Here is a 53,330-nt window from a genome sequence, read left to right as displayed (position 1 = left end):
GGCAAAAGCCAAGTACCACTAGGCGCAGAACCATATTTTCAAATAAAAGATGAGCTGAGCATGCAGGATGGAATCATATTTCGAGGACAGAGAGCTGTTGTCACCCCCACATTACATAAGGATGTCATGCAAAAAATACGTGCCTCACACCTGAGCATTTACAGCAATCTTAAATAGGCTCAAGAGTTAATAGGTAGCTCTGCTCCTTGATAGAAGAGTGGGACACCTACTGGTCATGTGATAATCGCCCACAGAAAGAAATTCTGTTTTACCACGAGCTGAAAAGTCCCAGTGTTTTTAATCTCTCCTCATATGGAAGCTGTTCCATACCCTTCATCATTTTTGTTGCCTTTCTCTGTACCTTTTCCAATTCTAATATATCTTTCTTGAGATGGGACAGCCAGGTCTGCATACAGTATTCAAGATGTGGATGTACAATGGATTTATACAGAGACATTATTATATTCTCTGTCTTATCATCTATCCCTTTCCTAATGCTTCCTAACATTCTGTTAGCTTTTTTGACTGCCGCTGCAGTTTGTTGCAGCAGATGTTTTCAGAGAACTATCCACAATGACTCCAAGATCTCTTTCTTGAATGGTAACATCTAATTTACACCCCATCATTTTGTATGTATAATTGGGATTATATTTTCCAGTGTGTGCATTAATTTGCATTTATCAATATTGAATTTCATCTGCCATTTGTTACTCAGTCACCCCGTTTTCTGAGGGCCCTTTGTAACTCTTAGTTAAGTCCAAACAGACTGCAATCTTAATTTTGTATCGTCTGCAAATTTTGCCACCTCACTGTTTATCCTTTTTTCCAGGGGAGGGAGGAAACTCCACAGAAAGATAGTTTGCTAGATGCAGGGATAGGAGTCAGGGAAACAGAGGTAGGACAGTCCCAGTGTGTTGCTTGTTGAGAAGACCAAACTATCTCAAAGATTATGTAACCAGCTGAACCTGTGATAAAGATGAGACTCCAACTCAACTATGTGCTGGCAACCTCTCTAGCCAAAGAGCTATGGAGTGGGGGACTGGGCATCAGTTATTAGTTCTAAATATATACATTAAAATGTGTGTAAACTAGTAAAGATGTATCATAATCAGTGGAAGTGGAGCCAGAGGGCCCATGTTCCTGGAAAGACCATTGTTGATGGGACATCACACCAGGAAAACAGTCCAGTCCAGTGCATTAAATAAAAGAGAACCTCATTTCTCTTCCTTCAACACTCTGCCTCATTTACTGATCATCCTGTGCAATGACTTAGGCAGAGGGTCCCATAAAACCAACAGTATATGATCATGTAATTAAAGACTGTGTCATAATGTGGGGAACTAAAAGAAATATTATGTTTGGGGCACAGGATAAGTTCAGAGGACTGGTAATGGGTTATAAGGCCTTTCACCTATTTCTATGGTTGTTCTGGGACTTATGTGAAATTATTATTTAGCTTTCAAATAGTGATGAAAACTGAGCAAGACATATTCATTGCCCTAAAGAGCTTGCAATCTAGGTATAGAGAGGATTCAACAGAGCAGATGAAACAGACATAAGGGATGTGTGACTGTAACAATAAAAGAGTTTAACAAAAAAACAATTTATTATTGGCATTAGTATAGCATCCAGGATCCCCTAGCTATGGAGTAGGATCCTGTGGGGCGAGGTGAGGTAAAACAATAAAAAGACCCTCCCTACCCCACAGAGTTGACAATCTAAGTATAGGACAGGACAACAGATGGGTAGACACAGCTGAAGGAGTAAAAGTAAACAGTGAGACAATATTGGCCAGCATGACAGATCTTTACTGATCGCCACTCGCCTAACCAATGCCAGATGAGAGCCATTTGCCGACCTGCCTGCCGACCTTGTGGCAGGTCTCGGTGTTGAGGTGTGTTTGAAAACAGGCTGTGCTTTCACGCACTTTGAGGTGCACAGAGGGGAAAGAACAAAGGGGCCTGGTGACAAAACGCCCACGCGGGCGACCCAGGCTGAGCAAAGCTGAGGATGACTGTCCAGACACGGGCGGCGTGGGGCGCACGCAGAGCCGCTGTCTGTGCTGCTGTTCTTCTTCTGCAAGGAGGGCACCTGCTTTTGCCCAGGCTGGGAAGCAGATGCTCAGAACTGGAGCCCGGGCCTGGCCCCTGGGGCCTGGTGTGGGGGGCTCTGGCCCTCGCCAAGCGGCAACCCCGGCCACGGTGCCAGGCCGTCGCCCAGCTCAGGCAGGCTGGGGCGTCCCGCGCGGCACACGCAACCCAGCACGGGCACTGACCAGGCGCGCCCAGGGGACGGCGCCCCAGAGCAGCAGCGCAGGCACCAGCCCATTGGCGGGGCCCGTCCTCGCGTCACCTGACGCCTAATGGCGCCCTGCAGCTGAGCTTCCCGGCGCGGCAGGCACACCGGCCACGTGATCTGCCCAGCACCCTCCCCCCCACCACCCGGCCGCTGCGGCTCTGAAGTTACCGCAGTCCCCCAGCCCCGCCCCTCCCGCGCCTGCTTTCCTCGCTCCTCCTCCCGATCTGTGTGCGACGCTCCCTCCTCCCCTCTGCGCGCGCGCCCCCTCCCCCCCACAGCGCAGCACGGCACAGGCACAGGCACAGCGCAGCAGCCTCAGTCAGCCTCTGGCTCCACCTCACACAGCGGCGGCGGCGGCGAGCGGGCCTCGGGCTGGGCGGCAGTGGGTCTCTCTGAGCGCAGCGGCGGCGCGGGCACCGGAGGGCGACCACATTCCCCCCCTCCCCTTCCACAGCGGTTCCCGCCAGGGCGAACATGGCGGCGGTGTCGGGGGCCGGGGCTGCGGGCGGCTCGGCCAACCCCGGCGGTCCGGAGATGGTTCGGGGCCAGGTGTTCGATGTGGGGCCCCGCTACACCAACCTCTCCTACATCGGGGAAGGGGCCTACGGCATGGTCTGGTGAGTACCGCTCGGGCAGCCGAGTCGGGGCAGCGCCCTGGCCCGCAGCCTCTCCCGGGGGCTAGGGAGCAGCCGGCGGCGCCAGCCTCCTGGCCCTCCCGCAGGGACAGCGCCGTGTGCGGCGCTCAGCATCTCTGCCTCCTGCTCCCCTTCCCAGCCTGCCGCCTCCTGCCGCTGCTGCCTCTCAGCTCCGGCTGCTGCCCCTGCCTTGCCCCGTTTCCTGCCCTCTTCTCTTCCCTGCCCCTTAGCCCCGTCCCTGAGCCAAGGCTTAGTTATTCCCTCCCTTTTGCTGGCTTCGGGGTTGCTTTTTCTTGTTTTCATTCTGGGCGGTGTGTGTGATATGTGCGTTAAAAATGCGAAAGAGGTAACCAAAACCAGGACTGAGTGATGATAAGCACTACGGCTCATCTTGAGTGCCCCACGACCACACGGGGTAAACACAAAAAGAGACTCGGGATGTAGGAATCATGATCCCCGGTTCTCTCTTCTTTGGTTATGATTTGCCACCTGCCTTCCCCCTCCAATAATAACAGATCACTTTGGCTCTCCTAATAAACATCACGTATTGCTGAAATTTTTCTTTGTTGTAGTTAAAACTGTTTTGTATCATAGAGACTTAGAGGGGAACACATTAAAACACAAACATGTATGCAAAGGAATGTGTGTGCTCAACTGTTTGACATCATCTCTCTTAATCAGCCTAATAACGGTGATGGGAAATGCATCTGTTTTTGAGCACGTTAATGTGTATTTGAGCAAGTTAAGATGTTTATCTCCTAGTGTAGTGAGACTGGGTTGAACTGGTGCATATATGTTGGTGGCAGCATGGTCCAGTGATTAGGATACAAGAGTGTCTCTGATTTGCTCTGTGACCTTGCTTATATCATTTATCCTATTTGTGTCTGTTTTCTCATCTGTAAAATGGGTTATAGAAGATTTACCTCCTGAATTGATTTCAAGTCTGCAAATGAAACATAGGAATAATAACTTTCCTCCAAACCCTATTCCGTTTTTCCTTCAGAATGAATTTTATCTTTCTATGACATTTCATTTTTTAAAAGACAGGGTGTACTTTGAAGTAAATGCTGTTCATCTTTTCTAGTTATATATTTGTTCGAATTGTTGGGTTTTTTTTTTTTACATTTATAACCTTTAGTTCAGGGGTTGAATTGCATTGGCTTTTGATGATTTAATGAGAGGTAGTCATTTTATGAATTTAAGCTTTCATTTAGGCCTAGATTCACCAAGGAGTTAATCATGTGCTTAACTGCTTTTTCTGGATTGTGACATCTCAAAATGTGATTTGAGGTCCTGTTTATACTTGGTATATTATATTTGGAATATTATACTTGGTACCAATGCAGCTACATTGGTGTAAATCACCAAAGTGGATGCATTATACAGATTTTAATATGAGGCTTCTGTTAGTGCAGTTTACCTCAGACACTGGGAGAAGCCTCACTAGTGCAAGCCTTGTTTTACACTTGTTCAGCACATCTTCACTGAGGGGTTTGTACCAGTGTAGCTGCGTTAATGTAGATAATGTAGATAGACTCTAAATGTAAACCAAAGTTTTGACATCTGTCTGGTGCTGAAGATAGCCTCAGATAGTACTTCTATGAGGTGTATACTGCCCCGTTTATCTCAGTGGGGTGCTAACAATGGTGACAGTTAATTTAGCTTCAAAATGATCTGTTTCACTACCGATCAAAGGCTGCCAGAAATGTTATGAAGGGTACACAGTTTACTGGTAAAAACATTCTGTTTTGGCTTCACATGTGAATGGAGCATGGTTTGTGGGCAGGACTAGGGAGTATATCACCATTCTCTCCCCTCCCCCCCCCCCCCACTTAATCTCTGGTTAGTGGCTTGAGATAAAACCTTAAGTTTTCCATTGTTTCAGGTGAAATGTCTATATGAGGTAGTCTTTTTATCTTAACTCAACACATTAATATATTTTATATACAGTTAATGAATAGGAGTTTTTGTACTAAAATAAAAATGTTAAGCACTATTAATCCAAATGCACTATCGTGTGTTGAGCTGCTGTATTGCCCCTCTGGAGTTAAGAAATGAAAGCACTCACTATATCAGGTATTAAGTTCTTAATTGCTGTTGTTCAGTACAGGCTCAAGTGTGAAAGGACATGAAACAAACATTATACATTTGTAATGCATATTTGATCAGGAAAGTATTGGCTTGCACATGTCCTAGTGAGATGTCATAGCAACTAATGTTTTGTTAGCATGTAGGACACAAACTACTATGATTATATAAGATTACTCACAAGCAGCTAGAAGTATATTCGTTATGCAGCTTGATGCTGGGTTTTTCATGCATTGCTTTGCTTGCAAAGCTGGGTGTGCAGTTCTTACAGTGTGGCTCTATTGAGACGTTTTCATGGGGATGGGGAGATGTCATCAGATTTAATTTTTTTCCAAGTTTTAGAAATAGCTTTACTAATTTTATCTCATTGAAAAGTATATGAATCTATGGTACTAAAGTCTTGAGACTCTAGACTAAGTTAATATATAACATTTGAGAGATCATATTTATTAGTGTATAGTGTCAAAGCTTCATAATGTAGAAATGTAAAAGCCTGGAGAGTTGTGAAAGCTACCTTGTGTGTGTTTCATAACCTTTCTCATTATATTTGTCAGTTATCCAAGCTGTGAGTTTAATTAAACAAGTACTCTCTTATGGTCCATGTTCTTCTTTTATTTGATCCTATAGTGAAGTTAAAGTTAAGCAACAGCCACCTTGTCTTTCCATGACAAGACAGTGATATTGTAAACAGTAGACTATGACTACACAGCTGGGTCAAGCAGAGAGAATTGAGTACGTTTGGAAGAGAATCAATACAATCAATCAATACAAATCTAAAACAATAGTTAAGGAAAGAAAGAAAAATACTGGTCAAGTAAGCTGCTTGTCTAAATGTTCTCACATTAAAGTTTTCTCTAGTAAAGAAAATAGTTCAATACTTTCCCTTAACTCAGTTATCCATAGCCAGCTCAGGATTTTGAGTAAAACCAGTTACCAGAGCTGTATATCAAGTAATATTTTATAGGTGTTCTTTTTCAATATTATAGAGAGTAAAGGAGAATAAATGATGTATTGATTTGAGGGATAATTTTAGAGGAAACAGTCTTAACCTTATGCCCCTAAATTTAAACTCTGTAACTTTCAAAGGTTATATTTTTGTCAGACATAACCAAAACAGAAAAATTATGTTAAGGGCTAGATTCTGTCCTTGTACGCGCTTGACTTATGTTCAGATTGTGCTATCGGAGAACAGGACAGGAGCTTGGCTGGCTCAGCCTGAGCATAGGGGAAATGCTTATCAAAGGATGGTTCCCCTCTCTAGCAATGGGTTGCTTTCCTTTCCATGCTGAAGGAATACTCAGCAGGAAAACTTGCAGGAGTTTTCTGTTCCCTTTGTGCCATCTATGTAGTACACAGGACAGAAAGTGTATCCTAAATCGTTGATTGTGGCCCCTTGACTTCTTTGAGATTAGTTTGGTTTTCGGGCTCAACAGGATGGACATCTACAAACAATGTCTTATGTCTAAGTTTACTTAAAGCTTCACATTGTCATAAAAGGAAACATATGGTAGTATCAATCCATTTTCTGTTTTCATATTTTTAGAGAAAATACTTCTAATATAACTCGTAGAAAGTGGTCTTTCCATAATCTCTCTAATCTTAAATCCCTTTATGAATCAACTTCTTCAAGAAAGAGGATGAATGTTTTAAATTTGAAATTTATGACAATTCTTCACATAACATTTCCCAGTGGGTCAATTCTAGTGGGATTGATAGGAAACGTTTATTCTAAAACGAGGTTGTTGATAATCATTACTTCTCAACTAGAATGTTTTAAACATTCAACTAAGTAGTTGTTCCATCAGTTTATGTTGTACCTACACTATATGATACCAGCAACTCAAAGATATGCATAGCAGTTGCAATCACAACATGCTGAGCTCAAGCTTTTGGAACTAATAGATACGGGATTTGATCATTCTTTTAATTATTTATCTTTTATTCTCAGTTACAAACATTTATATTTTAATTGACATAAAATATTTGTGATTATGGCAATACTTCATGCACACAGATGTTGGAATATATTTTGATGGGATGGAGAGGGCTTTCAAAACACAAAACCCTACACGCATTGCCATTCAATGTTCCTCCACCCAGGGTGGATAAAAATCCATGATTTTTTTAATTTAAATCAGATTTTTAAATTTTTCAAAAATCTGTAAAATACTTAATTTCTCTCTCATTTAAAAAATAAGTTACAATTAAATCTCATCACAAACATGCTAAACCTACACTTACAGTCTCATAGAAATGAATGAATGGCTCTAGTATGTCCAGCCTAGCTACCAGCTCTTGCTTCTTGAAAGTTCCGGGCTTTCAGTTTCAGTTTCTGTTTCTCAGCAGACTAAAGTCACGTGCAAAGAAAGACAGGCTGGATAGGATTGTTATGTGCTTATGTGGTGGTGGAGCTGGGCCAAGCAAGGCAGAGGAGTTAGTTAAAACATTGTTTTAAAGACGGAGAGACAAAGGACAGAGGCAGAGTAGAAAGGAACAGTGGAGTGGACTGGAAAGAAAAAGGGAAGACATTATTCAGCACACACACAGCTTCTATATTCCCTGACACTTTTGCCACAGAAAAACTGTCATGGCTTCTAGGCGTAAGAGAGACCCTATTTAGAAATATTTTGAAGAAATTCTTTCCGTGAGTAAAAAAGGAAAATGTCAAGTGTAAGCAGTGCAAGAAGGAAATGCAGGGCCTAGTTGCAAGAATCAAACATCATAATGAAAAGTGCTTATTGGGAGAAAGTGACATGGATGAAGATGTGGATGTGTCTGAAGAACAGTGTGGATCAACTGGTTAGTAACTTAAATAATTAACTTTACAATGCATCATTCTTCAAGAATTTCTCTGTCTTTTAGTATAAGTGTGATTTAACAAGTAAATTCCCAAACTGTTTACTATGTTGGATGTTGCTAGAAAAAAAAAGTTTAGCTTAGCTAATCCTTATGACTTGTTAGATTCTAAACCTAGTTAACTAATTAATCACCCAAGTATATGGTACAGAAAGTTGCAGTAAGAGAAATCTAGAGTTGCCAGTTGTCACTGGGAGTTATTTTCTTATTTTATATTACATAATACATGCCCCTTATTTTGGAATGGTTTTTTTTTTACATTTCATGATTCAGTTTGCAAGCATTTTTTCTTTTTGCTTATCAAGTCATACAGCAGCTTTAATGTATGTTCTTAATTGGTGGTGGTATTGGTATAATTAAAACTGGTAGATGTTTGCTGGTGCAGGTTGTATTGCAAAGACAGAACCGGGCATGTATGTTGTAGATAGCTGTGTTAAAACCTAGCAGTTATGTAGTTTGTGTATTAACATTTGATATTTCTGAAATACCATTATAGTTTCTGAGCACAGCTTGAGTTTTAGATTTAAAAAAAGAAAAGAATATTTTAATTTCCCAAAAGACCATGTAAGTCATGCTATCTTGCATTCCTGCATAATCAACAGTAAGATTTGTGCTTCAGGAAAACATAACCAATAGGTCAAATTGGAGGAGATTCCAGAAACTGCACCTGGTTTAAAAATTAGATGCATGCATCTATCACCTTGTTCTAAATGAGGTCTGGTTCAGGCTCTGGTTTATTTTTGCAGACTGAATCCCAGGGTTAAGGGCTTTCTATTGAGAATTACCTGCCTCCAGATCTTGTTTGATAGAGGTGAAACTCAACTAACGTGGTGTAGTCAGGTGTAGTCAAAGTTATTGTGGTTAGTAGATATAGGAAAGATTAAGGTTTGTAGATGGGAATGTGCTATGTTAGCCAAAGCTTCTGAGTGATAGTCAAGATTATCCTGGGGTAAAGTTCATTGAAGTATTCTGGTCTTGAGATAATGGGTGTAAAAGAATGTGAATACCGCATCTGACAATAAAGAATATGTTTTTGGCTGATATTTAGTGTATTTTAGTCACTGTCGTTGTTTACGGCCTAGTAGCAGCCAGGAGTCTCTCCCTAAGATACAAAGTGGGCAGGGTGATATTTGAGAGAATAGTCATGGACCTCAGGTTCTCAGAATGCTTCCTCTTCTACTCAGCTTCACTTCTATTATCCAAAGTGACCATAAACCAACTGTTTTTCATCCCGGTTTCTACCTCTGACATCCAAAGAGCAAGGGAACCACTTACTGTGGTTGACATGAAAGGAAAATATAGAGCTGAGCCATCAGCATATTGATCCTCTTACATCTCTCTCCAATGCTTATATATAACTAGAGATTGAAAGGCGGTTTCAAGACTGATTCTTGAGGTACATCATAGTTTACATCCTTCAGGCAGGAAGGCCAGTTTTTCCCTCAGAAACCACTGGGATTTTTCTGAAAGGAATGAATGGTACAACTTTTAAAGCTGTTCTGCCCTTTATTTCCTCTCCCCTCCACCCAACCCCAAACAGTCTCATGGTAGTCAGTGAATCTCATGTTAAACAGTAAAGGTAGGCTTGGCATAATCTGGTTTTTATTTTATTTTTTTCAACGTTCAAGATTTTTTATCTTTTACGATTCAAATTTTCACAGTTGCAGGAAATTATAGGAAGTCCGATAATTAATGACGGTAGCCATTGAGATTAAAAAAAATTAAAGCTTTTATAACCATTAAAACACAAATTGTCAACATTACATGTCAAAATATACAAAGTAAGTATCCTTAAATCAAATTCTTATAAATTCTCAAACAACGTTTTTCTTACTTCACCAATCTGTAAATTTCTATAATTTCTTATGGACATTTTTTTCATTGGTTTATGTATGTATAGTGAAATCAACATTTACCGATAAAAATCTAATCCTTCCAAGCCTAACTATAGGGTATGATTTTTTTTAGAAGTGTCTGAGTGACAGACATGTAAGTCTCATTGAAAGTCAGCGTGACTTGTTTCTGTATCACTTAGGCCTTTTTGAAAATCCCATCCATAAAAAGCAGCTGAAAGATCTAGTAAGTAGTATGTGTAAAAGCCTGTGAGTTGCCACTGAAACTGATGCTGCTTCTGTGCTGTGATAAGTCTAAAGCCTGTCTAAGATCCAAAAGCTCGGAAGATTAAGATCTGTTGGATTTGATCTGCCATCACTTTCTCAGTGACCACTTCCAGAAAGAAGTGGTCAGATCTGTGGTGCTAATTGGCAAGAACACAAATATCAAAGAATAGTTTTTTGAGTACAGATCAGATGAAAGCATGTTTATTCACTGAAAACTTGCTCTCCGTTAGGGAGGCTGTAATTATCCCTCCCAATAAGAAGTTCAGATGTTCTTCAGTGGCTTTCTCTGGCCTAGCAGGCTACAGACATTTAACTCAGATGTCTTTAGTGCTTCACAATTTCAAAATTGGATGATAATAAGGGGTGGAAAGTGGCTTGTTTTTGTTTTCCTTTCATTTGACATCGCTTCTCCAGCTGTGGAGAGACTGCCCTTAAATAAATTGTTCCTGTTTCTGAAAGACATTCAAAGTCCTTTGCCGTGAGATACTGTCATCTAGGACCCAGTGAAGACCATTGGAGTTAATCAGACTAATCACATGGAATAGTTTCTCTTGTCAGCATTTTGTTGATGCTGTGATGGAGTAGCAAGACATCTTGTTCTTTGCGGCTATGGCATAAGAATGTTATGTTTCAGTTATTCATATTCCGTTTTCATACATCAGTTTACAACATTTCAGTGTCCTCCCCTCTTATTTCTGTCTCATGTTGCTGGTTAATAATGGTGGCGTGTGAGGCAATGTGGAAGGAGGAGGAGTCTCCTAAGAATAAGAGCATGGATGGTTTTGTGCAATAGATGATTGTAGTGCTCTGCTATGCTGTTCACACTGGTCTAGGGGCAGCATCATCAAACAGTTGCTGGGTTCCTCCTCAGAGCTTGCTACACTTCAGTGGTAGACAAAATTATTCTGTGTGTGTGTAGGTATAGGTGTAAGTGTAGCTTGTAATAGGACATTAATAGAACTTTCTTTTAGCAGATTTCAAATAGAATTTTCCATGATAATCTTAAACTAAAACTTGACTCTATTCTTGTTCATATGGAAACAAATAAAAGTTATTCAGGTTTCTATACTTAGTTGTTCAGTAGTGCCTCAATCATATACAAATAAAGTTGTCCTAGGAAATAATGTTTTTTCTGGAATTTGTTAAAATATCAAAATAAATAGACTGAATTTTTCACAGAATATTGCTGGTAAAATAATTAGAATGTGAGTTAGAATCTCTGTTGCATGGTAAAAGTCATTCTTTTGGGTTTTTTTGTGGGTATATTTTAAGTACTGGCAACTTGCAATTAGACTTGAAGAGTATAATATGTAATTAGTTAATCTCCCAGTTTCCCTTCTCTAAATTAGCAGCTGTCATTGGAGCACCTTGCCTTCTGCTTAGTTGGAGGGCAAGTAGCTCCTTTTATGGCAGATACTGGTGTGGTATCCTTAATTAAGTGCCATGAAGTAGCTTGGGCCCTGCAAATCAGCAATTCCACAAACTCACTTCAGTGAATCAGCCCAGCAACATACCCAATCTCCTCTGGAATTTTACAGCCCTGAGTGTACCACATGACACAGTAAAACACTTCTTAAATATGGTATTTTAAACGTCTCTACATATTTGACTGCTTCTTTTCAGTGTTAGTCAACGTTGCAAGCCTATCTTAAAGTGGGGTCTGATGTTGTACCATGACAAATGAAATGACTGGAAGGCTGTTTTGAGTAAGCACAAATACATTTTATATACCTAATAGCTTTATGCATTGGGGAAAAATATCAATCACTTTGAAAGGATAAAATCTGTATATAGTAAAGGAAAATAAGTTTTCTGGCAAAAATGAATGCTGAGATACATTTTAAATACTGTAGATGTTTTTGATTTTTGCAGGTGGAAGATTAGCAGTTATGTCACAGCTAATTCAATAACGAACAGTTTTTTCTTTCTTGTCAGTGTGGATATGACCGACTCGTTCTTAGGCTGCAGTCACTGAAGTCTGGCCTTTTACTCATTGGTAATGATAATGGGGTGAGGGGAAAGCCCAGGTACTCTTGTAAATTAAATTACAGAATGGAATTTTTTATTATTCATAGAACACTATATACTTGTGCTGTAATGTCATTTTGTATAGAATCGCTATGAATATTTTTACATGTAAATTAAAAGATTGTGTGGAATTATAGAAATAATTTTTAAAAATTTGCTATTGTAAGGCTTTCTTGGATTTTAAATAGTACAATTCAACTGAGACCTAAATAAAATAGACAACATCAGTTAATTTTGTCCCCTTTATAAAGATGCTTTTGAAAGCTACAAAAAGTGTGTGTTATCCCAAGGAGACGTTACAGTTGGGCTTGAAAAATTTAGTAGACGCATCAGCTGAAGGATTTAGCCTGCTAGCAGGAGGCAGATAGAAAAGATGATGGGGATGGTGCAAGAGGTGAAGGAAGGACTCTACTACTCTAACCCCTCTTTTGTGTGTGGTCGTCCTGCAGATAACTCCAGTGCTTGCTCTTGCTTCTGCTCACAGCTTTCCCAAGTAGCTTTTCCAAAGTTGTGGAGTCATAGTTATGAAATTGACCAGTGTCTTGTTAGTATCACTTTGCTACTCCTTGGCAAATCTAAGATCTTGTCTACACTCGAAAAATAAGTTGACCTAACATTGGTCGACTTACAGCCACGTCAGAAATTACTGTGGTGGCTGATATCCACACTACCCTCCTTGGGTTGGTGGAGTGCATCCTCACCAAGACGACTTCCACTGACCTTAAGAGGGTCAATGTGGGGAGCTGAGAGATTGGGCTCTCAGCTCCCTGCTGGGATCCCCGCAGCTCCTGTCCTCCTAGCTTCTCACCATCTGCCCACTCCCCACCAGCAGCTGAGCAGCCTTGTCAATTTCACAGCTTACATTATCCATATCTATGATTAAAAGGCCAATGACCAGCCAGGGTCCAGCAGCCTGGGGCTTTTCGCCCTGCTCCCAGCTGGCTTTTTTTGTCAATTTCAGAGCTCCAGCAAAGAATGACAGATAACTACAGATATAAGGGAACGCAGTGTCTACCTTGACACTGTCTCCCCCTGTCTATGCTGACATAAGCCCTACACCTCTTGTTGAGGTGGTTTATTATGTCAGTATATCAAGGGAGTTACATTGCTGGGAGGAGCATTTGAAAGTGTACACCTCCACTGTTTTGTCGACAAAAACTGACTTTTGTGGACAAAACTCTCTAGTGTAGACCAGCCCTAAGAAAGGCAGCAGAGACACAGGAGCAGTCTTTTTGCAGACCGAAGAAGTCAGCACTGCATTTCACATTTGGATGGTTGTCTTCACAACCAAAATGGTTAGAAACTTAATTTCATTATTTTTTAAAAATGGAAGCTTAATTTCTGCAGAAACTGATGTGTTACTACATTCCTTCAATGAATGCCTACGGTGATTCTTAACTTCATAAAGGGGATTTTAAAAAGAGGAACCTAGTCAAAAGGCCCTAAAAGCAAATGTAAAGAAATTGAAGTCCTTAGATTTGGCATAGAGACTACTTTAAGGAAACAGTAATAGTGTCAGAAGGCATATAAACCTCTAAACAAGAAAGGGAATCAGGAAGGCAAGAAGTAAACCAGTATGACTAAATAGCAAGGTTTGGGAGGTTAATAAAGCCAGATATCCTTCAGAAAATGGAAAGCCTAGTGAAGTCAATTAAAAGGACTATAAACTACAGCAGGCAAAAAGTAAAAGGGATATTAGGAGAATAAAGATTTAATTTTAATAGAAAATAGCTAAAGGTATAGAAACAAATAAGAAGTTTGCATGAGAATTTGATAAGTCTCATGGACCATCAGTGGGTGGGAGCGGAGATCAACTAAGAAAGAGACCAACGTTGTTGAGAAGCTAACTGATTTCTTTGCATCAGTCTTCATAACAGAATGTTGAGGTGATGGCTACTCTTTTCTGGTAGCAGTGATAAGGCACTGTCAGAGATTGAAGTACCAAAATAGATGTTTCTGAGAGAAATAAACTAAAAGTCAACAAGTCACCGGGTCCCAGACACCCAAAGTTAAGGAGGAATTTAAGAAGTAAATGCTTGAGCTGCTAGTAAAAATGACTTCTCATTCAAATGAGCTGCTATATCTGATGGTAGCCAGTACTTTATTTCTATTTTAAAAAGTGGTAGGGGCAATCTGAGGAATTAGACCATTAAGCCTTTCTTCTGTGCGTGGGAAAAATTGGTTAAAATGATAATCATAAATAGAATTATAACAGCTAGAAGAGCCAGCTCTGATGGAGCCTAACAAGCACAGCTTCTACAAAGGAAAACACTGCCTCCCTAATATAGAATTCTTAGTTTTCTTTGAACTGGACAATAAAATAGTGGATAAAAGACAATTTACTGACCCAACTTTCAAAGGGGTTTTACTAAAATTCCTCACAAGGAGGCTACTAAAAAAACTAAGTAGTCAGGGTGTGAAGGATGTCAGAAGTTTCTATGCTAGAACTGGTATTTAATCATCTGGAAAAATGAGTCGTGAGATGACAAAATTTGCAGATGACACAATTATTAGGGTAGTCCAGACTGGAGAATACTGTGAAACTTCAGAAGGACCTAACAGCTAAGTGAATGTTCAACATGATGGTAGATGATATGCATTGTTGACAAATTCAGAGTAATGCCCATTGGGAAGAAACTATTTGAACTGCTCGTAAACCATAGTGGGTTCAGAATTATGTGCATCAACTCACCCAAAAAAAAAGGGGGGGGGGAATCAAGCATCAGTAATCAATAAAGTGAACAAAATATTAGACTGTATAAGGAATAGGACTAAGAATAATACAAACATTTTATAATGCTTTTATATAAATCAATGGTAAATCACCTGCAATGCGGTATTCAGGTCTGGTCACCCCAATGACATTGGAAAGTGGCAAATTCAAAACTGATAAAAGGAAATACTGTTGCACATAATGCACAATCAGACTGGAATTCCTTGCTTCAAGAAATCATGGAGGCCAAGAGCTTAGCGGGATATTTAAAAAAATTATTACATTCTTATAGATAACTCTGGATATTGCTGTAAATATTAAAAAGAGAACTTTGGAAGGGATAAACTCTCAAGCTTTGGAGAGTAACCCAATCTTTAATTATTGGCAATAACGCTCCTTGGGGGCAGGTTTTCACATAACTATCTGCTGCAGAGTTTCTTCCTCTGAAGCAGTTGGTACTGGCCACTGTTGGAGACGGGATACTGGAATACATAGGCCACTGGTCTGATCCAGCATGGTAACTCCTACATCCACATTTGCCAGGGAAAGAGTCACATTTATATATTTTACAGTAGGTGACAACTGGGTGCCATAGATGGATGAAAGAAACTGGGAAGAGGAGAGGTGAGGGACAGGGTAACAGTAGAACAGTCATATGTTAGCACGGTGAACATCAGTTATGGCTTGCCACCTGCCTAGCCATTGTTAGCTAGTACTGTTTTGTCCAGGCAAATCCAGGGTAGAAGACACCTTTTCCTCAAGACTGTTTTCCCCATTGCCTGCCTGCCTGCCCTGCTGGAGGGCTAGGCCTTGGACTATTGCCATGCCCTGCTGGAGGCTGTTCCCCACTCCCTGCCCGGTCTGCTGAGGGCCGGGCCATAGACTATTTTCTTGCCCTGTGAGGGGCTGGAGACTGTTCCCGTGGTTACGCCTGCCCTGCCTGAGGGCCAGGGCTTCAGCACTGCCTACTCACCCTGTGAAGGGCTCAAGACTGTTCCCCTTTACCAGCCCGCCCTGCCTAAGGGTCAGGGCCTTGAGCTGCATGCTCACCCTACTAAAGGGCCAACGACTACTTCCTCATTTGTTTGACTTGCCCCCCTAAGAGCCGGGGCCTGAAACCGGGGCTCACCCTGCTAAGGGCAGGAGACGGCCCCTTTATTTTGGACTCCCCGCAGGGCACTGGCTCAGGGAGATGTGGCCTCCCTTGGAGATTGACAGTGAGGGAGAGCCACCGGTGCCACCCACAACAGGAGACACTACACTCCCTCTTCCTCCTAATTGTGTAGAACCATGGGATGCCTTATGGCAAAAGACTGCCCCAACTTTCAGATCTGAGCTGTCCCTGGGGAAGGCAGAGAGGCATGCCCAGAATTTGACACCTGAAATGAATACCACTACTGCCCCAAGAGGAAGATTTCTTCCTACTCAGTCTGACTGTGACACCTGATGCAGCGGTTATGGGAGGTGCATAACAGAAATGCTGCTGTGGGAGTAGTAAGTCCCCCTACATTCCTAAAAGCATTGTAGTTTTGGAGCTTGGAGGAGTGGTGGGAAGGCCTGGTCACTCCCGCCTAAACTCCAGGTCAGAATTCAGGAGGGCAACCAAGCTAGGGTTAAGCCAAGAACAAAGTGTGAATACTTGTTTCTCCTCTCCTCTCCTCTCCTCCCATCTCCCCCCATCTGAGGATGCTCTCTTCTTGGTCGCTTTTGTTAGCCTCTGGTATTTATTTATGGGGCAGACTGTCTGTCTGGGGAGAAGGGCTTCTGGAAATCCTCCTGACTTCTAAGGCTGAAAGTTGTATGGGAAAAGCAGGGCCAAATTAGGCCTGCCACTGAAGGGACCTGGTCGTCTTTGCAATTACTGCAAAGCTCTATGCGCTACTTAAATTTCCTTTGCTGCCATCATTGCAGCCAAACCTCCTGTTTTACCCTGAGATAGCAGAAGATGGGTGAACCACTGAATACCCAAAGACTAGAAATCTTCTGTGGGGTAGAGCTATGTGCACCTGTGTAGTGAGAAACACTGGCCCTGGGTGGGTTCCTTGTAGGACAAAAGAGTTAAAAAAAAAAAAATCCTTGGCCCTTATCTTATTAAAATGTAAATACTTCAAGCAGTGCATGGTAATTTGTATTTGTAGTAATACAAAATCGCACAAAGACAAATGTTTGAATTACTAGATATGATCAGGAGGTTCCATGGAATGTGCATTCATGTTTCTGCTGGTTCCGTATTGAAAACTTTACTGCTGCAGGGCAGAAAATCGTATGTATTTCATGGTTCTGTGATTTGAGAACTTTTTTTTCTTACCAAACACCATTTCATTTTAGAAATTCAATTAAAACAACTATGGAGTTTGAATGTAGTCTGAATTTTAAGTACTCTTGTGTTTCTAGTGTTTTTTCCCCCAGTAAGTTCTGGTAAATATTAAGTATGCATGTTTCATTGGAATTAAGACATCCGGTTTATATACTATTGACTTTCAGTAACCTGTGCAGAGGATGGTGGAAGGAGGAGCTGCAATAATTACATCAATAGATGATTCAAATATCCTGAATTCTAGTTTTTTTTATTTTTGTGTACTCTGGGAGACATGTAAAATTATGTGATAGGTGTGTTTCTGTCTATGTAATAGATCTATGTAGTCGGAATAACAACTGGAGTCTCAAGCTTGAGATTTTGAAGAAGCTAATACTTGTAGAGCCCTACGCAGATACAAAAATGTGGATCCGCAACTGATCCACATCCGTGAGAATCAATTTATATCCGACCTGCCATCTGCAGTCTTTTTTATGGTATCTGTACCCGCACGGCACCCACAGCCTTGGGCCCCCCCAATCAGCTGTTTAGAGGCCAGCCCCCGCTGCTGCTGCCGATCAGCTGTTCCCTGGGGCCCCGCCGATCAGCTGCTGAACAGCTGATCAGCAGCCAGCCCCTACCCCTGGATCTCAAAGGAGGAAGCAACATGAAAGGCATTTGATCCATCATCTTCAAAAAATGATCCGCGGATATCCACAGATATAAAGCAGATATCTGCGGATTTGCAGGGCTCTAAGTACTTGAATGGCTCGGTTTTCAGAGTTATTGATAACCCTATTAATATTGATATTAATTGATAACCCTATTAATATTCCCACAGGATACACATAGATATCAGTTTCAGAGAGAGGAAGAAGCAGAATTATATCAAATAATCAGTCCTCTAGTCCTAGGACATTTTTGTTTTTATAGTTTCATATTTGCAATAAAAACATCAGCTTTACTGATATTTTATCCTGTTTGCCTGGAGAAGTGACTGGTGTTAATATTAAATATGCTATAATAAAAGTTACTATTTAATACTAGATTGGTAATGTTTTTATCTTTAGTCCATTTTATTTTACTCTACAGGTACACAATTAGGTCCTTGTTCAGAGGTGCTAAGCAGTTGTTGCTCTTGTTGAAGCTAGTGAACTGTGAGTGCTTGGCACCTTTTAAAAATTATGCTCTGGATATATGCATAAAATAGTATTTTTAAAGTTTTTTCATTATTCTGGAAACAAATTTAAATATCTAAAGGTGAACTTTAAACTTCCTTCACTAAATATGAATTTGCCAACTTTTCTGTGCTGCTATCTGAAAGAGTATTCCTCTCTTTCCTGTCCCTTCCCCAATAGATTTAGAGAAGGGATGGGGGGAAAAGATTTTTTTTAATTAATACACTTTAAATATCTCTCACAACAATTACTTTTTTTTTTTTTTTTTGGTGTGCTGCCTGTTTTTACAAGTGTACTGCTGTTACTTTTGAAGCTGACAAATTTGAAAGTCAGTTCCACTTTTCCAATGTATATAGCTTTTACCTTTAAAAAGTAAAAATTCCAAACAGGTTAGATTAATGTTAGCTTATGTAGTTTAGCACTGATTAGTCAATTTCCTTTTGAATGCAAAACTACAGTATTTAATTTGAGTTAACACACAGAGCTTAAAGGACAGTTTAATAGCTATCTCTAAAAATAGTCTAAGTTAGCAGTTTGAAAACTTAAGTGAACACTATGTGGCTGATGTCTTATAAACTGAAGTCCATTTAAATGAGACAAATGCATCTTAAATACAAACACTCTCGGACATTCCTTTCTTCTGAAGCAGACACTGACTGTATAAAGCAACACCAATAAAAATGGTTTAAATAGTATAATCCTTCACTTTGAAGTTTTATCTTCAAAGTTGATATGAACAAGTGGGAAATTAACATTGGACATTTAGGGTTGTGGACAAAAAACACATTCAGTGATATCATAACAAAACTTTATTCAGTTTTAGATAGAAAGTTTGCAAATACCCTTTCAGAAGTGTGAAATATTTTTCCCTACCACTTTTATCCTCCTTCATTCCTAACTCTCTGAAGAGGAAATAGATTTTATTATTTATCTGTATACCTAACTAATGCTGAAAACAAAATACTTTGAATTAGTTTAAAAGGCTGACAAATCTAAATTAAAAATGTTGAGTAACTTTTGTAGCAAATCCATGAAACACCTCTGTGTGGTACTATGGGTATATTCCAATATTATTTTTTCTTACAAGCAAAATTATTAATTTAATCTTTTTGTAGTGTAAGTTGCCTTAAATATCAGTGTTGCAGAGATACCTAGACTGAGTTAAATGCAGACTGAGTCAAAAGGATAAATGTATTAGTTAAAGACTGGTTTCCAATTTTTTTCCAAGAGTGGCTTGTCCAGCTGGAATTTTTTTGTTTTCCTATCCTAGTTATTAGCAATGTCATTCTATATTTAAATAAGTTTCTTATCCCTGGACATGCCCTTGGAGTCTTGTTGCCAAGGTAACACTAAGCTATAGCTGAAACAGCTCTTGCTCTAAACTCCCAATCAGCCATTTATTTAGTTTTCCATATAATTATTTAAATGAATGACAGACTGATTGATTGGAAGTTTAGAGCAGAATGTGTCACTATAGCTTTGTAGATTGTGTATATAATTTCCTAGCCATCAGGCAGCAAAACTCCCTTTGGGGGGTGAATATTCTTCCCCCACCATCTTCCCTAAGGATCCATGCTAGGGTGGGTTGCAAGGCAAGGTGAGATGAAGGTGCTAAGGAAGGAGGACTGAGGGTGATGACAGACTAGGCAGTTGTTTTTCTGCTGGTTGTGTGAGGAAACAGCCTTCTCCTCTATGGGCTCAGACCAATGCCAGGAGCTGGCTTCCTTCCCGATGGCAGCTGCAACATGCTCTCACTTGTTCCAATTCTGATCCATAAAAAACATGTGAGGAGTAGCAATGGGTGGGTGAACATGCTGCCGCTGCTGCTGGTGGAAGGAGCTAACTTGGCAGAAGGCCCATCCAGTACAGAGGACGGCTTTTCCTTCTTGAGCAGGAATTAATGAGGACGGGGGTACGTGTCAGAGGCCCAGCTTATTAGCGAGGATGTGTCCTGTCAGCTCCGCATTTAGAGTAAGTTGTCAGTAGGTTGCCCCAACGCTGGGCTTTTAAACAATAAGTGAAAGTAAAGGTTGTAAAAGGGGGAAAGTCGGTTTTTAAAAATTACATTATAAAACTTCTTGGGTTATAAATATTAACTGAAACTTACTTGTTCAGCTGAGATCAGTATAGCTTAAAATATCTGCAAAATACTTAACAGCTCAACTTTTAAAAAAATATTCTTAAAATTAAGGAATATAGTGTTATATATAAAGGTATTCAAGTCCAAAGCAAATCTCTGTTTAATGTAATCACCAGAGATTGAAGTTGGAATAACATTGTGTATAAAATTAGGAACGTTGTTCAGTAGTTGCAAAATATCTGCATTTAAAATTATCATGGTACAATTAAATAGCACTCACAGCTGCATGTTTGCATCAACTTGTAAAGCTGAACGCTAACAGGAAAAAAGTTTTAACTGTCTTTTTTAATGTATTTTAACTATTAGTAACTAGATTCGTTGCGACTATGAATAATACATAGAAACCATTACAGAAAGGGGGTTTTCAGTACATGTAATGAAGATGGACTGTATGTCAGTTTACTACCAGAATGATAAACTAGTTTAAGAACTCAAGGGTATAGACTAGCACTTTCCACCTGAGAATCCCGAAAGCACTTTGAATACTGATTATTGTTAACATACCAACCCTCACAAGGGTTCTGTTAAGTATTGTCCCCATTTTGCAGATAAGCATTCTAATTTTTCCTATCATGAAAACTAGTCGTTGTCTACAAGTTCTCTTCTTCAGAAGGCAGTCACAGTAAATCTAGTCTGGAGAAAATGTAAACCGTTGATGATGAAACTTTTTTACTGAAGTGAACTGCTGTGTGGAATTTTTTGTTCAATTTAATTAAAGCTTGTAGACTGGCATTTCTGCAGAGGAAGACCCTTATCCACTGAAATAGACAGTATGGGCATAATTAGCATAAACTTCTTCACCAATTTGTGCCTCAACAATGATCTGAGAGAGGAATGGGATAGTCGTGGTAAGGAATAGAAACCATCCTAAGGACTGAAGAGATGTTCCCGTCCTTGGCCTATTTTCTGAGATTCCCAGCAAGAATTCCAACTGGTAATTTTGTAATGTTTATGCTAGTCCACTACTGAGACCACCATCTTATATCACAGATAAACCAATCCAGGTTGCGTTTGAATCAGTTTAGAGGTAAAAGTGGCCATGTACTCAATCTAATGCCCCAAGATAAAGCTTTATGTTTACTAGTATTAAGTTAATAACTTAAATTGCAAGCTCCTTAAGGTAGGGGCACTGTCTTCTGTTCTGCATGCTTGCAAACACACTGTTGGTGAAAACATTAAAAGACTGGAAAACCCATCTACCTCTTTCAACAACTTTAATATTAAACTCCCTTAGTGTCTTAGAATATATGTCTAGTAAAGAGGCACTGGTATATTCCTATGTAAGCTCTATGACTCTTTTACAATAATCACTCAAAGGGGCCACAGTTCTGTGAGAGAGATGGTGTTAACTTGGTATTCAACAAATTCTCTATGTAGCTACATTATTCACATTACTACCAATATGCTGCAGACGCAAATGTGCACCCATTCATATAACTAAAATAGCATTATCACTCAGGTTGCCGGTGTTGGGTTTTTTTTTGTTTTTTTTAACTTAATCCTCTATTACACTGAATTGCACAGGGATGAAAAAAAGTTTGAGAAAATACAACCAATCACAAATCAGTTTCCTTTATTACTAACTTCCACTTCATTTGTGCTTTTTTGAGCTTTCACAGGCTTTGTGGTAATAACAGAAGTGCATACTCAGTAATTACATTACAGAGAGATGAGATCCTTTGATATGAAGGGAGAAAAGTGACTATATGCAAGATGTACTAAAGAGGAAAATGATTACATCTTTACCACACATACCCTGCTTTTTCCACCCTAAATTCATATGGTACATGGTAGAACTGTTTGAAGGCAGAATTGTGTTTTTACTGTTTTTGAATATTAATCTAAACTTTCTAGGAAAATGTTTCAGGAAATTATTGAACTACAGCATATCAAAACTTGATATTTTACATTGAAAATAATTCGTGATTCTGTGAAAGGAAAAAGGAATTTCTACTTTCTGGGAGAATAAATACTGTTTTCCCACAGATAACTGGCCTTGTATTCATTTGAAAAAGCAAAAACATCAGTACTGTTTAAGTTTGGGAATGAAATGTGTGTATTTTATAAACAGAAAATGTTGTTCTATATAAGCAATATTAATGCCTAATACTAGTCATGAAATATTCCTAATACAATTTGCTTCCTCTTTCTCTGTCATATATCTGCCATCCATGTGCTGTGAAATAAGTGTAGGCTCTTTCTTGTGAGAGAATAAATACAGAGGGGAAGTAAGTGGTCTGTGTATACAGTGCTGAAATGAACCAAGATAAGATTTCTTCTGTTCATTCCGAAAAAGGCTCAGTCAGTCTTCAAAATTTCTGATTCAGTCTGATATATACACACAAGAGGGCTGAATTAAAGTTGTACTGGTAACCTAAATTGAATATCTTACTGTAAGTGCTTGATTTTTCAAACATAATGTTCATTTAATCTAGTGCTTTATATGCAGTAGTACTATAGTGTATGAAATGTGCCTCCCTCCCAAGTAATATGTCTTGGGGTAGGAGAGTGGATCAGAGAGTTAGCCATTTTCAGGAATTCCTTTGAGGACCCCTCTCCTGAGTAACTCCTCCATGTACCTCTACTCCACCCGATCAAAAGATATTCGTGTGTTTCAGCAGAGCAGGCTTTTACTGATGAGAATCTCAAGGAACCTTTTGATGTTTGTTAATGAAAAATCTGTTGCGCATAAGACCTGTTGATTGACTGACCTGAATTTTTAGCAGCTGTCTCTGATTAAATGCATAATTTTTTTTATCCCTCACTGTTTTAATTGGCATTAAAAACAAAAACATCATCAACAAAAATCCAACTTTGGAACCATTTCTGTTGATCTTAAGGGTTTTCAGAGGTTTTTACAAAATTAATTTTTGATCAAATTATGAGTTAACTGTCCCCCTTGATTACATATTTTCTTCATATAAAAATAACTGACTTTAATAAGACTCTTCTGTTTTTTGTCATTTTAAGAGTAGGAGCATAGAAAAGCATCCTGAAGTTCGTAAACGTAACTTTTTGCAATATAATAATTTAAGACTGGGTTTTAGAAAATCATGAAAGTTTTTAATTGAGACTTCTTGTTTGCCATCCCAACACATACAGCATAATTTGGAGATATTAGGCAATTTCAAAAGGTATATGGATACTGCTGTATAGATACATCTCAGAATGAAGCTACCTGCTCTTGAAAGCTCAGACTGGTGTATTTACACCACTTCATCTGTTTAGCAACATAGGTCACTGAACACATTATCTGGGTTCTCTGTTTCATGCTCTAGCTCTCCATTGAATGAAGTCCAAGTCAAGATCTTTTCCCTCATATTCAAAGTCTTGTTTGGGATTGTATCTTGCTGTGTTAGAAAACCTCTCTTCTACAAACAGGACATTCCATGGTAGCTGTATTTCACTGGCACACTGAAAATTTTGATCAATGAAGGAGGCTTGTGGGTGTGGGAGACAGAATTTTTACAAAAATTGGACCTATGCTACAAAATTCATAACTGCTTCAGGAGAGAATTACCATAGGCCTTTCCATGTTCAGAACTAAATGCAAAGCTCGTCTCTTTAACAAGCCTTTCTCTCAATAAGGTCTCTATGCTCACCAAAAAAAAAACCCCAACACCACCTTTTCCTACAAGCTGATAAGGAAAAAAGATACTTTCTCATGTTGATTATAGTTTTAAGTACATGGAAATAACTCAAATACTATGGTGATGGTATCATATGAGAACCCAGATTTATCGAACAGTTGCTGCAATATAACGAAGTATTTGTTGAAAAATGTGTGTTTTATTGACCATCATACACTTCATGAATGTAAAAAGGATGTGTAGTCCCTAGATTCTGTTGAATTCACATTCTTGCTTCATGAACAATTTAATATTGTTAATTCCTCTTCTAGTTCTGCCTATGATAACGTCAACAAAGTTCGAGTAGCTATAAAGAAAATCAGCCCTTTTGAGCACCAGACGTATTGCCAGAGAACTCTGAGAGAGATCAAAATCCTCTTGCGCTTCAGACATGAGAATATTATCGGAATCAATGACATTATCAGAGCTCCAACTATTGAGCAAATGAAAGATGTGTATCCTTTTAAGGCGTAAGGTGTTATATAAAATGATGGACTGCACTGATTTTTCTTTGATAGTTCTATGCTTTACATGCTGGGGCAGTTACACTTCGTTTTTCATTCATCCTTCATCCTGCTATTAAATTGTGATAAGAATTTACCTGCTCTTCTCTGGTAAACCGAAAGGAAAGCTTCGTCATATTAGTAAAACTTGAGTTCTGTTTGCAATCTGTAATGACACTATTACCAATATGTCATCCTACAACTGATACAAAAAAATTAAATACATTCTGCCAGCTGACTTATTTATTCCAGTCTGTAATGTTAGTGTGCCTCTGCCAGGTTAGATTTGATATTTTCTGAAACAAATACCCATCATGGCATTTTCTATTTGATAGTACACAGTAAGAAGTCTTCGGGTATGTCTTCACTGACGACAGCAAATTTGCTGCTGTCAGATTGATCTATCTGGATCGATTGAGCAGTCAGTGAAGACCCGCTCAATTGATCTGGAAGTCGACACAATAACATCACCCCCTCAACTGGCGTAGCGCTGCGTCAACGGGAACACATTTCTCGTCAGCACAGCACAGTTGAAGACACCACGTAGAAGAGGAGTTACGAAGTTGACGGGAGTTACGCAAGCCACTCTATGTAGCTTGCTTAACTCCCATCGACTGCCACCAAATTTCCAGGTAAATGTAGATCTGGCCTTCAAATAGTCTCTGGTTTGATTCCTAAGGGGGGGCAGCAGCTTTTACATGAATGGGTCTGGAAATAGTGTTTCTGTGGTTTTCCTCTAAATCCTAGATCAAGAGATTCTGGCATTGTCTAGATGTCTTCAGTTTATCTAGTCACTTTATCCTAAGACTAGATTCAATGATTCAATCATTTTTTATCCTATTTGACTGACATTTGTTGCAACATACAGACCAATTTTTTTGCACTGAGTTTATGTGGCTCTGATCTACAAATACAGATATTTCTCTCTGAGCTACCTTAAGGGGGGTGAACTGGGAGGAGGTGAGATGTGATTAAGGTTGGGATGCAAGAATCTGCCTTGAAAAATGAAGGCAATGATTTGACCAATATAAGATGTAAAAGATGTAGTGTCAATTGATTGATCCAGCATGACAAATATATAGTAGAAAAGGGAACTTTTCTGGACAGGAGAAAACCTGGGTCAGAAATGGATACCCTCTAAGCTTTATTTCTTTTACATTTACTTAGTACTGAATACAAACATCTTTTTTCCTCATGGTTTCATCACCCATTAAACTAGAGTATTCACTTTTTGGCAGAGAGAAGAATCCTCTGAAGACACAAAGTTGATCATATTCAGAAGAATTACGTACCAGTGCCTCAATCCTGTAACAACTGAATCATTGAACAGATTGATCTGAACCAAATCTTAAAATCAAAAACATATAAATTGTTTTGTGATCATTAAAGTGAAAATAAAGGAGACAATGTGCGGGTTGGCAGTAATTTTAAATTCTGAAATTAAAAATGGGTAGTTCATGTAGTACAGTATGTGGTTATCTAAAATGAGGTTATGAATTGGTTTGCTACCTTACATCCAGTGGCTTACAGATACATTGTGCAAGATCTCATGGAAACAGATCTTTACAAACTCTTAAAGACTCAACACCTCAGCAACGACCACATTTGTTATTTCCTTTACCAGATCCTGAGAGGGTTAAAATATATTCATTCAGCCAATGTGCTACATCGTGACCTCAAACCCTCCAACTTGCTGCTTAACACCACTTGTGATCTCAAGGTTAGTTGGAACCTTTTTGTAAATCAGTCATTTTTCTGCTAAATTAAACTCTTTTGTACAGTGACTTAATACTACCTACTGTAATCATGAAACCAGTTTTTGTCAATGTGAGCTTTTCCTGATAAAATTGTCAAACTAGCTTTTTTAATGAATAATCTTTGTAAAGTAGTGCTAGACTTGATTTCTGCATAATAGTTTTTTTTACTTTCAGGTACCCTATCAAAGATTTTAAATTAGTGTAATCTTGAATGTGTTCTGCAGTATATAGACATAGATGCACTGATTTTTTTTTTCCTCATCTCCCCTTAAAATTATCCAGTGAAAACTCAGAGCCGCTATCCGTGAACCAAAGCATAGGATAATATAGAACCACAAGTAATGACTATATATTTAAGGCCAAAAAACTGTTTCTATCCTGAGGCTGATTTTTGACTCTCTACACTAACTTCCTAACTCTTTTTTTGGGGAGGGGGAGGGGGTGCAAGGGGGAGTGTAGAGAGGCACCTGAAACACCTTGTGAATAATCTATGCCTAAAAAATAACTTCTTGGAAAGAGCTGAATTTAAAATGTCCTTTCCATCAAGAGTTATGGGAGTATAGAAAAAATTAAGCTTTTATTTTGATGTGTTAAACTGTTGGTTTAATGTTACAAGCTCTGCTCCACCTTATTAAGCTTTCTTTTAAAAATGTCTCTAGCCTTCTTATTATAGAGGCAGTCTTCAAAGTGTAAGCCCAGTAGCTAAGCTGGTAAGTTTGTCGCAACTAGTTTTAAGAAAAAACATTCTGCCATTCAGCTGTGTATTTGCTTATCCCAACCACCTGAGTGCCTATCTTTAGTTCTTGCTTTTATCAGCTGACATCTCCCAGTCCCATAATACATGGGAGACCAGGAATAGTGGAATATTCGTCCTGTGCTAGTATCTTCTGACCCCAGCTCTAGAGTTTCAGCTGCATTGGTTATAACAAGGCTCCCTTGAAGGTACCCTATCTTTAAGGAAGGATACAGGCAATAATGGTGTATATATATAATAATGGTAAAAATCTTCAACCTTCAATAAGGGAGAAGCTGGCAGCAGTAGAATTTCAGAAAAAATCCATGTGTGTGTGCGCACCCTGGAGGGATAAGAGGTGCCATTTTAACCCTAGCCAGGAGGTCACAAAAAAAAGGCAAGAGGCATGAGTCAAGAGAAATACATGGAATATGACTTTTTAAGGCACTATTCCAGTTTATTCCCAGTGGTGTTTAAATATTCCTGTAGTTCCTGAAGTATGCTAATGAGCTCTCCAAACACAAAAGACAGTCCCAACTCCAAAGATCATTCTTTTGAACTAGAAGAGTGCTTTGATGTTTATAGTTACTGCATATATGGTTGAACAACAGGGGAATGAAAGAAAATAGCTATTTGGCAGCAGTACATTACTAGATCCTAGCATGAGCGGCATGATTATGGGCATAACCGTTGGACAGTTTGTCCCTTGGCCTATTCATGTCTATATATGTAAACATCAGAAATCCATCTATAGTTATCTTACAATCAAGGCTAAAATGAAATTGAATAATTTTGCATTTAAAAAAATAAAACATTTTTAGAGGAACAGTTCCCTCTATGGTGGAGGGTGTAAGACACATAAGGCATCACCTTTGGAGATGACACTAGATATTTTTGAATAGTGAAAGGAGACAGAGGCGTCTTTAGTGGTTCCTCTTGGGAACTGGGGCTCACACAATGTGAAATGAGGCTTTTAGAGCAGTTACTATTTCTTCAGGTCATGCCAGCAAAATAACTTCATTGAGGCCTTAAATATGGTTCAGCTCATGCCTTTGAACTTAAGTGGGGCTTTTTTCCTCTTAGAGAAGATCCTATTGATTTTTATACTGTTTGCTCAAGGATCTTGCTAATGGCCCTCTAATCAATGAAAGTGAGACTTTCAGTTGCTGCAGCTGTTCTTTTTACCCTGACTAGTAACTTTTTTACTTGAAAAACTTTTTTCTATTTTTACTACAAAGAACTTAGGGTCTATATTGCAGTGCCATAATTGATAATTTAATTTGTTTGTTGTAATTGACCATATGTGCTTCTCCTGACATATTTTGCTATTTACTTCCAAATGTTACCAGGCTGTTACAAACATTTGATATAACCCTAAAAAGAAAATTTGGTAGGTGATTAGATAAGAATTACATTTTAAAAAAACTAAATTGTCAAGAATCAGCCTCCATCAGGAAATTGAAAAACAGAATAAAGGATAGAAGAAATGCTATTAGAATTATTGTTGACACTTTACTTCTGAGGAAGATGTTTCTCCTTGATGAGGCCTCATGAGTTTCTGCATGGTACTACGTAATCTATTTTTGACTACAGGATATGAAGTAAGGAATTGCCATTTCCTTTTCTTAAATTCACAATTAAGTGTACAGCATGAGTATCTCCTTATAACTCTTGTGGGGAAAAAATCACACTTCATTGTCTGTTTATCTTTATTTATTTATCCTACATATTCTGTATCTTGGTAGTTTCTCTGGAAGGAAATATTCTACCCATAGCCATAGTGGTTTCCTGATGGAGAAAGTTTTCCTTTGTGATAAACTTCTTGTGTAGACTGGTCATATTGAAAAGTGTTCCTCATTAAGGAGAAGTGAAAGTTTACTCGTGGATGAATCTCAAGTCACTCAATGAGCCAGCCACTTGCCCAGTGAGATAATAGATATTAGCAGTTGGCTGGTTTTCCAGAAAACTCTCTCTCTCTAAATTTTCCATTTTCTTCCATTCTCTTATCAAAAAAAAAAAAAAAAAAAGTCGCCTTTTCAACTTTCTTTTCCTTCCCTGTCTTGGAAAAGGATAAAAGTCTGTAAAAAGCACTATTCTCTTCAAAATGTGCCTGGAATGACCTTCCTCAATCCTATGGACTGCCAGTCCCTCCATCAGTTGTAGCTCAACTTTCTACAGTCTCCTCACCAAAGGATAGACAAAAGGGATCTCCCATTTTCTGCTGATTTTGCTAGTCTGGATAAGAGCTGCTTCTCATGGTTGGGATATAGGTGTATCATCTGCCCCACAGGATTGACAAGTTTTCTGCAGCTCTTCTTTCCCTCAGCAGTCTACATTCCCCCAATTTATTGTTATCTCATGGCTCATTTGGATGCTTCTGTTACAAATACTGCATGGTGGTGGCAATGGCTTCTTCAAAGAGAAATACTGAATTGTGCAGTGACTATGGATCAATAATGATTTCTTTGGTTAAGACCCTCAGTTTGCCCTGTTTTGGGGGGCACGGGCAAATATCGAGTCAAAACAATGAGTCCTCTGATCCTTCACAAAAGAATAGTTAATTGAATTCAAAGGAAACCTACATTTTGTAATTGGCAGCTGCCTGATTGGCAGAGGAGGTAGTAATAATATGCAGTAGGTAAATCATAGAAAACCATTAGTGAGCAGGAAATGGTTTTGCTAATATTCAACTAGTCTTTCTCTTCCCACCCAACTACATGATAAGAATAGGCCTGCAGCTAAAATTCAGGAATTAGTCAATTTCTGTTCTATTTGCAGCTTTTCCAGGGATTTGTTGTGTGACTTGAGCAAGTAATATTGAACTTCTGTGCCTTGGTTTCCACTTCTGCAAAATGGGGATATTTGCCTATCTCATGCAAAAGTTATGAAGAGTAACTCATTGCTTATAAAGCACTTTGAAATCTTTGAATGCTAGGCTGTATGTGAATGCAAAATATTCGTAATTTCTTTGTTTAGATTAGTTAAATTAGGTTTTTAATCTAGATATTTTTCTAGATATGGAGAAAACAAATTTAAATGTTAAATTACCTATCACAGATGTCGTGTGGCTCACAGCCTTACACTGGCTTGGGGAAGATGGTTTGGAGAGTAACTAAGATTATAACACTAAAACTTGTATTTATAATATATATTTTTTTAATTTAAAACCAGATCTGTGACTTTGGACTGGCTCGTGTTGCAGATCCAGATCATGATCACACAGGGTTTCTGACAGAATATGTAGCCACGCGTTGGTACAGAGCACCTGAAATCATGTTGAATTCTAAGGTAAGAACTGTAGATGGGCCAACAAGACAAGTATGCTACATATGCTATTTGAAAGATTTCCTAGATTTGTATTACAGTAGAATTCCCATTACATCATGTCTTTCATGTTATTGCTGGCTACTGAGCAGCTTAAATAGTGGTTGAGATGTCTTCACCAGGAAGGCTTCCAGAACCAACAGAAATTTAAATTTAAGGAGTTTGACTCGGTTGTTTCTACTGGCTGGCAAACACACTTATTGCTTGCATTAATGTATACAGTACTACTTTATATATGAAGTGCTTATATGCTGTTGTCTAGTACAAATTTTTTCTGGGTTTACAAGAGAGGAGCTGAGAGTTCATTAGAATTTTGGCATATCAGCAGCAAGGCTGTAGGATTTCATTCAATTCCTTTTTATTTTGTTAACTTTGAAAACCAAATATTTCAAATAACTTATCACTTACTACTTTTATCCCTTTTACTGCTGGGCCAGGTTTCCCAGTACTGTGTTATCATACGTCAGAGAGAACTTTGATTTAAAAGCAGGAGAGTTACCAGATTCCGGTTTAAATAAGCGTATAGCACTTTTTTTGGGCCATATTATGTTCCTCATGGAATTTAATTGCTTAGCACATTAGTTTCTTTACACTATAGACAGAACCATGTTAAGTGTAACCAGGCTTTTATATGTTTATCTGACATGGTTACAGCTAACATGATTCAATATGTCCGTACAGGAGGACTTTTCCTGGCACAGCTATGTATCAACTGTGGTGTACTGCCAACACCTCCTGTGCTGCACAGCACTGTTTGTAACAGTGCAATCTGTGTAAGTCTGGGCTACTTCTTGTTGTCCCAGATGCTGGTGCCAGAGGCAGGGGATTTTAGGTGGTCTTTCACATTTTGTGGTGTACTCCTAAGCAGAGCCCTGAAAGGTAGGTCTGACTAACCTGGTTAGGTCCTGTATACAAAGCAGAAGAAACATAACAGAAGCCAGCTAGAGACTGGAAATCTGTCAGGGTCGCTATCGAGGTCAACACATGGTATGCTTCCCTAGTGGCTCTCAGCAGAAGTGAAGTAGGGAGGTGTGAGTGGAACCTACCTGTTCATTGCCTTTCCCCTATGTCCCAGGAGATCATGTCCCATATTACCTCCCCCGCACCAGCAGTAACAGCTGTCAAAGACTGGTATTTCAAAACCCCAGTTCTCCAAGTGGCTCATAAAAGCAGGTAGTTCAACTGCAGCACAACTTCAGAGCATCTGGACCCTTGCCACTTGCCCTCCTGATATCAGCACCTCTCAGGATACCTCAGGCACGACAGCTGTGTCTGATTCTCTGTTGCCATACCCTCCAAAATTATTCTTGCTTCTCACTTCTCACGCTCATCCCAAAAGCCTGTTACACAATTTAAAAATAAATTAATCTCTCACAATTTCTTTAAAAAATTCTATCTACACAAAACATTTGTATGCATTTTGTATATATTTGTATGCATATCTGTAAATATACTATGGATATTATCCAGATATATGTTCTAAGTAACCAGATAATCTTGTTTTTGTAACTTTTGTCCTTCCTTACTCTCCTTATCACCTCACATCCCAAAGGCTTGTTGCTCTGACTATTGTCTGGTCTAATACTTAGATTGTAGAAGCTTTGGGGAAAGGACCATGTGTGTATTTATTTGAAGTGTGCAACATGCTTCTGGGCACTATGGTTCTTACATTCCAATATGTAACAGATTAACTTGCTTACAATTTTAGTAAAATCAAACTACTACTAGTAAGAGCTACTGATATGTTATGAGACTGTTATGTAACAACTAAGTATTATTAAAATCTATTATGTTAGGCCTTGAAATCAGCGAATTTACAAAAATACAGTCACAATTCTTGACCTGAGCTGGCAACAACTACAACTAAATTTAAAGAGATAATCCCTTTGGATCAAGAAACGTGCATTTCTTGGTAGTTTCTTCTCCTAAGTAAAGCATTACTTCCACTTACATTTTTTGACACACACTGCTGGATTATTCCTTGCTGTACAAGAATGATTATATAACAGAATGATGTCTTAAGCATGACTCATCTTTAGTACTAAATTACACTAGTGTGATATCTTTCAAAACTACAGTAACTTAGAACATATAACCTGTTACTGTGTTAATTATACAATGAAATATCAAAAGGGATTCTTTTCTCCTTCCCCACCCAGGGTTATACCAAGTCTATTGATATCTGGTCTGTAGGCTGTATTCTGGCAGAGATGCTCTCCAATAGACCCATCTTTCCAGGAAAACATTACCTTGATCAGCTGAACCATATCCTTGGTAAGCTTTTTATAAAAAAAAGTGTTTCCGCAGTTGTCTCTTACTTCATTGGTGGTTCCCTACCAACAATGCCAGGCTTGGCCATCCATTTAATCACCTCTCCAACAGCTGTATCCATGCTTTCTTCCACACTGCATTATATGTATAGAATACCCTTCCTGAAATGTTCTGCAAGACCACTACTCTCCCTTTACATGCTTCTGTTATGATGCCTACTATAAATCATCAGCCTAGTTTGAGGGGCAATTGAGGATAGCTTAATCTTACTTATATCAGAAAATACTTTTAATGGGTTTGGAACCATAAAGTTCTAAATGTTATAAGTCTATGTGAATGTGGGATTTTTTTATTGTTATCCTTTCCCCTCTCGTCCCTCCCTCCCATTTTGTTGTAATCACTTGTGTACCTAGAGCAATGGGCCTCTAGCCTGTGTGGATCCTCTCAACACTATCACATCTATAATTATAATAATAAATAAAGGGTTCATACAATATCTCTCTACTAGGTGAATAGTCCAAGCCACTTTCTTTAAGTCAAGTAACTTTTCTGGAGAATGAAGAGATGGTCTCTTATTGTATTGATTATATTAAATTTAATATTACAAAATGAGAATTGAGATTCATTTTTAGTTCACTTGTTGAGACTCAAATGTAGCTCACTTCATATTTAGTAGTAGTGTTTTTTTTCTATAAGATGATCAAAAAAATCAATACTCTATCACAGACTGATGCAAGTTTAATATAAAAATACGTCTGTGGGTGTGGATGAAACCTGGTCAGAATTGTTTTTCAAAACTATTTATATCAAATTACTTCATTTACCGCTTCCTCTAAAAATAAATCTCAGCAGTAGTAATAGAGCAAAAGCAGAAATCTTTGAGTCTTATCAAAAGATGTAATGTGACTGTTTCAATGTACTTTCCATACAAATGTAATTCTTTTGTATTTTTTAGGTATACTTGGATCCCCTTCTCAAGAAGACTTGAATTGTATAATCAATTTAAAGGCCAGAAACTACTTGCTTTCTCTACCACACAAGAATAAGGTACCATGGAACAGACTGTTTCCAAATGCTGACCCCAAAGGTATTTTATATTTATGCTCTGTTACACTTGTCTCGATCTTTAAAGATGGAAACGTCCTAAAAAACAACCAATAGTGGGATTTTTCAGAACGGCTTAAGGGATTTGTACACCCGTTCCTCATAATGTTCATGGGAATTTGGCATCCAAATCGCTTAAACTGCTTTGAGAAATCTCATTTTAAAATTATATTAAGTATGATGCTTAGTTTTTATTTCAGCTTACCTCTTTTTTAAACTCAGTGGCTGTAGCAGTCCATATTTCCCAAAATTGATTTCAGTATATTTGACTTCAATATATAAAATGGAAATCCCAATTTTCCATCATCAAGGATTTAATGTGTTAAAAATTGTTAGTTGTCTAGGTGTTGCGATTGAATTTGAACCCACTGGAGGTCACAGATGAAAAGGATTTTGGTAATCTCATCTCTGTGCCTGTTGGATGTTTGTGCACATCACAAAATCACTGTACAATTTGATAAGATTGGCAAATTTTGCCTGACTTAGAACTGCTTATTTACCAAAGTGATAGGCATCTTAGAAATACCTTTAAATATTGTCTTGTGTTTTGTATTTCAAAATAGAGATGCGTAGGCAAAATGAAGTGTTATGGATTGAATGATCAAGAGTTATCAGCATAACTAGAACTAGTATTCTAAGAGTGACTCAATGCCATAAAAACTACCTTTCTAATTTGCATTGTTTCAGTAGTGGGGAATGTATAACATATCAGTTTACAGCTATTGCCCCAAGAGCTGATTCATGCAGACAGGAATTGCTTTATTTACAGCACTGTACTTTTTTACCCACCCAGACAGTATGATTTAGAAGACAAGTAAAAATAAGAATTCCTCCTGAATTTGATCAAGTAGTGGGCTACCATGCAGAAGCTCATTTTGTAGAAATAAACCATGCAATGCTCATTATTCAGATATGATACTGAGCCAGTTTGACCAAGCAGCAGTGATTTATTCCACTTCCTATAGCTCTAGTCAATATGAAAATTCCTTGCTGTGGACTGCTGACTGTTTAATGAATTGTGGTAATGTTGATGCAGCCTCAAGGAGAATGTACAGCTTGCATTGACTTTTGTGACACCTTCACATCTAAATCCTTAGAGTAGCCTTGACAAAAGTCTTTTTCAAGAAGTTATTCACCAGCCTTTCCCAATAGAGAAACCAAGGTAGGGCATTAAATGTGTGAGTTTGCAGTGTTTAGAAAATTGTAAATGAAAAGACTTCAGTGAGGTCAGTGCCATTGTTGGATAAGCTTTGGGTTGGTAAACGTTGCCATTGAATTACAATATCATACTAGAATGTCCAGTACCAAATTGTCACTGTTAAGCACGTTTTATTTAAGATTTTGTACCAGTTAGAAGTATTTTTTCTTGACATAACTTGTTTGTAATTTTATCTTAAATTATAGATTTAAAATGAGATTCTCATCTGACCATGCCCTAAAGAGATTTCTGTACTCTAGACTCAATTGGTGAGAGCAAGAGCAGAGGGAAGATAGAATGGAAACAGTGATACTGCAGACATCTTTGGCCTTGTAGTTACTGAACTAATCCAATATGTTTGCTCTATATATGAACATCTCAACCTTAGTCAGAACAGATGGAAAACCAAATAGAATTATCAATCTTATGTTCTCTCAGTGATTTGAGTTTGAGTTCTGGATCTAAAGGCTGTTTTTATACAGTCTGCATAGATCTCTCTCTAACAGATTTTACTTCCTCTGTCATTGTGGACAAGATATATTTTTACATCTCAACTGGAGAGTACTTATCAGGATGTTAGTTATGCTAATGGCTTACTTCAGAACCCAAGGGGAGTTCAGCTCTATCCACTTTTAGATGACATTCTCATCACAATCCAGTAAGACAAGCTTTTGAGGTTACATTTTTTCTAGTAACCAACATACTTTGTGATAAACTCTTTCAGAAGAACAATTTATGCTCATCTCAATCCCTTCTCCATCTGGGAGCTCAAATAAATTTTGCTAAAATTCCGCAATGCACCAAATTGAATGGAAAAGAACCCAGTCCATCCAATCCCTGCTATGATTTACAGGGAGTAGTCCTATGCACAAAACTGCATCCCTAGGCATCTCTTCATTTGAGAACTGCATTGGTTAATTTTGACCTTTAGGATCTGTCTTAAGACCATCTGGAAAAAGGAATAACTGCTTCAATGCCAGTATACTTGTCTTCAGACTACCCATCAGAGCAGCAGATTATGCAGTTTCCGCTCCCAAATTTCACTGAAAGAAAGTGTAACAATGAGTGCCAACCTTGTACCCAGGGGAGTCCATCGAGGAAGATACTCAGTTCAAAAGATGTGAAGCAATCACAAGAACAGTAGAATTAGAAACAGGATGGAGCTACTGGCAGCAAGGCTGTATCGTGATTTCAGGCATACCTGACAACTTCAAGATTATCTATGTAAACAGACAGGGGAGAACAAGCCAGTTTCTAATGCAGGAAGCAGAAGAAAAACTATGTCCCTAAAAGGCAGATTAAACTACAGAGCAGTTTAGTAGAGCAGGTAATCCACAAATCAAGGGGACTAGAACTTGAATGAGATCTTATAAAGGATAATATCCATTCTAGAGGACCCAAAGATATACTCATTTTGCATCATCCCAAAACAGCAAAGCAAATAAATATTTACTTTAAATGAGGGAACACAAAGCCCTGGGAGATTTGGGCATAGCAACTGCTATCCAAGTTTTCACCAGTTTATTAAGTCTTAAAATGAAGTGAAGTTACACTCATCCGACAATGACCAGGTAGGGTAGTTTCTGCTCCAAAAAAGTGTTTATTGGTAATCAACTTAATGGTCATATCTACCACTGCTGAGACCAGTTTGCCATGCAGACCCATTCTTCATAAGTTTAGCAGTCCAGTTACTTTAAAGAGAACATTGGAAAGTCAGGAATTATTTTAGGCAGATAACTGTCTGCTTCTAAAATGTGGAGGGCAAGGTAGGAAATCATCAGTTGTATCCTTGTGGATATAGCTTAGGTTCAGCATAGGTTAATAGAATGCAGAATGAATCACTGAACCCTCCAGAGCACAGATTCAGATTTCTAAGGGACAACCTCAGCAGACTGGAAACTGAGTTACCTTGAGTTGCTGTGAGCAGCTGTGAATACAATAATCAGATACTACAGGAAAGAGCTTTTTCCCATGCATCTGTATGGGGCTAGGTTCCTAAAATGGAACACAATGCAATAGCTAGTAGAGAATATGTCCACTCTAGAATTTAAGTCTGATTTCACACGTACAAGCTAATTCCCTATTTTAACTATGAAGATGGAATCTAATTCCCCCTAATTTTTTTGCCAGAAGGGTGTCTGAGTTAAATATTCTCAGTAGTGAGTCAGGTATATTTCACAAGACTGTTATGCACACAGGAACTCCACAAATGTTCTAGCCCAATAGACTAGTACAGCTCAGGAGACTATATTTTGGTCCAATTCATCACATCCCCCAAAATTTTGATAATCTTGAGGTAACTGAACTTCAGTCTAAGGGAAAGAAAGTAACTAATGACAAAGTGACCAGGTGAACTATAAGCTACGTGTATTTGAGAGACAATCTAGCAACAAGGAACATTCCGTCACTAGAGCTCAAAGCATGCTTCACAAGATAGCTGACATTATCATATGCAGAAAAAGGCACATGCATTAATTGTGGAAATAGGCAAAAGTGCTACGTTTCAGTCCATAGGCTTACCAAATATTAAACTTGACTTATCTGACTCATTTGGTAGAAGTCCTAAAATGAATTTTGTAGAAAGATTACTTGATTCTTTCTCTCCCTGTTGTAGAATCCTGTTAGTTACACCCTACATATACAGAATTGCCAGACCAATTATGAGAGAAATTTGGTCATTACATGTACATTTTTCATTGAACCAATGTTGGGCAATTCCTGGTTCACCCAGGAATCAGGTCTCAGAACCGTAATTTTGAGAAGAGACTGGTTAAGTGGAAATCATGCTCGGTGTATGTTACCAAAGGACCACTGTATAAGTTATTAATCAATTTTTGTAGAATTTCACCAGCTATTTAAGATAGTCTGAAATACAGTTGGAAATTTCTAAAGTTACCTGCTATATAATTCAGTTTTAATTGCCTTAACATTCATCCAGGGAGAGGACCCACTTGTGTATAGAATTCAGACATACTGTTTCACAGAAGAAATTTATAGTTAAAACGCAAGCTTTTTATCCCTTTGTTTTGTATGTCCCCATGGTGGTGGTTCTGTGTTCGTTGACTTTGCACTCTCTCTCAGAGGTAATAGATTGTGCTAGGATTGTGAAGTCTGTAAAACTATTGATCTATGCGTGTAAGAAATTGGTGGTGGAGAGGGGAAGACTTCAAGAATTCAGTGCTGAATAAAGTTGACTTACTGAATCCCTATAGACACATTCTTTATTCTAGTACTGGCCTGTGGTATTATGAATATTGCAAACCTCATGCATTATTAGACCTCTCAATGTGAACAGGAAGTTAATGATCTAGGAATTTGACAATCTGGAAAGGGTAATAAAATAAAATATTGGCATTCCTGTTAACTATATTTGGCTGCTATTCTGCTCCTACTATGGGTAATCTGCAACATCTTCACATCACAATTAGCACTTAAAACGAAGTGCAATATTTGTGTTAGAATTCACACACCAGTGATTGTATTATTTTTAATATGATAGAACGTGCAGCATATATTGACTTTTTGTTTAAAAAATTATTTCTCCTCTTAGCACTTGATTTGTTGGATAAAATGTTGACCTTTAATCCTCACAAGAGAATTGAAGTGGAGCAAGCTTTGGCCCATCCATACCTGGAGCAGTATTATGATCCAAGTGATGAGGTAAAGGATTTTTTAACATAAATACTGTAGATGATTGTACAAAATATCAGAGAAGCCTTTTTAAGGAGATAGTTTGATTTTTGAAAAATTACCAGTAGTAAAAATGATGTAAATCAGTTTTATGTTAAAAATTGTTATAAGTGTGTGTGTGTACAAAAAAATCACCATGATATACTAGGTAATTTAATTGTAGTTCCCTTTGGGACTTTAGAACTAGACTATTTGGTTGCAGATAAATAGCGAGTAATGCATTTAAGCTAAAATTTTCCACCTTGGGTAGCTAAAGTTAAGCACTTAAAGTGGGTACTTGTTTAGGGATCTTAGTATGGGGTTTAGGAGATTAATTCTGGGAACCTAAATTTGAAAGCTTGTCAGAAGTTTTTAAGTAACATATCAAATGGGGTCCCACAGGGATTAGTTCTGGATCCAGTTCTGTTCAGTATCTTTATCAATGATTTAGATAATGGCATAGAGAGTACACTTACAAAGTTTGCAGACGATACCAAACTGGGAGAAGTTGCAAGTGCTTTGGAGGCTAAGATTAAAATTCAAAATGATCTGGACAAACTGGAAAAATGGTTTGAATTAAATAGAATGAAATTCAGAGAGGACAAATGCAAAGTACTCTGCTTAAGAAGGAATAATAAGTTGCACACATACAAAATAGGAGATGACTGCCTAGGAACGAGTACTGCAGAAAGGGATCTGGGGGTCATAATGCACCACAAGCTAACTATAAGTCAACAGTGTAACACTGTAGTAAAATAAAGCAAACATTCTGGGATGTATTAGCAGGAGTGTTGTAAATGAGACACGAAGTAATTCTTCTGCTCTACTCTGCGCTTATTAGGCTTCAACTGGAGTATTGCGTCCATTTCTGAGCACCACATTGGAGAAAGTCCAGACAAGAGCAACACAAATGATTAAAGGTCTAGAAAACACAATCTATGAGGGAAGATTGAAAAAATTGGGTTTATTTAGTCTGGAGAAGAGAGAACTGAGGGAGGACCTGATAAGTGTTCAAGTACATAAAAGGTTTTACAAGGAGGAGGGAGAAAAACTGTTCTAGTTAACCTCTGAGGATAGGACAAGATGCGATGGGCTTAAATTGCAGGTAGGGTGCTTTAGGTTGGACATTAGGAAGAATTTCCTAACTGTCAGGATAGTTAAGCACTGCAATAAATTGCCAAGGGAAGTTGTGGAATCTCCAACAGTGGAGATTTTTTTAAGAGCAGGTTAGACAAACATCTGTCAGGGATGTTTAGATAGTATTTAGTCCTACCTTGAGTGCAGGGGACTGGACTAGAAGACCTCTCAAGGTGCCTTCCAGGCCTATGAATCTATGAAATATTACGCGAGTCTGGTCATGCTTAGGCATGATTTTACTGGGCAGTGAAAACGCTTGTCTGAACAAATCAAACCCTAAACAAAAATTATATTGGACTCCTGTTAAAGTATAGTTACAGAAACAGAGCCATAAATGACACTCAATTAAATCCCTTGCTATTTCATTGTTTACTTGAGTACTTGCAAGTTGAGTTTAAAGTTTACCCTTCAAGGTGGTATCTGTACGTCTTTCTATCAAAACAAAACCTAAGAATTTAAAAGCAACAAAAGGATTGTTCGATTTTTGTTATTACTCTCACTCATTTTACTATGATAGTCTAATTGGATGGTACTTTGGAAGTGAGCATAATTCATAGTGTGTGTAGTATATTTGCCAGTGGAGCCCAGCGGGAGGCTAGCTGTAGCTGGGCTCGGCTCCCTGCAAGCCAAAGCAGCTGGGCAGCTCTGGCTCTCGGGAAGCGCGGAGCCCAGCACAGTCTTCCCCGCAAGTGCAGAGTGTGAGGGAGAGCCCCAGCTGGGCTCAGCTTAGCTCAGCTCCCCGCCAGCAAGAGCTGCCCAGCTATGGCTCTGCAATGGAGGAGCTGCAGCTAGGCAGCTCTTCCTTGGCAGCGAGGAGCAGAGCCCAGCACAGCTTCCTTCACTCCATGTTTAACTGTTTAAACGGATTTTTTTAAATGAATTTTTACATCCCTAATAGGGAAGAGTGCAAATCAAAATTAGGCTTATAATAGAAGGCTTAGTGTCTCTCTGTAATTTGTCTTCCGGTAGCTACTCAGCTACAAGCTTTCACTTACTCAGATATATCAGTATGGTTTAAGTTTTGAATAGCTGATCGCTAACGAGGGATTTAACCTTGGTAGACTATGATATAAAAATTAATCAAGGGACTGTCTGCTGTGCTACCCACTTCAGACTATTTGCTGTCTTAACATTTTCTTGGCAATTTCTTGTTTTTTTTAAAAAAAATACTAATGTTTGTCATTTTTTTCTAAGCCTGTAGCTGAAGCACCCTTCAAGTTTGACATGGAGTTAGATGACTTGCCGAAGGAAAAACTGAAAGAACTAATTTTTGAAGAAACAGCTAGATTCCAGCCAGGATATCGATCTTAAATTGTGCATAGGTACGTACATAAAGTCATAATCATAATGAAGCATGTAAAAGAGACGAAGAATGATAGAAGTCCATATAGTTATCATTAATGCACAACTTGTAGCTTGTCTTTCGTTACTATTTTAAAGCAACCCTTTATCATCTAGTCATTGCTTTTAGAGTACTGATTTGACCTTTCCATTTTAAAGAAATTGGTTTAATTTTGTCTACAATGTTAAAATGCCTACTGGGAATCCAAGTAATTTCTGACATGCTTTTTATTTAATTTGTAGATGACGTTAGAAGAATGACAGTAAAATTGAAATGGTACTTGCTTGAACAAGCTATGGCAACACTGATATTCAGATGTTACTAAAAAGTTCTTACATTTACATTGATAAGATGTTTTGAAATATTTCATAACTTTGTTCTAGGTTTTCAATTTCAAAATAGACAGTTAATGTTTCATAATTGTAACATAATGTAAAGATACATAAAGTACTTTTAAATAGGCCATTGAATGAAGATTTGGATTGTTTTATGGAAGTGGAAATGAAACATAAACTTTTACCTCTGGATCAAACGTGAATACAGCTCAGATTGTCTGTCTATTCTGTGGTCTATGTAAAATTGTGTTTTTTGATCTCAGTCCAATTCCCACTCAACAGCTGTCCACCACAACTGGCATCTGCAGCCTCAAAAGAGAGGCCAAGCATTATTGAGCCTGAGCGCTATCCTTATCCATAGAGGAAGTCCCTGCTGATCAGGATTCAGGCAACATAATAGGGAAGTGTGTGGACAATTGGCTGCTCTGCCACAACCAGTGCTTTATCTGCACTGAAAATAGTATTTCACTTTCCAGGCTGGTTGATCCAGCACCTTTTTTTATGAACACCGACTTCATATTTTTTGTTGTGAAGAGACTTGTGGAAATGTAGACTGTTAGCTTGGTTTGAATATAACTTCCACCACAGTCGGTAGCTTGAATATGCAATTATTTGTGTAGAATTCTGCATCAGAATTTATTTTGAAATTTGTTCTTTTAACAGCTTCTAGTTTTTGTTTACTATATTAATATAACTAGTATTTATACCTTTTAAAATGGTTAAAATAGCCTTATTTACACCTAGATTTATGCATCTTCAGATTCACTTATCCTTAGTGGGTTGCAGCTCTTATCATGGTCAAGTCAGGCTTATCAAGTCAGGCTTCACCACCTATAGAACTAAAGACTTGTGGCTCCAGGATCTTGATGATGCCAGTCTCCCTTCCGCATTCCCCAGTGTTAGCTCTTCCTGAGAGGCAGTTACAATACATGCTCCTGCTTCTATGGAAATTTTTGAATTAAAATGTCTTCATAGGAAAAATCAAAGAAAAATATTATTGAGCTGTACTGCAGCCTAGTATTGCTGGGCCATTCTGTTTATATGTACAGAAGAGTCAGGCTAACTAGTTAAGGCTGTCACTGAGAAGCACACTGAAATACAGTCTTCTTCAGAGTGTTGTACAGAGGGGAGCTTTAGTGGCAAAATGGGGAATCTAGACATTGAACTGTTGATGCTTTGAAAGGTAACTTGGAGGAAAGGGGTCTCTTGTTCAACCAGTGTCCTGGAACTTCAGATAATGAGGGCTGTCTTTGCTTCCAGGAAATAGCAAGTAGGAAAAACAGCCCCTTGTCATATAATTCCTGTGGTAGGAATTGATTTCTATCAACAAATTGAGGGAAGGATGAAGAAGAGGGGGGTCTCATCATCACTAGTGCCCACTGTTGGGAGGAGCGCATCTTGATACTTCCATGGGCCAGAAGCAACTATTGGTGCTGAGGACTTGTCACTTAGTAGAGAAGGAGAATCACCTAAGGCTTGTCTTCACTAAAAATGTTGTTTGAACACAGTTGTGAAGGGTGGAGTTGGCTGACATGACAATGAACATCAGTTGGTTTGTTAATATAGTCACAATAAGCTTATACGGTGCTGAAGGACCAGTCAGTCATGGTCAGCATTGTCATCTGGTCCAGCTCTTCACAATTGTTTTAACATAACCTGCTAGTGAAGGTCGCTCCCATAGTTGGCTTAAACTTCACGATGATACTCCATTCCCTTGCGTGTCTCTTTCCTGTCTCTGTTCTGTCAACCAGTTGGAGTTCTCCTATTTTTAGAGTTTTTACATCCAATCTTGGAGCTAACCCGCATATTTTTCATCAAGTATCTGGGACAGTGATAGTGAGATAGGCATCTTTCCCTTCCAGTTGTGTCTGTGCATCTGTTGCCAAGTGGTAAGGATGATTCAGAAAGATAAACCTAGTCCCGTTATTGTAAAGTATGTGGTCTTGATGAATCTAAGTGTCTCTGTAAGCCTACACTACTTCCTAAGGTTCAAAACCTACTGTCATAAACCTGGTCTCTGGTATTGACAGAGTATATGAAGGTAGCTGATATTCTTCAGTCCACAAAAGAATGCACTTAGTTTGTTACCTGAAAAAAAGCTTCTTCCTGTGTAGTAATCATTATGAACTGTTTTCGCTATTATACATGCTAGACTTCCTTAAGGAAGATTTACCAGGTGACTGTCCTGTGAATGTTAAGACATTCCACCAAGGCAATGGTTTGTTGAAAGAACTCATCGGAGCTATAGTTTGCTCATATTTGCCTTTTAACCAAGTATTGCAAGTTGGATGGCTTTGCCTTCAGTTAGTTGAAGCATTTTATGAAAGCTGCTTCCTATTGAACTCACTTCCTATTCTGTTTTTAGTACTGATAGTAAGATCCCAATTTGGAGTGGTGGATCTGAGGGTACAGAAATATGATTTTCTTAATCTTTTACCTGTAAATATTTTTGTATCCCAGGTACAGCAATCTAGAACATTTTTCTGGTAGTTTAGTGTGTTTCCTATGGATAATAAATCAATTAATGTTATGAGTTCTGAAAATTTTCTCTTTTAGACAGTTTGTCTGAATATCAAGAAAAATTCTGTAGAACCCGGGCCAAGAGGGTGGGATTGAAAATGTTACAAATATATTGGTACTGCTACCCTTAACTTTTGTGTTTAAGCTGCAATTTGTCAATCTGGATTCATGTATCTGAAGTACAGAAACACTGGTAATTTTTCTTATCTTTAAGTTACAATTTCTGTTCAGATCTCCTTCATTAAAACATGTTTTGTTTTTTTGTTTTGTAGGACAAGGACTTAAAGAACTGGGCATGTTCAAACGTTGCTGTTCCTCTTCCCAGTTCTTGTATCCTTGGTCATGTCTTGTGGCCTATCTCAGCTTATTCACTAACTCCTTTGAGCCATTCAGGAGGGCAGTTACTGGTAGTTTTGGCTTTTTATGCTTTCAATTAATTCTTTAAGTCTGAAGAATTGTTATTGACACTCCTCTCCGTAAAGCCCACTGTTGACCTGTAGCAGTGCTGTACTATAAGTGCACCTACTGCTGACCTATACTTTAACTACTTGCTTTCTGGTTTGAAAGATGCAGTAGTTCCTTTCACTCCTGGGATTATTAACCAAGCAGAAAACTCATTAATCCATGGAAGTTTGCACCATGAACTGTGTTCTTCTGACTTTACTGAAGTCACTGGCGTTTTTTAGGGAAAGCTACTATTCAGGGCACTTTAAGTCAGTGACATCCCCAATTTTTTTGCACTTCGCCTTTAACAGTTACTCACAATGGGAACTCATTCAGATATATATCATTTCGCTATAGATTACAGGATAGGCCACATTTGCATTAATCTTGCTTATGCACTTGTTTAGGTTTCTTATTCTGTACATAAAAAATTCTACACAGCATATTAATGGATATCTAGGAACATAACTTAGTTAACAGAATTCATCTACTCTTCTAGAACACTTTTTCCTGTGTAGTGAAAAAAATCCTACATTTCCCCTGCCTTTTCTAAAAAAAAAAAAAAAATCATGGATACTTGTACTGTTCTGGAGGTATAGTACTTCCAAAGTTCATGCTATATGTAGTGTTTACGAGATTTATGCAAAAAGAATGAAAGTGCAGCTCACTAACATATATTTATTCACTGTGTGTTGAAAGATTAATAAAGAACACAATGGCATATTTACCTAATTATGAATGTTTTCCTTAGTAGAAGGCATCCATATGCATTAGTAAGCAGAGAAACCAAAATATGCTGTTACTAAACTCAGTCTACTTACTATATACCAATGAAATACTTCAAATGAGGGTGATTGTTTATATAACATTTGAATTTAATCAATGACATTCAGGGTTTTTGCTGAGAGAAACACTGCATCTTTAAATGAGAAAGTTTGAATTTACTTTTGCTCCTATAGCACATCAGCGTCTCAAGTTAATTTCTTGCAATCTACATAATAATGATTTGTAATCAAGCCTCCATGAGCTTGTGACGTGAAGTACTGTTTTCTTGTCAAGTACTATCAAACTTTTCTGATAATGCTGAGTTAGGACAGCCAAACAAAGCTAGCACTAAATCATGTTTAAAACTGTATACCTTTTAATGATATTCTCAAGTATTTGTTACTGAAATTGTATAATGTGGAGTTTACTAGGTGTTATGTTCCAGTGCAGTGCCTCCTTTTCTTTCCCCACTGCTCTCTGTGGTGAGAAACTTGCCTTGTTTTAAAATAATTACTGTGCCCTCGCATGACTGTTAAAGCTTTCTGTGCAAAGATGATTGTCTAAGTGCCACATGCCTATGATTGAAAAAAAATCTATTGTTACCTCTGAGTTGTGTTCAACTGAAATGCTATTCAACAAATAACTTGGGAAAACTAGTTCTATTTTTAGCTTTTCATTTATCTGCTGTCTTTTCTCACTTTATTTCAGCAGCAGTGAAGAATGGATTGTTTAAAGACTGCCTGCTAATATGAACAAAATGCACTTGTAATTCATGGAAATAAATTTAAATCTTATATCTTCACATTAATATTAAGAACTAGTTTTTGGTTTCCTTTTGGTTAACGTGTTTGAATGGAAATCAGGTTCCGTTTGCTACTGTAGTATATAAGGATGCTTGCTGGTATGTTACCCCAGGCTTCCTTAGCACTTTTGTCTGCTTCTCAAGATAATTTAGAAAGCCATTAACTTAGATTCTCAGTTTATAAGGGTGCTTACCAGATATACAATTCTGAATTTTCGTTTGTTGTAGGTGTTAGTCTGCTAAAACTAATTTTTGATGAACAAGTGTTCATCTTTAAAGGGCATTTTCTGTTCAAAAAATCCTGTGGTCCATGAATATCTTTGTTGCATAAAATATACATTAGGAACATTGTCAGAACCCTGCACAGTTGATCATTGAATTGCTGGTATAGAACCTATGCTAACAACTTTTCTACAATACTGCACTTGACTGTTGATACTAGTGTAAAAATCTCTCTTGATGTTTCTACGCATTATATCTTTACCAAAACGCTTTCTAAAAGCTAAACTTTATCTAGATTCTTGGACGTTTGCATGATCACGGTCACAACAGGAGTTGATCTGGAAAAATATGGAAAGAAGACTGTTACTGAAACATTTAGTTGGTAACAACACCTCAACTTTAATTTATTAAGGAAGAGCTTTGGCAGCTTATTTCATGCACCCCTTTTCCCATTCATCTTTTGACTATTTTCTTTTTAATATTGGATTTGTTTGTATTACAAATTTACCATTGAGTTGCATCTCTAAAAATGAGAAGCCGTGAGTTTGATTTACTAACGTGGTGCTTTGGCGCTTTCTTCCTTAGCCGTTATTGCTGAGTCAGATTGGCATGAAACCACTAACTGCATTCATCAAAGTATCATTGGATGATGTTGAGTTCAACTCATTGTCTCAACTGCAGAAGCATGATTTTGTCAGATTGGAGCATATTTTAAAAGAAGGTGTCTGTAATAACATTATGTGAATTATTTCATCACTTCATGCTTGGTTTTCCTTGCCTACTCTGTGTATTTGTAGATTATATTTCTAGAAATTCCCATAGACTAGCAGAACCAGAAGGCATATTGTTATTGATGTGACACATATGATATGCCTACTAATAGTAAAGACATTTTTCATATAAGGAATGTAAACAGAACTGTCAAAAACATTCCAACCGTTATAGATAAAGAGATGCAAATACGTAAACATGGAAATTTATTTTGGTGGCTCTGGTGATAAGCTTTTTGAGCTCTGCTTTCATGACTTTGGCATCAAAATTCCTCATAACAATATTTTATATAGTATATAAATTTTGGAGTGTGCAATACACAATACAGGGTGAACAGTGTAATGCACTACTTGCTTTCAGGAGCTGGGCATGATTACATGGCCAAACGAAACCATAGGTGAGTTAAGCATGGTTTTCCGTAGCGAACGAATGAGGGGAAAAACCTGCTGTTGCTGCCCGCCATAATGTGCTACAGTATATTTATACCATATCAGAAGCTATCTGCTGAGCAACTATACTGTAGATACAAACTTTTATTAATATATTTGCTTATGTTTGTGTAGTTTATGTAGCCCCCTGATAAATTTATTGATTATTTTTACAGCCAGTGATATGGTATAAATATATGTCCCTGCAGACATGCATGATTTGGGTTCCTGGCATAATACTTTTATATTTGTACAGCAATGTCTTCAAGCAATCCCAGATTTTAGGGGAAATATTTTTGTAAATGTGGTGGCTTAAAAAAGTCTCTGAACAAACCTTTTGCATAAGTTTTGAACACATTGGTCTTTCGAATCATAGGACTGGAAGGGACCTTGAGTGGTCATCTAGCTGAGTCCCCTGCACTTGTGGCAGGAAAAAGCATTATCTAGACCATCCCTGACAGGTGTTTGTCTAACCTGTTCTTAAAAATCACCAATGACAGAGATTCCACAATTTCCTTAGGCAATTTATTCCAGTCCTTAACTATCCTGACAGCTAGGAAGTTTTTCCTAATGTTCTATCTAAACCGCCCTTGCTGCAATTTAAGACCAATGCTTCTTGTCCTATCCTCAGAGGTTAGAGAACATTTTTCTCCTTCCGCCTTGTAACAACCTTCTATGTACTTGAATGATTTAGATGATGATGATTGAAATACAAGACACTAAAATAATGAAAAGTGTACATTACTAAAATGAAGATTACAATGATTCGTGTAGCCATGTGCTGAGATCAAAAGGATGTTATGTATTGGAAGGAATTTAAAAGTTGGACTGTCTTTGTAAATCCAGAACAAATTTTTAAAGGTTCCAGTGGATTTACTTACTATTGTTGCCTTTTCTTGTGTCGTATCAGTATAGAGCACTCTTTTAAAAATAAATAAATTAAAACTCAAACTGCTTTGTATTTGCTTTGTACTCCTGGTGCCTTCTTAGTCATGTACCCCAGAAGTCCTGCATAGCTAACTTAGTTCCAATGGTAAGTTTAACAGAAAATTCAAAGGAAAATTTTATAAAAATCATTTTCTGTATGTTCTTCTGCATTATGTTGTAACAATTAAACATTTATATTGTGACAGATTTGTGATTTGGTTAATCTGTATAGAACAATTGTAAGTAGTAAAGGTTTATATTTTGTCTTGATTCTTTTGATGTTGTAAACGTACATAATTTTTTTCAAAATCGGTTAATTGAATGTTCTGTTTGTTTCTGGCATCTGACTCTTGTAAAAACAAATGCAAAGAAAATCATTAAATTGCGTCCCTGTATTACCAATATAGCATAGTACTGTGCATATATAAAATGACTGGAATTTTACTTTTTAATACTAATTGCTATCTTTTACAAACCACCAATACATGTTAGCTTATTACAGTTCTATTATATACAAATTGACTTTATCAATTTAATCCTTTAATTGATGCCTATAACCTACATTAATCAAATATTCTTTAAAAATACATAGGTAACTGATATTTGGGGTTTTTTGGATAGTCATCCGTTCCTTCCCCCCCCCCCCCTCCCACTACCACCACCCCACACACACAACACACAAATATACCTGGTTGAAATGAGAACCTGCGGCCATCCAAAAGTTGATAGGTAAATTCCGCACCCATAAAAAGACCTTTGTTTAATGCTTGTGGAAATAGGATTAAAAAGGAATCGGGGGCCTTGAAGTAAATGTTGAATACATGGTAGTGCAAATAAATTCCAATGCTATGAGGATTCTTTAGTCCTTTTGATATTAATACATAATTTACACTTTCTGTAAGAAACTGTGTTGAAGAATTAGTTACATTCAATAGCTAGTATTTTGGGCTGCTAGATATTCAAATTAGCTTTAGTTAGAAGAAAAACAAATCCAAGTTACTTTTGCCTCCTACTCTGGCTTCCTGTAGAATTAGAGCCAAGCTTGTAATTCTGCTTATGTTCTTGGGCATGTTGCAAAGGAATTGTAATTATGTTCTTATTCCATTTGCTGCAGATCTCTTTAGTCCATTTTGGCTAACTTGATGCCTGCTGCTTTATTTTTGATCTTTATTTGTTAATCATACTACTTAATTTTATTAATATTAATGTTTTGGCTGTGTAAAAGGAATATAATCTTAGTCCAGCTCCTAGTAGATTGGTGTCCATATGATAGCCATTTACCCAGCTGGTAAGACAGTAATTGGCACTCTTTGAGCAAGCTTTAGAGTCCAAGGATTGAAAACACACACACCCACCCACACCCCACCACCATTACACTCAAGAGAAGCCCTTCTGGTCATGGTTTGAAATACATTGCCGAGGCAGAGTGAACTTAGCTGCCTTACGTCAACATAACTCTGTAGCATACACCAGGCCTTACTCACTCTGCTATAATGGCACAGTGTATTTTGTGATTACATAGCAAAGGAATCTGCTGCAGAAGTCAAACCTCACCGAAGAATTGAGCTCCAGGATCCCAGCTTCCACTTAAAACAGTTGATTGTTTTTTAGTTTGTGCAGATATCTTAGAAAACATGAGTGTAAATATGAAGTGATGCCTGACCATTGTCAGAGAGCCTGAAACAAGACAATCACCAGAAGTAGTAGTTGACTGGTTAGAATGCACGCTCCCTGTGCTGTTCCTTGGAGCCAGGCAGCAGGGGATCAGGGAGCGAGAGGTGAAGCCCACTTGCAGCCAGGGAGAGGGAGGAGTTAGAAGTGGAGATAGAGTTAGAAGCTGGTGAAATAGGCAGTCTGGAGAATGGCACAGCAGCCAAGGACGATGGAGATGAGCTGCACAAGCCAGTCACAAGCTCCTTACTTTCCTGGCATACGTTGTCTGGGGCACTGGTGGGAGGAGGAGTTTCTGAGGTGGGACACCTGACCAACATCATGGGAGCTGGATGGCCTGGAGAGAAGAATGGAAAAAATAGTCAAATGTATATGATACAAAACTTTACCAGAGTATTTTGAATGCATATTTTCAAATGAGTCAGTTATTTAAATAGGGTGGGAGCGTGGAAATGAAGGTTATTTCATGATAGAATAAAACTAATGTTTCAACATGCTTCGGTCCAACTGTGCTGTGTGGAGTACAGGGGGCCCTGACTGCTGTACTTCCTCTGTGGATAGAAGATGTCTATTTCCAGGTCAGTTCTGAACTTTTCATCTGCAATGATTTCATATTAAATCAAACACCTCAAATTTTCCTAACCTAGTCAAATGTTACATAAGAACAGCTTCTAAAGATTGAGGGGGAAATATTGGCTTGTTCCCCCTTTTGGAATTGCCTCTGTGGATCTCTACTGTAATATAGCCACATGTTGTTCCTTGAGTCCCAGCACCATTTTAAAAGCAGTGACTGTTGAGCCCATGCTCGTGCACAGACTACTAAGGCCTACAACAACTGCCCTCATTTCCTTTCCTGCTGCACAGTAGGCCATGCTGAACTGTTCTCCCTAACATTTCTCAATGTCATTGTGTTTTGCTAATTTTAGTTTTATATAGTTATATAAAGCTATGCAGTTTACTAAATTAAGTCAGATCTTAGTGTATTGCTGTTTTTCTGTCTTAGTAGGATGAACAGATGGAACACCTAAAGAAGTACTTAAGATTCAGAGGTGCCATATCTTTTCTGTTAATCCAATGACCATGAGCAGCACTTCAGATGGTTGAAATACCTAAATGGGATTTCCTTCAGGGTTGTTCAGCTTCCACAAGCTTTACCCATCAGACATGCAGTAAGTGAGAACAAAATCAGTTATCCTCTGAGAAAGCTTTATTAGTTACCTTTTGATATCAATAGGATCAGTGTCTTCAGTACAGTGGGATTCTGATCTGAAATCAAAATATTTGGATTTGGTTATTTCCATTAAACCTCAAAACTTCTCTACTGTTGTCCTCTTTAAAAAAGAACATTTTGAAGTCTTTAGAGCATTTGACAAAGCATTCATTATCCTGATCTATACATATGGAATCTGTCTTCACTATATGAGAAAGTTATAGACAGAGCTAGATACACCCTAGTGCAGACAATTCCTTCAACAAAAAAGTTTGGTGCAAAGAGCCTCTCTGAGTTCAGATCCATTGGTCAATATTGGCATACAGTTGACCCAATAGGTTCAGGTAGGACACTTGGATCCAAAATCCATCTTTGTTCTGAAAGAGAAGCCAACTCAACAGATGAAGGTGATAATGTTTTGGGAATATTAGGGAATCTTCTAACATTGCTTGAATTCTGAGCAGTCCTTGTATTCAGCACTCTTAACCTCCCCTGCTTTTGGGAACTTTAGCCTCTGAGGAGCTAGTCTCGATCAGATTCTGAAAAGGCGTTATACTTCAAATGCTCCCCTTTCGAAGTCTTTGGGTTCTCTGTGTGTAATGGACAACTTGCAGCCAATAGCTAAGGCCACTCACTACCTAACCACCTCCTCTCATTTTCCTCTGCATTTTCAAGACAGATCATTCTCTCGTCGAGTGATTGCTCATATGCATTCCAATATAGGTGAGTGCGCGCCCCGTGCACGAGCCTCCGGAAGCTTTTCTGCCCCTAGCAACCCCCTGCGGGTCGGCTCCTGCGCCCCCTGGAGTGCTGCGCTCATGTCGCGGTATATAGGGGCCCTGCCGACCCCGTGGCCCCCAGTTCCTTCTTTCCGCCCGTGACGGTCTTTGGAACGCTGCCCCTTGCTCTTCGCAGGTAGCAATCTCCTTTAGCAATAGTTGTTAGTCTAGTTAATAGTTAGTTTTTTATTGTTAAAAGTTAATAGTTTAAAACAAAAAAAAATTGTTGTTTATTAGCGATCATCTCCCCCTTGCTCTTTTCCTTTCCATGTGAGGTGCTGGTATGAGAAGTCAATTTACATGCAGTGCTTGTAGCTTCACATGCCACGATGTGCAGAATTAATTTGTGGTCAAAAAAGGTGGTACTTTCTTTTTGGGAAGGGTGTACTCCCCCACCCCTGCCAAATAAGATGCCAATAGCACCTAGCAATCCTAATGACTGGCATTATATGCACACCTTTATAGCTAGAGCTGTGCTAGTAAAAATTGATTAACATTTATTGGGGAATTTTTACAGCTACCACTTTACCAGGCAAAGGCAGGACTTTTAGATCATTCCAGAATAGGGTGGTCTTTCCCACTAGCATCCATCCAGAGCAAGAGCTTCAGTACTATCATGAAAAAGGAAAAACCTACTAATAAACATTCGTGGACATGGTCTTTGTCACCTTGGACTAAAGAGATGAGGCTATCTAACTAGCCATCTGGAAAGCCTTAGCGTCTTCAGAAGGAAAAGACAAGTCCATGGGTAAGAAACTTTTGCTTATGTACTTTTCACTCAAACTCTTTCAAATGAAAAAATTCTGGAGAGATCTCAGCCACCTTTCTGGAAGGCTTTGGTTGTTGGGGAGAACACCTTTCCCCAAAAGGACTTGGCAGGAGGTTTAAAGAACCTTTTTCTTAATGTTAGAGCCAGATTGGAGGCTTATTTTGGGAGGGCAGTCCTGTTTCTAGTCAGTTAAGCTCTTGCCGGCCCTCCTCTGAAGGATTTCTACAGTTTACCAATCTTCTACAGCGGAGATCAGTAGAGATAATTACATGGAAAAGAAAATAAAAGGTTGCTTTGCAGTAGTTCTGAGTTCTCCACAATGAGTTCTGTGAAAGGTCAATGTGGATCTGCAGAGACCTATCTTTTTACTTCAGGCTCTCTCAGCATTTTAAGATTGGGGTGAAATCCTGGCCCCACTGAAGTTAATGGAAAGACTCTTCTTGTCTTCAGTGGGACAAGAATTTCACTCCAGGCTTCAAACAGACAAAGAGGAACTTAGGACATTTAATGCTATCGGCTACTATTGCCTCAGAATGCTAGGATCTACAGTTAAGGCCCAGAAGTGTATTGAAATGGTTCGAAGACTTGAGAGAGAGCACACAGTTCCTACCGTGGGGGTCTGCAGAGACTTCCCATTCTGAGAACTCATTAGCTAAATTATTGGTAAG

At 38.4% G+C, this 53,330-nt stretch overlaps 1 protein-coding gene across 2 annotated transcripts; it reads left to right on the top strand.

The window, feature by feature from the left end:
- The first annotated feature begins 2,607 nt into the window (after positions 1-2,607).
- Positions 2,608-48,637, top strand: MAPK1 (mitogen-activated protein kinase 1). 2 transcript variants are annotated; one of them, XM_067539888.1, is made up of 9 exons: positions 2,608-2,915; positions 24,254-24,436; positions 26,015-26,204; positions 30,146-30,262; positions 32,458-32,572; positions 33,525-33,656; positions 38,422-38,531; positions 40,872-40,999; positions 44,147-48,637. In XM_067539888.1, exons 1-8 carry the CDS (start codon positions 2,773-2,775, stop codon positions 40,986-40,988), a joined length of 1,107 nt encoding a protein of 368 aa, XP_067395989.1. In that variant the 5' UTR covers positions 2,608-2,772; the 3' UTR covers positions 40,989-40,999; positions 44,147-48,637. The 2 variants fall into 2 exon arrangements, with proteins under 2 accessions (XP_067395989.1, XP_067395990.1); XM_067539889.1 differs by lacking the exon at positions 40,872-40,999.
- The last annotated feature ends 4,693 nt before the right edge of the window (positions 48,638-53,330 follow it).

Source organism: Emydura macquarii, unplaced genomic scaffold (assembly GCF_026122565.2).
Source record: "Emydura macquarii macquarii isolate MOO-44397 ecotype Brisbane River unplaced genomic scaffold, CSIRO-AGI_Emac_v2 contig_554, whole genome shotgun sequence".
NCBI lineage: Eukaryota > Metazoa > Chordata > Testudines > Chelidae > Emydura > Emydura macquarii.
Note: the sequence above shows the minus strand (reverse complement) of the source record. Positions and strands in the feature narration are given on the sequence as shown.

Coding starts and splice junctions, on each gene's coding strand:
- MAPK1 (XM_067539889.1), top strand. CDS start 2,773: ATGGCGGCGGTGTCGGGGGCCGGGGCTGCGGGCGGCTCGGCCAACCCC. Junction 2,916..24,253: donor GGGGCCTACGGCATGGTCTG/GTGAGTACCGCT, acceptor TTCCTCTTCTAG/TTCTGCCTATGATAACGTCA. Junction 38,532..44,146: donor ATTATGATCCAAGTGATGAG/GTAAAGGATTTT, acceptor TTTGTTTTGTAG/GACAAGGACTTAAAGAACTG.